We start from the raw sequence: 72,089 nt of genomic DNA on the forward strand, positions 1-72,089 counted from the left end.
TGGTTGATATATTCGCGGCCCTACACTACCCGGACGAACGGCAGGTCACTTTTGCCGTGTTTCAACTTGAAGGGGCTGCCCGTTCCTGGTGGAACGTGATTAGACAAAAATGGGAGCGAGAGCAGACACCGAGGACATGGGTGAACTTTATACGAGAGTTTAATGCCAAGTTTTTCCCTCCTCTAGTCCAGGAGAGGAAGGAGGACGAGTTTATCCGGCTCCGGCAAGTGGCTCAGACGGTGGCGGAGTATGAGAGCCAGTTTACCCGCCTGTCCAAATTCGCGCCAGAGTTAATCATGACCGAGCAACGACGAGTGAGGCGCTTCATTCAGGGCTTGAACGTTGAGATCCAGAAGGATCTCGCGGCGGCTCAAATTACCACGTTTAGCGAGGCTATGGAAAAAGCCCAACGGGTCGAGAGTGCACGGCTTCAGGTCCGAAACTTCCAGGCTAAAAAGCGTGGTTTTCCTGGGAGTACATCTGGACAGGGTGAGAAGAGCACTCCCTCTAAGTTTGGACGAGGCACGGGAGGTGGTCGCCATTCTGGATCAGGCAGAGGGACTCCGTTTAGGGGTGGTCAAGCTGGGCGAGGACCGAGGGGAAATGTTCAGGGTGGCTCGGCTTCTGCACCTCGCGGTCCCTGTGGGCACTGTGGGAAGACAAACCACACCGAGGACAATTGCTGGAGGAAACTGGGTAAATGCCTGCGGTGTGGAAGTGCGGACCATCAACTGGCTACATGTCCGGTCCTGAAACAAGACGGAAAGGGGAGCCAACTACCGTCGAGGACCAGTACTGGACCGGCTAAGGGAGACGGATCCAAACCAAAAGTTCCGGCTAGGGTATATTCCTTAGAGCCTCACCAGATCCCAGAGTCTTCCGAGGTGGTGGAAGGTACGATCCCTATTTTCCACCGCTTTGCCAAAGTTTTAATTGATCCTGGTGCCACTCATTCGTTTGTTAACCCTGATTTCATGTGTGGCATCGATATAAAACCTGCTAGCTTACCATATGACTTAGAGGTTAGTACACCTACGGGGAATCAACGTTTGGTGACTACTATGGTTTATAAGGATTGTGATGTATGGGTAGGTGAGCAGAGGTTTTTAGGAGACCTGATTAGCTTGTCCATTAAGGGGTACGACGTGATTTTGGGTATGGACTGGTTAGCTAAATATAACGCCCAACTGGACTGTAAAACGAAAATAGTTGAATTTCGCATTCCTGGCGAGGCAACCTTAAGGTTAGATATAAGGGGTAGGTTAGCCTCATCTGCTCTCATTTCGGGCATTCGAGCTAGGAAACTGATAAGTGGAGGGGCGCAAGGCTATTTGGCCTTTCTAATTAATACCCCTACGGATAAGCTAAAAGTGGAAGACGTGGCTGTAGTGAGGGAATTTCCGGATGTGTTTCCTGATGAGTTAGTAGCCTTACCTCCGGAAAGAGAGATAGAATTCCGAATAGATCTTTTACCTGGAACTGCACCTATCTCTAAAACCCCTTACCGAATGGCACCCGCAGAACTAAAGGAGCTTAAGTTGCAGTTGCAAGACCTTTTGGAGCGGGGATTCATCCACGAGAGTGAGTCTCCTTGGGGAGCTCCGGTCTTATTTGTGAAGAAAAAGGACGGAACGTTGAGGATGTGTATTGATTATAGGGGGTTGAACAACGTTACGATCAAAAACAAGTATCCACTGCCCCACATTGACGAGTTGTTTGACCAGCTGCAAGGAGCAGTGGTCTTCTCGAAGTTGGACCTCCGACAGGGATACTATCAGTTATTGATAAAGAAGGAGGACATTCCGAAAACTGCCTTCAACTCGAGATACGGGCATTACGAGTTCGCCGTTATGCCCTTTGGATTGACTAATGCTCCCGCCGCCTTCATGGACTTAATGCATAGGGTTTTTAAACCCTACCTGGACCGATTTGTCGTGGTGTTTATTGATGACATTTTGGTCTACTCTAAGTCACGCGAGGAGCACGAGGAGCATTTCAGAGTGGTGTTGCAGACATTGAGGGAACATCAGCTATACGCCAAGTTCAGCAAATGCGAGTTTTGGTTGGAGAAAGTGGCGTTTCTAGGGCACGTGATCTCTCATGAAGGTATTTCAGTTGACCCGGCGAAGGTTGAAGCTGTGACCAATTGGAAGAGGCCGGAAACCCCCACGGAGATTCGTAGCTTTCTAGGGCTAGCTGGGTATTACCGAAGGTTTATTAAAGATTTTTCCAAGTTGGCCGGACCATTAACTGATTTGACGAAGAAGCATGGCCAGTTTATCTGGAGCGGTCGATGCGAAACGAATTTTCAGGAATTAAAGAAAAGATTGACCATGGCTCCGGTACTGGTCTTGCCAAATGGAGTGGACGGGTTCGCAGTATATGCGGACGCGTCGCGAGAGGGATTGGGATGTGTTTTGATGCAGAACCGGAATGTGATTGCTTTTGCCTCTAGGAAATTGAAGCTTCACGAGCAGAACTATCCGACTCATGACCTAGAATTAGCTGCAGTTGTGTTTGCTTTGAAAAAGTGGAGGCACTACCTATATGGGGTGACCTTCGAAGTGTTTTCGGATCACAAGAGTCTTAGATATCTTTTCTCCCAGAAAGAATTAAATATGAGACAACGGCGATGGATGGAATTTCTGGAGGACTACGATTGTACAATCAACTACCATCCGGGAAAGGCAAATGTAGTAGCGGATGCCTTGAGTCGTAAAGTGCAAGTAGCAGGGCTAATGATCAAGGAATGGGATTTGCTAGAATCCGTGTGCGAGTGGAAACCCTGTCTTGGGAGCCATAAGATGATATTTGGCAATATTAGGGTTACATCCACTCTACTGGAACGTATAAAAGAGGCGCAAGGCAAGGATGTGATGGTTCGGAAGTGGAGAGAGAAAGTAGAAAAGGGAGAAACTACGGACTTCAATTTGAGTCCTGAAGGTATTTTGAAGTACCGAAACCGAATGGTGGTACCAAAGGACGAGTCATTGAAAGCAGAAATTCTGGAGGAAGCTCATAGGTCCAAGTATACAATCCATCCGGGTAGCAGTAAGATGTATCAAGACCTAAAAGGAATTTATTGGTGGGACAACATGAAGAAGGAAATCGCGCTGTACGTGCAGAAATGTCTCATTTGCCAGCAAGTGAAGGCAGAGCATCAAAAACCATCAGGTTTGTTACAACCCTTGGAGATACCCGAGTGGAAGTGGGAAAACATCACCATGGACTTCGTTTCAGGTTTACCAAGGACGCAAAGGGGACACGATGCCGTTTGGGTGATCGTTGATCGATTAACCAAATCGGCCCATTTCTTGCCGGTGAACATGAAGTATTCAATGGATCAGTTGGCCCGACTGTACATGGACGAAGTAGTAAGACTACACGGTGTTCCTGTGAGCATCGTTTCCGATCGGGATCCACGGTTCGTATCACGATTTTGGCAGAAGTTCCAAGAAACCCTGGGGACGAAACTCAATTTGAGCACAACCTATCACCCTCAGACGGATGGCCAGTCAGAACGGACAATTCAAACTCTCGAGGACATGCTACGAACTTGCATTCTGGACTTTGGAGGCAGTTGGGGTCAGCACATGACCTTGGTGGAGTTCGCGTACAACAATAGCTTCCATTCGTCAATTCAAATGGCTCCGTACGAAGCTCTCTACGGACGCAAGTGCCGCTCACCGATTTACTGGGATGAGGTTGGCGAAAAGAAGGCACTGGACCTGACAACTATTCCATGGATGGAAGAGGCTCACGAGAAGGTCAAGTTGATAAGGCAACGACTTCAAACCGCCCAGAGTCGCCAAAAGAGCTACGCGGATAATCGAAGGAAAAACTTGGAGTTTGAAGTTGGGGATCATGTATTTCTCAAGATCACACCCTTACGAAGTTTGACAATGGGGAAAGGAAAGAAGCTTCAACCGCGGTACGTCGGACCCTACAAGATCCTTCAGAGGGTTGGAGCGGTCGCGTATCGATTGGAACTGCCATCCAGTCTATCTCGAATCCACGATGTATTTCACGTCTCGATGCTAAAGAAGTACCATCCTGACCCATCTCATGTTTTACAACCGGAGGATATCGAAGTAGATGAATCACTGGCCTATGAAGAGAAACCGGTTCAAGTACTCGATCGAAAAGTCAAAGAGCTCAGAAACAAGAAGATTCCGCTAGTGAAAGTGCTATGGAGAAACCATGGAGTGGAGGAAGCTACTTGGGAGATGGAAGAGGAAATGCGAAAGAAATACCCAAACCTTTTCGGGAGTTAAGGTGAGAAATTTCGAGGACGAAATTCTTTTAAGGGGGGGAGAGTGTGAGAGCCCGTAAAACCCTAATTATTTTCCTAGGGTTATTTCCCCTTTAATTGCATAATTTTGCATTTTCTGGCTTAAAAATATTTTCTGAGAGGATTTTATGAGCAATTATAGTTTTAAGATGATTTTTCTAGCATTGGTGAGTTTTTAGGAAATTAAGAGTAAATAGTGGACGTGGGACCCACTAGTGCGAATAGTTCGGAAAAATTCGGCCAATAAGGTTAAGTTTCGGATACTGTGTAAAATTTATCGGGTGTTAATAGATAAGTAGAATGTGTGAAGTGATTGATGTGAGAGGGAAAAGAAAGATAAGAATGCATTGATGGAAGTGCCACATGTCATCTTCTCATTGGTTGAACCTTAAGAAATACTATTCACAATTTTGACTTTCTTGACCAAAGGTTAAATATCTCAAAAAATTCACAAAATTTCCTCATTTTTCTTCCCCTTTGGCCGGCTCTCTCTCTCACTCTTGCAAGAAGGAGAACTTCTTCAATCTTCAAGTTTCTACTAGCAAATCATCTCAAGTAAGGCCTTAAACAAGATTTCACTCCATAGAAACTTGCCTTCTAGTGTTAGTAAGTTGTGTAGTGAACTTGGTTTGAAGAGCAAAGGTGTTCATCATCTCTCTCTCTCTTGTTTCTTGGTAAGTGAAGCTTGAAACACCCTACTACCTCTAATGATGCTTATTTTGTGCTTAATGGGTGCATGAGAGAAGTAATATGTGATTTGTTTCTTGATTTGGCTTGTTTTGGTGAAGTTTTTAATTTATTGAGAATTTTTCTGGTTTAATATGATCTTGATGTTGGGGGCTTGTATGATGAATTGTAATGGTTGATAATGACTCTATGAGGTGTATTGGATAGGAAAATGCAACTAATTTTGGATTTTGATGGAAAATTGGAAAGTTAGGGTTCTTGAAGCCCCAATTCTGTCCGGTTTTAGATCACTGTGTTAGAGGCCGAATTTGGCTTTGCTCAAAACATGAAAGTTGTAGGTATTGATGAGGTTGATGTGCCTACAAAATTTCAGGTCATTTGGATTAATGTAGAATGAGTTATGACGAAATTACTGTAGCTGTTCTGCTTTGAGCAGAATGCGAAAACTGCGATAGTAATTGGCCATTTTGACTGGAATTGGTTTGGATTTTGGAGTTGGTGTCTTCTGATGAAATGTAGCTGAGTGTCTTAGCTAACATATGCCTTTGGAATTTCGGCATTTGGACTTGTAAGGACTGAGATATACCGATTACAGTTTTTTGTGTTTTGTGAACCTGTTTTAGGAATTCTGGGTTAGTATTTGGCATATTTGACCTAGTTGTGTTAAGAACTGGATTGAGTGACCTTCTACATTATTGTAGCCCTGTTCCATAGCTTCGAAACGGTGGGTCTTACACCCCCAACCGATATTCGTAATGAGAGTTGTGCCATTACCGCATAATGAGTGTAAAACAGTTTTCTATAGGGGGGCCATGGCTAAGGCCATTTTCTAATTTCTGGTTTGCTATTATGCTCATTTATGTATATGAAACCCTACTGGGGTTGTGTTTAGCATTGCTATATGACTCGTTAACGAGTCTCATTGCAGTTGTTGCTTGACTCTAGGGCGTGACGGTAGCTCACGACGCCTTGGTGATCGCGGTGTATGAAACACCATTTTCTTACTTGGTGAGTATACTACTCACTCACTTGTGATAATGTGGCATTGTGCTATGTGTATTTGATGCCTTGAAGGCTTACTTGGTTATTGGAAATGATTGAGGTGAGGGTGTACTTGATCGCCCTCACCCCTCATGACTTTATTCATGACTATTGATTGTTTTACTGAAACACTGCACTGGATATGTGAAATACTGCATTCCATTCATGGAAACTGATTTGGTGTCGTTGGACGAGTATCCAATGGCTTTACTGCATTTATGAGCTCAACCCCGTATGGTAGTTAATTGGATCGAGCCGGCGAGGGCTTGGTCGTGAAAATTATCATGCTACGGGGACTGTACTGGGGAACCTTGTGGTAATGAGACCCTTGGTTCCGGTAAACTCGAGTATTACCAAAATATTACTGAATGGAGTGCGGGCCCGGTTGGGGTATGTTGGGTGGAAGGAAGTGGAAGTAAAGTGTGGTCTACGGTTTGATACTTTTGACATTGACGGAGGGTCAATGAGGTTGGATCAAGATTGCAAGCGTGGAAATGGGCTCTTGAGAGCCGACCGTATCCTTTTACCGTTCTGCTTCATTGCTTATTTGTGCACTTTAAATGAAAGTTCATTCTGATATGACTTTGATTGCTTATTGGGTGGTATACCACTGGGCTTTAGCTCATTCCGTGTTATTTGTTTTCCTTACAGGCAAATGAACACTTTTGGAAAGGTCATGATAGTTGAATGCAAGTTGAGCTCATGTATATGTATTTTGAATAGCCTTGAGGGTGAAAACCCTAAGTACTTTGATTCCACCAATGTTTGGTGTGTAATTGAAATGTATGAACTAAATGGATACTTTGGTAGGCCGTTTGGCTTGTAAATGTTGATTTTCAATGTATATATGTGTTTGGTCGATGTTTGGACGGATTTCGGATCGATACGACTTCAAACGAAAACGGAAAATTTTTTGGCGAGGATGAACAGTAGCAAATCCGGCCAGGAATCCGGCCAGAAACTGGCCGAATTGCAGGCCGGATTGCCTGAGGAAAATTTGGAATCCGGCTGATTGCATTCGGCCTGGAATCCGGCCAGACAATCCGGCCGGAATCTTGGCCGGATTGCCGGCCGGATTGCGAGGGAAAAAATGTTTTTTTTTGGTTTGCTCTCGGCCTAGTATCCGGCCGGAAATCCGGCCAGATTCTGGCCGGATTCTGACGTGGCCTGCACTATTCATTTCGGCTTCGATTTTCGCTCTTTTATTTTTGTGATTTTGACTTGTTTGCGCGCAACGATATGTTCCGGAACGTTATAGACCGACGTAAACTGTACCGTTAGTCCTGGCGAGAGCTGGGCAGGCAGTCCGCTAACCCCTTTGGTTCGCCTTAGGGGGAGGTGGGGCTGTCACAGGTGGTATCAGAGCCTAGGTTTGAACTAGCCTGGGTGTAATAGAAGTGCTCGACTTGAGGGTTTTATTGATTATGGTTTTTAAGGTTATTCATGCTATTTATTCCTTTGCTATAGGATGGATGCCAGTGGTGACCCGAGTGACCGTCCGGCGGGAGATCGTCCTCGTAGCACGTTGCCGCCGATTAAGTACCATCTTAGGCAGAAGGGAGCCGTGGTCCGTTGGAGCCCGGCCAGCCGCGTTCGACAGTGTGAGTGTCGTAGCGACTTTGCCTACCCGAATACACTAGTTTTGTCAGTGGCAAAGGAACGCGAGGAGTTTGCCAAGGAAAATACTAAGCTTGAAGCTGCGGTTGCTACCTTGGAGGTTGAGGTGGCTCAGGCGAAGGCGACCAATGACAAGCAAGCCGCCCGTATCATGGAGCTTGAATATGATGTGAATGAGGCGGAGGACCGAGTTAATGACTTATGCGATCAACTGAGGGATGGTCGCGAGCGTGAGGTCAAGCGAGCTCGCAAAGTGAGGGGTCGTGCTGAAGCGATCCTTAACCTATGCGACGATGGACTCGAGGAGTCTAGCGATGAGGCCTCGTATGCTGGGGCCGAGGCTGGGGAGGAATCTACCCCATCGCCTGGGTCTCAGACCCCGGCAACCGACTAAGCTATGATATCTAGGCACCTTATGGGCTAGTGGTGGTTTTTGGAATGTACATAGGGATAGGGATAGAGCCTTAGCTAACCGTTTTGATGTAGAGTTAGCTACGTGTAAATCTCTTTTGATAGGCCTATCCTCGAGAGGATCTTTTGTGTACGTGCGTGCTTTGGCCGTACTTGACTGACTGCTTGTATATATGTTTGGCTTGTATATATATGTGTGTTTGTGATCTTGTTTGAAATGCATCGCTATGTGCTAAGTGAAAGTTTATTTGTTACTTACATGCTTTGTTACTGCTTTGGTTTAGTAATTTTGCCTAGACCAAGTATACCGTATGGAAGGAACACGGAGTGGACGGGGACGTGGGCGCGGTATTAGGCAACCCACACCAGTTAGAGAAACGGGGGAAGCTTCTACTGGACCGAATCTTGAACCCCAAATAGACCCTAATGTGCAAATAGCTGCTGCTATGCAGCAAATGACCAACCTACTCGCACAAGTTGTGCAACAACAGGGCCAGAACCCAAACCCTAACCCTGGAAACCCTGGCCATCATGTCGAGAGTGAAGATAGAGCGCTTGAGCGTTTTCAAAAGTTTTCCCCACCAAAGTTTATTGGGGGACCCGACCCTGACGTCGCCGAGAAATGGCTGGAGAAAATGGTTGATATATTCGCGGCCCTACACTACCCGGACGAACGGCAGGTCACTTTTGCCGTGTTTCAACTTGAAGGGGCTGCCCGTTCCTGGTGGAACGTGATTAGACAAAAATGGGAGCGAGAGCAGACACCGAGGACATGGGTGAACTTTATACGAGAGTTTAATGCCAAGTTTTTCCCTCCTCTAGTCCAGGAGAGGAAGGAGGACGAGTTTATCCGGCTCCGGCAAGTGGCTCAGACGGTGGCGGAGTATGAGAGCCAGTTTACCCGCCTGTCCAAATTCGCGCCAGAGTTAATCATGACCGAGCAACGACGAGTGAGGCGCTTCATTCAGGGCTTGAACGTTGAGATCCAGAAGGATCTCGCGGCGGCTCAAATTACCACGTTTAGCGAGGCTATGGAAAAAGCCCAACGGGTCGAGAGTGCACGGCTTCAGGTCCGAAACTTCCAGGCTAAAAAGCGTGGTTTTCCTGGGAGTACATCTGGACAGGGTGAGAAGAGCACTCCCTCTAAGTTTGGACGAGGCACGGGAGGTGGTCGCCATTCTGGATCAGGCAGAGGGACTCCGTTTAGGGGTGGTCAAGCTGGGCGAGGACCGAGGGGAAATGTTCAGGGTGGCTCGGCTTCTGCACCTCGCGGTCCCTGTGGGCACTGTGGGAAGACAAACCACACCGAGGACAATTGCTGGAGGAAACTGGGTAAATGCCTGCGGTGTGGAAGTGCGGACCATCAACTGGCTACATGTCCGGTCCTGAAACAAGACGGAAAGGGGAGCCAACTACCGTCGAGGACCAGTACTGGACCGGCTAAGGGAGACGGATCCAAACCAAAAGTTCCGGCTAGGGTATATTCCTTAGAGCCTCACCAGATCCCAGAGTCTTCCGAGGTGGTGGAAGGTACGATCCCTATTTTCCACCGCTTTGCCAAAGTTTTAATTGATCCTGGTGCCACTCATTCGTTTGTTAACCCTGATTTCATGTGTGGCATCGATATAAAACCTGCTAGCTTACCATATGACTTAGAGGTTAGTACACCTACGGGGAATCAACGTTTGGTGACTACTATGGTTTATAAGGATTGTGATGTATGGGTAGGTGAGCAGAGGTTTTTAGGAGACCTGATTAGCTTGTCCATTAAGGGGTACGACGTGATTTTGGGTATGGACTGGTTAGCTAAATATAACGCCCAACTGGACTGTAAAACGAAAATAGTTGAATTTCGCATTCCTGGCGAGGCAACCTTAAGGTTAGATATAAGGGGTAGGTTAGCCTCATCTGCTCTCATTTCGGGCATTCGAGCTAGGAAACTGATAAGTGGAGGGGCGCAAGGCTATTTGGCCTTTCTAATTAATACCCCTACGGATAAGCTAAAAGTGGAAGACGTGGCTGTAGTGAGGGAATTTCCGGATGTGTTTCCTGATGAGTTAGTAGCCTTACCTCCGGAAAGAGAGATAGAATTCCGAATAGATCTTTTACCTGGAACTGCACCTATCTCTAAAACCCCTTACCGAATGGCACCCGCAGAACTAAAGGAGCTTAAGTTGCAGTTGCAAGACCTTTTGGAGCGGGGATTCATCCACGAGAGTGAGTCTCCTTGGGGAGCTCCGGTCTTATTTGTGAAGAAAAAGGACGGAACGTTGAGGATGTGTATTGATTATAGGGGGTTGAACAACGTTACGATCAAAAACAAGTATCCACTGCCCCACATTGACGAGTTGTTTGACCAGCTGCAAGGAGCAGTGGTCTTCTCGAAGTTGGACCTCCGACAGGGATACTATCAGTTATTGATAAAGAAGGAGGACATTCCGAAAACTGCCTTCAACTCGAGATACGGGCATTACGAGTTCGCCGTTATGCCCTTTGGATTGACTAATGCTCCCGCCGCCTTCATGGACTTAATGCATAGGGTTTTTAAACCCTACCTGGACCGATTTGTCGTGGTGTTTATTGATGACATTTTGGTCTACTCTAAGTCACGCGAGGAGCACGAGGAGCATTTCAGAGTGGTGTTGCAGACATTGAGGGAACATCAGCTATACGCCAAGTTCAGCAAATGCGAGTTTTGGTTGGAGAAAGTGGCGTTTCTAGGGCACGTGATCTCTCATGAAGGTATTTCAGTTGACCCGGCGAAGGTTGAAGCTGTGACCAATTGGAAGAGGCCGGAAACCCCCACGGAGATTCGTAGCTTTCTAGGGCTAGCTGGGTATTACCGAAGGTTTATTAAAGATTTTTCCAAGTTGGCCGGACCATTAACTGATTTGACGAAGAAGCATGGCCAGTTTATCTGGAGCGGTCGATGCGAAACGAATTTTCAGGAATTAAAGAAAAGATTGACCATGGCTCCGGTACTGGTCTTGCCAAATGGAGTGGACGGGTTCGCAGTATATGCGGACGCGTCGCGAGAGGGATTGGGATGTGTTTTGATGCAGAACCGGAATGTGATTGCTTTTGCCTCTAGGAAATTGAAGCTTCACGAGCAGAACTATCCGACTCATGACCTAGAATTAGCTGCAGTTGTGTTTGCTTTGAAAAAGTGGAGGCACTACCTATATGGGGTGACCTTCGAAGTGTTTTCGGATCACAAGAGTCTTAGATATCTTTTCTCCCAGAAAGAATTAAATATGAGACAACGGCGATGGATGGAATTTCTGGAGGACTACGATTGTACAATCAACTACCATCCGGGAAAGGCAAATGTAGTAGCGGATGCCTTGAGTCGTAAAGTGCAAGTAGCAGGGCTAATGATCAAGGAATGGGATTTGCTAGAATCCGTGTGCGAGTGGAAACCCTGTCTTGGGAGCCATAAGATGATATTTGGCAATATTAGGGTTACATCCACTCTACTGGAACGTATAAAAGAGGCGCAAGGCAAGGATGTGATGGTTCGGAAGTGGAGAGAGAAAGTAGAAAAGGGAGAAACTACGGACTTCAATTTGAGTCCTGAAGGTATTTTGAAGTACCGAAACCGAATGGTGGTACCAAAGGACGAGTCATTGAAAGCAGAAATTCTGGAGGAAGCTCATAGGTCCAAGTATACAATCCATCCGGGTAGCAGTAAGATGTATCAAGACCTAAAAGGAATTTATTGGTGGGACAACATGAAGAAGGAAATCGCGCTGTACGTGCAGAAATGTCTCATTTGCCAGCAAGTGAAGGCAGAGCATCAAAAACCATCAGGTTTGTTACAACCCTTGGAGATACCCGAGTGGAAGTGGGAAAACATCACCATGGACTTCGTTTCAGGTTTACCAAGGACGCAAAGGGGACACGATGCCGTTTGGGTGATCGTTGATCGATTAACCAAATCGGCCCATTTCTTGCCGGTGAACATGAAGTATTCAATGGATCAGTTGGCCCGACTGTACATGGACGAAGTAGTAAGACTACACGGTGTTCCTGTGAGCATCGTTTCCGATCGGGATCCACGGTTCGTATCACGATTTTGGCAGAAGTTCCAAGAAACCCTGGGGACGAAACTCAATTTGAGCACAACCTATCACCCTCAGACGGATGGCCAGTCAGAACGGACAATTCAAACTCTCGAGGACATGCTACGAACTTGCATTCTGGACTTTGGAGGCAGTTGGGGTCAGCACATGACCTTGGTGGAGTTCGCGTACAACAATAGCTTCCATTCGTCAATTCAAATGGCTCCGTACGAAGCTCTCTACGGACGCAAGTGCCGCTCACCGATTTACTGGGATGAGGTTGGCGAAAAGAAGGCACTGGACCTGACAACTATTCCATGGATGGAAGAGGCTCACGAGAAGGTCAAGTTGATAAGGCAACGACTTCAAACCGCCCAGAGTCGCCAAAAGAGCTACGCGGATAATCGAAGGAAAAACTTGGAGTTTGAAGTTGGGGATCATGTATTTCTCAAGATCACACCCTTACGAAGTTTGACAATGGGGAAAGGAAAGAAGCTTCAACCGCGGTACGTCGGACCCTACAAGATCCTTCAGAGGGTTGGAGCGGTCGCGTATCGATTGGAACTGCCATCCAGTCTATCTCGAATCCACGATGTATTTCACGTCTCGATGCTAAAGAAGTACCATCCTGACCCATCTCATGTTTTACAACCGGAGGATATCGAAGTAGATGAATCACTGGCCTATGAAGAGAAACCGGTTCAAGTACTCGATCGAAAAGTCAAAGAGCTCAGAAACAAGAAGATTCCGCTAGTGAAAGTGCTATGGAGAAACCATGGAGTGGAGGAAGCTACTTGGGAGATGGAAGAGGAAATGCGAAAGAAATACCCAAACCTTTTCGGGAGTTAAGGTGAGAAATTTCGAGGACGAAATTCTTTTAAGGGGGGGAGAGTGTGAGAGCCCGTAAAACCCTAATTATTTTCCTAGGGTTATTTCCCCTTTAATTGCATAATTTTGCATTTTCTGGCTTAAAAATATTTTCTGAGAGGATTTTATGAGCAATTATAGTTTTAAGATGATTTTTCTAGCATTGGTGAGTTTTTAGGAAATTAAGAGTAAATAGTGGACGTGGGACCCACTAGTGCGAATAGTTCGGAAAAATTCGGCCAATAAGGTTAAGTTTCGGATACTGTGTAAAATTTATCGGGTGTTAATAGATAAGTAGAATGTGTGAAGTGATTGATGTGAGAGGGAAAAGAAAGATAAGAATGCATTGATGGAAGTGCCACATGTCATCTTCTCATTGGTTGAACCTTAAGAAATACTATTCACAATTTTGACTTTCTTGACCAAAGGTTAAATATCTCAAAAAATTCACAAAATTTCCTCATTTTTCTTCCCCTTTGGCCGGCTCTCTCTCTCACTCTTGCAAGAAGGAGAACTTCTTCAATCTTCAAGTTTCTACTAGCAAATCATCTCAAGTAAGGCCTTAAACAAGATTTCACTCCATAGAAACTTGCCTTCTAGTGTTAGTAAGTTGTGTAGTGAACTTGGTTTGAAGAGCAAAGGTGTTCATCATCTCTCTCTCTCTTGTTTCTTGGTAAGTGAAGCTTGAAACACCCTACTACCTCTAATGATGCTTATTTTGTGCTTAATGGGTGCATGAGAGAAGTAATATGTGATTTGTTTCTTGATTTGGCTTGTTTTGGTGAAGTTTTTAATTTATTGAGAATTTTTCTGGTTTAATATGATCTTGATGTTGGGGGCTTGTATGATGAATTGTAATGGTTGATAATGACTCTATGAGGTGTATTGGATAGGAAAATGCAACTAATTTTGGATTTTGATGGAAAATTGGAAAGTTAGGGTTCTTGAAGCCCCAATTCTGTCCGGTTTTAGATCACTGTGTTAGAGGCCGAATTTGGCTTTGCTCAAAACATGAAAGTTGTAGGTATTGATGAGGTTGATGTGCCTACAAAATTTCAGGTCATTTGGATTAATGTAGAATGAGTTATGACGAAATTACTGTAGCTGTTCTGCTTTGAGCAGAATGCGAAAACTGCGATAGTAATTGGCCATTTTGACTGGAATTGGTTTGGATTTTGGAGTTGGTGTCTTCTGATGAAATGTAGCTGAGTGTCTTAGCTAACATATGCCTTTGGAATTTCGGCATTTGGACTTGTAAGGACTGAGATATACCGATTACAGTTTTTTGTGTTTTGTGAACCTGTTTTAGGAATTCTGGGTTAGTATTTGGCATATTTGACCTAGTTGTGTTAAGAACTGGATTGAGTGACCTTCTACATTATTGTAGCCCTGTTCCATAGCTTCGAAACGGTGGGTCTTACACCCCCAACCGATATTCGTAATGAGAGTTGTGCCATTACCGCATAATGAGTGTAAAACAGTTTTCTATAGGGGGGCCATGGCTAAGGCCATTTTCTAATTTCTGGTTTGCTATTATGCTCATTTATGTATATGAAACCCTACTGGGGTTGTGTTTAGCATTGCTATATGACTCGTTAACGAGTCTCATTGCAGTTGTTGCTTGACTCTAGGGCGTGACGGTAGCTCACGACGCCTTGGTGATCGCGGTGTATGAAACACCATTTTCTTACTTGGTGAGTATACTACTCACTCACTTGTGATAATGTGGCATTGTGCTATGTGTATTTGATGCCTTGAAGGCTTACTTGGTTATTGGAAATGATTGAGGTGAGGGTGTACTTGATCGCCCTCACCCCTCATGACTTTATTCATGACTATTGATTGTTTTACTGAAACACTGCACTGGATATGTGAAATACTGCATTCCATTCATGGAAACTGATTTGGTGTCGTTGGACGAGTATCCAATGGCTTTACTGCATTTATGAGCTCAACCCCGTATGGTAGTTAATTGGATCGAGCCGGCGAGGGCTTGGTCGTGAAAATTATCATGCTACGGGGACTGTACTGGGGAACCTTGTGGTAATGAGACCCTTGGTTCCGGTAAACTCGAGTATTACCAAAATATTACTGAATGGAGTGCGGGCCCGGTTGGGGTATGTTGGGTGGAAGGAAGTGGAAGTAAAGTGTGGTCTACGGTTTGATACTTTTGACATTGACGGAGGGTCAATGAGGTTGGATCAAGATTGCAAGCGTGGAAATGGGCTCTTGAGAGCCGACCGTATCCTTTTACCGTTCTGCTTCATTGCTTATTTGTGCACTTTAAATGAAAGTTCATTCTGATATGACTTTGATTGCTTATTGGGTGGTATACCACTGGGCTTTAGCTCATTCCGTGTTATTTGTTTTCCTTACAGGCAAATGAACACTTTTGGAAAGGTCATGATAGTTGAATGCAAGTTGAGCTCATGTATATGTATTTTGAATAGCCTTGAGGGTGAAAACCCTAAGTACTTTGATTCCACCAATGTTTGGTGTGTAATTGAAATGTATGAACTAAATGGATACTTTGGTAGGCCGTTTGGCTTGTAAATGTTGATTTTCAATGTATATATGTGTTTGGTCGATGTTTGGACGGATTTCGGATCGATACGACTTCAAACGAAAACGGAAAATTTTTTGGCGAGGATGAACAGTAGCAAATCCGGCCAGGAATCCGGCCAGAAACTGGCCGAATTGCAGGCCGGATTGCCTGAGGAAAATTTGGAATCCGGCTGATTGCATTCGGCCTGGAATCCGGCCAGACAATCCGGCCGGAATCTTGGCCGGATTGCCGGCCGGATTGCGAGGGAAAAAATGTTTTTTTTTGGTTTGCTCTCGGCCTAGTATCCGGCCGGAAATCCGGCCAGATTCTGGCCGGATTCTGACGTGGCCTGCACTATTCATTTCGGCTTCGATTTTCGCTCTTTTATTTTTGTGATTTTGACTTGTTTGCGCGCAACGATATGTTCCGGAACGTTATAGACCGACGTAAACTGTACCGTTAGTCCTGGCGAGAGCTGGGCAGGCAGTCCGCTAACCCCTTTGGTTCGCCTTAGGGGGAGGTGGGGCTGTCACAGGTGGTATCAGAGCCTAGGTTTGAACTAGCCTGGGTGTAATAGAAGTGCTCGACTTGAGGGTTTTATTGATTATGGTTTTTAAGGTTATTCATGCTATTTATTCCTTTGCTATAGGATGGATGCCAGTGGTGACCCGAGTGACCGTCCGGCGGGAGATCGTCCTCGTAGCACGTTGCCGCCGATTAAGTACCATCTTAGGCAGAAGGGAGCCGTGGTCCGTTGGAGCCCGGCCAGCCGCGTTCGACAGTGTGAGTGTCGTAGCGACTTTGCCTACCCGAATACACTAGTTTTGTCAGTGGCAAAGGAACGCGAGGAGTTTGCCAAGGAAAATACTAAGCTTGAAGCTGCGGTTGCTACCTTGGAGGTTGAGGTGGCTCAGGCGAAGGCGACCAATGACAAGCAAGCCGCCCGTATCATGGAGCTTGAATATGATGTGAATGAGGCGGAGGACCGAGTTAATGACTTATGCGATCAACTGAGGGATGGTCGCGAGCGTGAGGTCAAGCGAGCTCGCAAAGTGAGGGGTCGTGCTGAAGCGATCCTTAACCTATGCGACGATGGACTCGAGGAGTCTAGCGATGAGGCCTCGTATGCTGGGGCCGAGGCTGGGGAGGAATCTACCCCATCGCCTGGGTCTCAGACCCCGGCAACCGACTAAGCTATGATATCTAGGCACCTTATGGGCTAGTGGTGGTTTTTGGAATGTACATAGGGATAGGGATAGAGCCTTAGCTAACCGTTTTGATGTAGAGTTAGCTACGTGTAAATCTCTTTTGATAGGCCTATCCTCGAGAGGATCTTTTGTGTACGTGCGTGCTTTGGCCGTACTTGACTGACTGCTTGTATATATGTTTGGCTTGTATATATATGTGTGTTTGTGATCTTGTTTGAAATGCATCGCTATGTGCTAAGTGAAAGTTTATTTGTTACTTACATGCTTTGTTACTGCTTTGGTTTAGTAATTTTGCCTAGACCAAGTATACCGTATGGAAGGAACACGGAGTGGACGGGGACGTGGGCGCGGTATTAGGCAACCCACACCAGTTAGAGAAACGGGGGAAGCTTCTACTGGACCGAATCTTGAACCCCAAATAGACCCTAATGTGCAAATAGCTGCTGCTATGCAGCAAATGACCAACCTACTCGCACAAGTTGTGCAACAACAGGGCCAGAACCCAAACCCTAACCCTGGAAACCCTGGCCATCATGTCGAGAGTGAAGATAGAGCGCTTGAGCGTTTTCAAAAGTTTTCCCCACCAAAGTTTATTGGGGGACCCGACCCTGACGTCGCCGAGAAATGGCTGGAGAAAATGGTTGATATATTCGCGGCCCTACACTACCCGGACGAACGGCAGGTCACTTTTGCCGTGTTTCAACTTGAAGGGGCTGCCCGTTCCTGGTGGAACGTGATTAGACAAAAATGGGAGCGAGAGCAGACACCGAGGACATGGGTGAACTTTATACGAGAGTTTAATGCCAAGTTTTTCCCTCCTCTAGTCCAGGAGAGGAAGGAGGACGAGTTTATCCGGCTCCGGCAAGTGGCTCAGACGGTGGCGGAGTATGAGAGCCAGTTTACCCGCCTGTCCAAATTCGCGCCAGAGTTAATCATGACCGAGCAACGACGAGTGAGGCGCTTCATTCAGGGCTTGAACGTTGAGATCCAGAAGGATCTCGCGGCGGCTCAAATTACCACGTTTAGCGAGGCTATGGAAAAAGCCCAACGGGTCGAGAGTGCACGGCTTCAGGTCCGAAACTTCCAGGCTAAAAAGCGTGGTTTTCCTGGGAGTACATCTGGACAGGGTGAGAAGAGCACTCCCTCTAAGTTTGGACGAGGCACGGGAGGTGGTCGCCATTCTGGATCAGGCAGAGGGACTCCGTTTAGGGGTGGTCAAGCTGGGCGAGGACCGAGGGGAAATGTTCAGGGTGGCTCGGCTTCTGCACCTCGCGGTCCCTGTGGGCACTGTGGGAAGACAAACCACACCGAGGACAATTGCTGGAGGAAACTGGGTAAATGCCTGCGGTGTGGAAGTGCGGACCATCAACTGGCTACATGTCCGGTCCTGAAACAAGACGGAAAGGGGAGCCAACTACCGTCGAGGACCAGTACTGGACCGGCTAAGGGAGACGGATCCAAACCAAAAGTTCCGGCTAGGGTATATTCCTTAGAGCCTCACCAGATCCCAGAGTCTTCCGAGGTGGTGGAAGGTACGATCCCTATTTTCCACCGCTTTGCCAAAGTTTTAATTGATCCTGGTGCCACTCATTCGTTTGTTAACCCTGATTTCATGTGTGGCATCGATATAAAACCTGCTAGCTTACCATATGACTTAGAGGTTAGTACACCTACGGGGAATCAACGTTTGGTGACTACTATGGTTTATAAGGATTGTGATGTATGGGTAGGTGAGCAGAGGTTTTTAGGAGACCTGATTAGCTTGTCCATTAAGGGGTACGACGTGATTTTGGGTATGGACTGGTTAGCTAAATATAACGCCCAACTGGACTGTAAAACGAAAATAGTTGAATTTCGCATTCCTGGCGAGGCAACCTTAAGGTTAGATATAAGGGGTAGGTTAGCCTCATCTGCTCTCATTTCGGGCATTCGAGCTAGGAAACTGATAAGTGGAGGGGCGCAAGGCTATTTGGCCTTTCTAATTAATACCCCTACGGATAAGCTAAAAGTGGAAGACGTGGCTGTAGTGAGGGAATTTCCGGATGTGTTTCCTGATGAGTTAGTAGCCTTACCTCCGGAAAGAGAGATAGAATTCCGAATAGATCTTTTACCTGGAACTGCACCTATCTCTAAAACCCCTTACCGAATGGCACCCGCAGAACTAAAGGAGCTTAAGTTGCAGTTGCAAGACCTTTTGGAGCGGGGATTCATCCACGAGAGTGAGTCTCCTTGGGGAGCTCCGGTCTTATTTGTGAAGAAAAAGGACGGAACGTTGAGGATGTGTATTGATTATAGGGGGTTGAACAACGTTACGATCAAAAACAAGTATCCACTGCCCCACATTGACGAGTTGTTTGACCAGCTGCAAGGAGCAGTGGTCTTCTCGAAGTTGGACCTCCGACAGGGATACTATCAGTTATTGATAAAGAAGGAGGACATTCCGAAAACTGCCTTCAACTCGAGATACGGGCATTACGAGTTCGCCGTTATGCCCTTTGGATTGACTAATGCTCCCGCCGCCTTCATGGACTTAATGCATAGGGTTTTTAAACCCTACCTGGACCGATTTGTCGTGGTGTTTATTGATGACATTTTGGTCTACTCTAAGTCACGCGAGGAGCACGAGGAGCATTTGAGAGTGGTGTTGCAGACATTGAGGGAACATCAGCTATACGCCAAGTTCAGCAAATGCGAGTTTTGGTTGGAGAAAGTGGCGTTTCTAGGGCACGTGATCTCTCATGAAGGTATTTCGGTTGACCCGGCGAAGGTTGAAGCTGTGACCAATTGGAAGAGGCCGGAAACCCCCACGGAGATTCGTAGCTTTCTAGGGCTAGCTGGGTATTACCGAAGGTTTATTAAAGATTTTTCCAAGTTGGCCGGACCATTAACTGATTTGACGAAGAAGCATGGCCAGTTTATCTGGAGCGGTCGATGCGAAACGAATTTTCAGGAATTAAAGAAAAGATTGACCATGGCTCCGGTACTGGTCTTGCCAAATGGAGTGGACGGGTTCGCAGTATATGCGGACGCGTCGCGAGAGGGATTGGGATGTGTTTTGATGCAGAACCGGAATGTGATTGCTTTTGCCTCTAGGAAATTGAAGCTTCACGAGCAGAACTATCCGACTCATGACCTAGAATTAGCTGCAGTTGTGTTTGCTTTGAAAAAGTGGAGGCACTACCTATATGGGGTGACCTTCGAAGTGTTTTCGGATCACAAGAGTCTTAGATATCTTTTCTCCCAGAAAGAATTAAATATGAGACAACGGCGATGGATGGAATTTCTGGAGGACTACGATTGTACAATCAACTACCATCCGGGAAAGGCAAATGTAGTAGCGGATGCCTTGAGTCGTAAAGTGCAAGTAGCAGGGCTAATGATCAAGGAATGGGATTTGCTAGAATCCGTGTGCGAGTGGAAACCCTGTCTTGGGAGCCATAAGATGATATTTGGCAATATTAGGGTTACATCCACTCTACTGGAACGTATAAAAGAGGCGCAAGGCAAGGATGTGATGGTTCGGAAGTGGAGAGAGAAAGTAGAAAAGGGAGAAACTACGGACTTCAATTTGAGTCCTGAAGGTATTTTGAAGTACCGAAACCGAATGGTGGTACCAAAGGACGAGTCATTGAAAGCAGAAATTCTGGAGGAAGCTCATAGGTCCAAGTATACAATCCATCCGGGTAGCAGTAAGATGTATCAAGACCTAAAAGGAATTTATTGGTGGGACAACATGAAGAAGGAAATCGCGCTGTACGTGCAGAAATGTCTCATTTGCCAGCAAGTGAAGGCAGAGCATCAAAAACCATCGGGTTTGTTACAACCCTTGGAGATACCCGAGTGGAAGTGGGAAAACATCACCATGGACTTCGTTTCAGGTTTACCAAGGACGCAAAGGGGACACGATGCCGTTTGGGTGATCGTTGATCGATTAACCAAATCGGCCCATTTCTTGCCGGTGAACATGAAGTATTCAATGGATCAGTTGGCCCGACTGTACATGGACGAAGTAGTAAGACTACACGGTGTTCCTGTGAGCATCGTTTCCGATCGGGATCCACGGTTCGTATCACGATTTTGGCAGAAGTTCCAAGAAACCCTGGGGACGAAACTCAATTTGAGCACAACCTATCACCCTCAGACGGATGGCCAGTCAGAACGGACAATTCAAACTCTCGAGGACATGCTACGAACTTGCATTCTGGACTTTGGAGGCAGTTGGGGTCAGCACATGACCTTGGTGGAGTTCGCGTACAACAATAGCTTCCATTCGTCAATTCAAATGGCTCCGTACGAAGCTCTCTACGGACGCAAGTGCCGCTCACCGATTTACTGGGATGAGGTTGGCGAAAAGAAGGCACTGGACCTGACAACTATTCCATGGATGGAAGAGGCTCACGAGAAGGTCAAGTTGATAAGGCAACGACTTCAAACCGCCCAGAGTCGCCAAAAGAGCTACGCGGATAATCGAAGGAAAAACTTGGAGTTTGAAGTTGGGGATCATGTATTTCTCAAGATCACACCCTTACGAAGTTTGACAATGGGGAAAGGAAAGAAGCTTCAACCGCGGTACGTCGGACCCTACAAGATCCTTCAGAGGGTTGGAGCGGTCGCGTATCGATTGGAACTGCCATCCAGTCTATCTCGAATCCACGATGTATTTCACGTCTCGATGCTAAAGAAGTACCATCCTGACCCATCTCATGTTTTACAACCGGAGGATATCGAAGTAGATGAATCACTGGCCTATGAAGAGAAACCGGTTCAAGTACTCGATCGAAAAGTCAAAGAGCTCAGAAACAAGAAGATTCCGCTAGTGAAAGTGCTATGGAGAAACCACGGAGTGGAGGAAGCTACTTGGGAGATGGAAGAGGAAATGCGAAAGAAATACCCAAACCTTTTCGGGAGTTAAGGTGAGAAATTTCGAGGACGAAATTCTTTTAAGGGGGGGAGAGTGTGAGAGCCCGTAAAACCCTAATTATTTTCCTAGGGTTATTTCCCCTTTAATTGCATAATTTTGCATTTTCTGGCTTAAAAATATTTTCTGAGAGGATTTTATGAGCAATTATAGTTTTAAGATGATTTTTCTAGCATTGGTGAGTTTTTAGGAAATTAAGAGTAAATAGTGGACGTGGGACCCACTAGTGCGAATAGTTCGGAAAAATTCGGCCAATAAGGTTAAGTTTCGGATACTGTGTAAAATTTATCGGGTGTTAATAGATAAGTAGAATGTGTGAAGTGATTGATGTGAGAGGGAAAAGAAAGATAAGAATGCATTGATGGAAGTGCCACATGTCATCTTCTCATTGGTTGAACCTTAAGAAATACTATTCACAATTTTGACTTTCTTGACCAAAGGTTAAATATCTCAAAAAATTCACAAAATTTCCTCATTTTTCTTCCCCTTTGGCCGGCTCTCTCTCTCACTCTTGCAAGAAGGAGAACTTCTTCAATCTTCAAGTTTCTACAAGCAAATCATCTCAAGTAAGGCCTTAAACAAGATTTCACTCCATAGAAACTTGCCTTCTAGTGTTAGTAAGTTGTGTAGTGAACTTGGTTTGAAGAGCAAAGGTGTTCATCATCTCTCTCTCTCTTGTTTCTTGGTAAGTGAAGCTTGAAACACCCTACTACCTCTAATGATGCTTATTTTGTGCTTAATGGGGGCATGAGAGAAGTAATATGTGATTTGTTTCTTGATTTGGCTTGTTTTGGTGAAGTTTTTAATTTATTGAGAATTTTTCTGGTTTAATATGATCTTGATGTTGGGGGCTTGTATGATGAATTGTAATGGTTGATAATGACTCTATGAGGTGTATTGGATAGGAAAATGCAACTAATTTTGGATTTTGATGGAAAATTGGAAAGTTAGGGTTCTTGAAGCCCCAATTCTGTCCGGTTTTAGATCACTGTGTTAGAGGCCGAATTTGGCTTTGCTCAAAACATGAAAGTTGTAGGTATTGATGAGGTTGATGTGCCTACAAAATTTCAGGTCATTTGGATTAATGTAGAATGAGTTATGACGAAATTACTGTAGCTGTTCTGCTTTGAGCAGAATGCGAAAACTGCGATAGTAATTGGCCATTTTGACTGGAATTGGTTTGGATTTTGGAGTTGGTGTCTTCTGATGAAATGTAGCTGAGTGTCTTAGCTAACATATGCCTTTGGAATTTCGGCATTTGGACTTGTAAGGACTGAGATATACCGATTACAGTTTTTTGTGTTTTGTGAACCTGTTTTAGGAATTCTGGGTTAGTATTTGGCATATTTGACCTAGTTGTGTTAAGAACTGGATTGAGTGACCTTCTACATTATTGTAGCCCTGTTCCATAGCTTCGAAACGGTGGGTCTTACACCCCCAACCGATATTCGTAATGAGAGTTGTGCCATTACCGCATAATGAGTGTAAAACAGTTTTCTATAGGGGGGCCATGGCTAAGGCCATTTTCTAATTTCTGGTTTGCTATTATGCTCATTTATGTATATGAAACCCTACTGGGGTTGTGTTTAGCATTGCTATATGACTCGTTAACGAGTCTCATTGCAGTTGTTGCTTGACTCTAGGGCGTGACGGTAGCTCACGACGCCTTGGTGATCGCGGTGTATGAAACACCATTTTCTTACTTGGTGAGTATACTACTCACTCACTTGTGATAATGTGGCATTGTGCTATGTGTATTTGATGCCTTGAAGGCTTACTTGGTTATTGGAAATGATTGAGGTGAGGGTGTACTTGATCGCCCTCACCCCTCATGACTTTATTCATGACTATTGATTGTTTTACTGAAACACTGCACTGGATATGTGAAATACTGCATTCCATTCATGGAAACTGATTTGGTGTCGTTGGACGAGTATCCAATGGCTTTACTGCATTTATGAGCTCAACCCCGTATGGTAGTTAATTGGATCGAGCCGGCGAGGGCTTGGTCGTGAAAATTATCATGCTACGGGGACTGTACTGGGGAACCTTGTGGTAATGAGACCCTTGGTTCCGGTAAACTCGAGTATTACCAAAATATTACTGAATGGAGTGCGGGCCCGGTTGGGGTATGTTGGGTGGAAGGAAGTGGAAGTAAAGTGTGGTCTACGGTTTGATACTTTTGACATTGACGGAGGGTCAATGAGGTTGGATCAAGATTGCAAGCGTGGAAATGGGCTCTTGAGAGCCGACCGTATCCTTTTACCGTTCTGCTTCATTGCTTATTTGTGCACTTTAAATGAAAGTTCATTCTGATATGATTTTGATTGCTTATTGGGTGGTATACCACTGGGCTTTAGCTCATTCCGTGTTATTTGTTTTCCTTACAGGCAAATGAACACTTTTGGAAAGGTCATGATAGTTGAATGCAAGTTGAGCTCATGTATATGTATTTTGAATAGCCTTGAGGGTGAAAACCCTAAGTACTTTGATTCCACCAATGTTTGGTGTGTAATTGAAATGTATGAACTAAATGGATACTTTGGTAGGCCGTTTGGCTTGTAAATGTTGATTTTCAATGTATATATGTGTTTGGTCGATGTTTGGACGGATTTCGGATCGATACGACTTCAAACGAAAACGGAAAATTTTTTGGCGAGGATGAACAGTAGCAAATCCGGCCAGGAATCCGGCCAGAAACTGGCCGGATTGCAGGCCGGATTGCCTGAGGAAAATTTGGAATCCGGCTGATTGCATTCGGCCTGGAATCCGGCCAGACAATCCGGCCGGAATCTTGGCCGGATTGCCGGCCGGATTGCGAGGGAAAAAATGTTTTTTTTTGGTTTGCTCTCGGCCTAGTATCCGGCCGATAATCCGGCCGGAAATCCGGCCAGATTCTGGCCGGATTCTGACGTGGCCTGCACTATTCATTTCGGCTTCGATTTTCGCTCTTTTATTTTTGTGATTTTGACTTGTTTGCGCGCAACGATATGTTCCGGAACGTTATAGACCGACGTAAACTGTACCGTTAGTCCTGGCGAGAGCTGGGCAGGCAGTCCGCTAACCCCTTTGGTTCGCCTTAGGGGGAGGTGGGGCTGTCACACAAGGACGTTACACGAGATTGCTTAAAGAACCCTTGCCTAGAAAGTAGGAATGTAACTCTCGGATTTTGAAGAGAAACAAAGTGAATTTTTATTATCAATAATGTCTACCCTTTGCCTGTACAAAAGGTGCCTTTTATAGGCTAGAAACCTAGGAGCCTAATCCTTTGTGGTCAAGGATTGGCAGCCCATTTGCTTAACTAGAAGGGAAATTCGGTCCACTCTTTGAACAAGTGCGGGCCGATTATTCAACTCCAATAACTAATGAACTAGTAATTAAAACACGGCTAACAATGCTAACTAACAACTAATGACTCGATAATGATCAAACCGACTTGCAACTTAAACGACTAATGGTGCAAAGGTTCGGCCAACTCCTATTAGTCACATGCGTGGTCCGTACTTGGCTCCTCATGGGCTTGGATCAACGTATAGACAACTTGCTTAACCCCGTCCAAGCCTTCAATGTTTCTATGGACCCCTTGTTGGTCTTGAACATTTCTAACAAGGGTTTGAAGAGACTCCTTGAATTGCTTTGCCCATGCACGTGTAACCGGCTCCAATGGAACTCTCACTTGAGCATCATCCATGCACACATCAGCCCCCTCCACTTGGGAAGGATTTGTCCTCAAATCTGGATCATCCTCGTCAAGGAACGGGCTCAAGTCCGCCACATTGAAAGTCGCACTAACATTATACTCCCCGGGCAACTCCAACTTGTAGGCATTATCATTGACACGTTAAAGCACTCGAAAAGATCCGTCGCCCCTCGGAGACAACTTGTTGTGGCGTTGCTCAGGGAATCGTTCCTTCCTTAAGTGTTGTGAGAACTCGAAAATTTTCACATTTTCTAAGTATTATTTTATCTCTTTGTCTACATTTTTATACTTTCCTTTAAAATATTAAATTTTCTATACATTTTATAAGTAAGTACAATTTTTAAATCATTTTCATGGTACAAGTTAGTGTACATTAAATTTGAAGTGCATTATAGACGTGGGACCCACTAGTGCAGTAAGTGTGATAAAATTTTGGTGACTAAGTGATTTTTTGTATAAAGGGATATTACTGTACAAGGTGCAAGGAGGTAATTGAAGGTTAGTTAGATAGCTTAACCATTGGTAGATAAAAGGATGAGAACAAAACCCTTAAAGTGCCAAGTGTCGCAAACCGATTGAAAGTTGGACTTTGACCTAATTCTTACCTTTACTAAATATCCAATTTTGACCTAATTTTCTCCCATTTTTCTTTGTCTTGGCCAGCTATTTTGAGGAGAAAAACAAGTGAGAAAAACTCCATTTTCTACTTCACTTGCTAGCTTGGATCTTGAGTTTTAGCCAACCAAATTGGAAACTACACCATACAAGTGCTCACTAAGGAAGTTCAAAGGCTTTGGTGGAGTTATTTTGGAAAAGGAAAAACTAAGCTACCATTTTCCTTGAGGTTCCAAGGTAATTTGATAAGAACATCTTCCTTTGTTCCTAGTAGTTGTAAATTAGTGGCTTGTGGTTGCCACTTTGGTAGTTTTATGCAAAATTTCTGGGTTAGAAGTGGTGATATGTGGATTTTCAGTTTTCTTAAAGAATTTTCTGCCTCATGTGATGATTAATGGTTAACCATGTTTTACTAGCTTTGATATGTGAAAAATCTAGTGCTTTGGTGTTAGTTTCATTTGCCTAAAGAAATTTCAACTTGGGTGCATCTAGGGCTATCAACGGTCCGGGTCTAGACCCAGACCCGGACCGGATCCGTCAAATTTATTCGGGTATGGGTAGGGATTTAATTCCGTTACCCGGACCCGGATCCGGATCCGTTTTGCCAAACAAAAAATGGGTCGGATACGGAATATAGTATTCCGACCTGTATTGGACCCGGATCTGAATATAAATGGATTAATAATTTAAAAAATATATATTTATTAATATAATTTGATTAGGATGATGTATTTGAGTAATCAATATAATTGGACCGGGATCCTAATCAATATAATTTGATTAGGGTGATGTATTTGAGTAAGGTTAATTTGATTTCTTTTCTTATTTGATTTTTTTTGTATTAGTTAGAAATTAGTTTATAAATATATGTTTTTTTCTCGTTTTTGTTAGTCTTTTTTCAGGTAGACCCGGATTCGGATCTGGGACCCGTCGGATCCAGATCCAGAACATAGAGTAAAGACCCATTGTGTAAACGGGTCGGATCCGGATCCGATATAGTGTACCTGGTCCGGGTCTGGAACAATGAATTCCGGCCCGGACCCGGCCCGTTGACAAGCCTAGGTGCATCAATTTCAGTTTTAGGGTTCCTAATTTGAGTATGATTAGGGTTAGTTTTGGAGCTAGCAATTGGTTGTATTTTAAGGGGGTTTAATAGCCTATGATGTATATGTGAAATTTGGTTGATTGTTATGAGATTTGGTGGTTGGTTGTAACATGGAAAGTAAAGGAAAAATAAGGGAAGTGCTGCTGAAATTTTCTGCAAGAACTCTTGAGCAGTTTTGGGAAATTTGCTATATCTTATTATAGAAATATCGGAATTGAGTTCTGTTTGTTGTGTTTTAAATTAGATTCATAGATCTAAAATCGTAAAAATTTCAGACCCTGGTTCTATCTCTACGATTTATGGTGATTTTTCACAGTTGACTGAAATTGCATACCTGTTCTGTCTTTTACTGGATAAAACAGCAATTTAAGGCTCGAATTTGACTGACTTGTCATCTGAATATTACAAATATGTCTTCTGAAAAATTGTACCCCTTTGAGTCTATTTTCTGACGGTATAAATTTTATCAATTTTGGACTTAAGAATCTTGAGATATGATTTTTCAAATAGTGGTGTGCAAAACTGAAAAATCCTGTTTTCCTAAAAGTGTCCTTACTCTCATTTTCCACCTTAAGTTCGGAGTTAGTAAATCATTGTAGGTATGGTTTTGGTAGAAGTGAAGGGTTTGGGGTCATTTATGTTTTTAGGACCAACCGTTACCTTTTTACTCCAAAGCCGCCTTTTTATCTCGTTGTATTAGTAGTTATTCGGATTTTCTTTGATTCAACTAAATTTTGGATGATTGAACCGTAATATTTTCTCTTGGTTATTCTTAGGGTTTCTTAGTGATTGAGGGTGTTATCCGGAAGGATACTTTGGATGTTATTTTGCTTAAATAGGTGAGTGTTCTTTGTACGTTATGTTTCCAATGACTATATGGATTGTTGTGACTATGTGACTATTTGTGAATGTTCGATTAAATGTTAAATATTTTCAATGATTTCTAATAATGAATTTTGCTAGGCGAGTGTGTACTTTATCACACTCAACCTAAGTGAATGTGAAACTTCCAATGATTAAATGTTTACATACTACTTGTGCATGAATGTAAGTCTTTTGGCTGAACTAGGCCCTTGCCCTTCATTGCCAGTCGACTCGAGCCAGAAGCGGACTCGGTTGGGCGATTGGTAACCCTGGATTAATGTTTGGTATACTCGAGTATGACCACGAAGTCTAGTGGAGACTGGCCAGTGACCAGTAGGGGGAATATGAAATGAATGAATGAATGGCAAGAACAATAGAGGGGTTTTCACTTACAAATATAATTTTTTTTAATGATTAAAGGAATAAGGAAAATGGTCGGTGAATAAATGAACAAATGACTCCACGTGAGCATGTATCCTTTTCATGAGTGTGTTATCATTGCTTTATATTGTAAATATTTTCTGGATTACTTGTTATTACATTATTAATGTCCTTGTTTAATTACTTTGCTATGTGTATGGAACCTCACTGGATTTTTAACTCATTCCATTAGTTTTGTTTTCCTTACAGGAGGTGTGAGCGAGGGAGTGAGATCGGTATAGACTAGCATAGTCTAGTTTGTGAAATTTTTGTGTTTGTTCTCACGCTAGTGCTCCATTAGGGTTGATTGTATAGGGAACTTAAATATTTTGTTATATTTGGAACTGTATTACTGGTGGAGATAGAAATGAATGTAAGTATATATTTCAAGTTTGGGAATTGTTATTTCGCTTGGTTTCGAGGTTATATCTTTTCACTTGAAAAGAACGATCGGGTCCTGGCGAGATGCATACCATATAAACGCACAATTTCTTTGAAAAACAAGTTAGCAATATGAGATGCATCATCAATTTTATGACAAGGGATAAAATGAGCCATCTTTGAAAATCTATCAACTGCCACATAGATGGACTCATTACCCCTTTGAGACCTAAGCAGTCCCAAAACAAAGTCCATAGACAACTCTACTCAAGGATATTTTGGAATAGGCAATGAGGTGTACAAGCCATATAAGTTTGTTTTAGATTTAGCCTTATGGCAAGTAGCACATCTACCAACCATGCGTTCAACATCCTTTTGTATGTGTGGCCAATAAAAGTACTCTTGCAACATTGCTAAAGTCTTAACAATGCCAAAATATCCCATGAGACCACCACTATGTGCCTCTCTAACCAATAAGTCACGAATTGAGGAATTAGTAACACACAACTTATCAACATAGAATAAGAATCCTTCATGCAAAAAGTATTTTCTATGCGGACTCTTGGTACATGTTGCATACATTTCACTAAAATCAAGGTCATGTTCATATAGCTCTTTTAGCATTTCAAACCCAAGTAACTTAGCATCTAGAAAAACTAGCAAAGAATGTCTATGGGATAATGCATCAACTACCACATTCGTTTTACCAGTTTTATACTTAATGACATAGGAAAAGGTGTCAATGAAGCTTACCCACTTGGCGTGCCATTTGCTCAATTTCGGCTGTCCCTTAAGGAATTTCAAGGATTCGTGGTTAGTGTGTATCACGAACTCCCTTGGACGGAGGTAATGTTGCTAAGTTTCCAAGACTCCTACAAGTGCGTACAACTCCTTGTCATATGTAGGGTAATTCAGAGCAGCACCTCCCAGTTTCTCGCTAAAGAATGCACAAGGCCTCTTGTCTTGCATTACCACAGCTCCAATTCCTACACCAGAAGCATCACATTCAATCTCAAAAGTCTTATTAAAGTTAGGTAATGCTAAGACAGGTGCATGTGTGAGTTTGTCCTTAAGAGTAAGGAAAGAATTTTCTTGTGCTTCTCCTCAATAGAATTTGTCATTTTTCTTTGTCACGACGATCAATGGGGCAGCAATGATACTGAAATCCTTGACAAAACGCCGGCAGAAGCCAGCTAACCCGTGAAAGCTTCGCACATCTGCAACGGACTTTGGCGTTGGCCATTGCTTGATGGCCTCAATTTTGGATTTATCTACTTTGATGCCCTATGAACTTATAACATAGTCTAGAAACACAAGTTCATTAGTACAAAAAGTTCACTACTTAAGATTAGCATAGAAGCTCGCCTTTCGAAGTGTTTCAAGTACCAATCTAAGATGCTCCATATATTCATGCATGTTTCGACTATATATCAAGATATCATCAAAGTAAACAATGACAAATTTTCCTATAAACTGCCTTAAAATATGGTTCATTAATTTCATGAAAGTGTTTGGTGTATTAGTCAACCCAAAAGGCATGACTAACCACTCATAAAGGCCATGTTTTGTTTTGAAATCTGTTTTCCACTCATCTCCCTCTTTCATCCTAATCTAATGATAGCCACTTCTCAAATCAATTTTTGTGAAAATAACAGCACCATCAAGTTCATCTAGTCTAGGAATAGGATGACGGTATTTAACAGTTATATCATTAACAGCTTTACAATCAGTACACATACGTCAAGTACCATCCTTTTCTGGAACAAGTATAATAGGTACAGCACAAGGACTCAAACTTTCTTTAACCCAACCCGTACCTAGTAGGTCATTAACTTTCCTTTGGAGTTCCTTAGTTTCCTCCGGACCCATGTGGTAAGTGGGTTTGTTGGGTAATGGTGCTCCAAGAATAAGGTGCTTGATCCCTCGAATGGGTGGTAAGCCATCAGGGACCTCATCAGGGAACACGTCCTCAAATTCTTGCAACAATGCAACTACACTCGAAGGCAATGCCTTGTCAAGTTCATCAACATTTAAAAGCACATGTTTGCATATCATAAGTAGCACAGGCTGATCAGAATTCACAACTTTCCTCACATCTTTCCTCTTGTATAACTTGAACATGAATTATTGGATCTCATGTTCATATCATTCCTCTCCTCTTGAAAGCAATTTGCCCACAAATCGATGGATTGGAGAGAATGTAACAACTCGAGCATTACTCTCATACGAGCATACCAAGTTGCAGGGCGTTTATGTAGTTGTAAGAAAATTACAAGTAAAGACTTCAACCAATGAAGCTGACTGTAATGCCACTTTGCTCTTAGATCACCATAAACAATCTCATTTGCATCTTTTAGATGGTGATCTTCATAGTGATTCTCAGGTAGACTAGTAAAGCCCCAACTTTGATTGTGTAAAATTGTAAAATCCATCACTAAGTGATGTTGATCTGGAACTTCTCGCATGGATGAAGCTAGAGCAACTTATTCCATGGATGAGGCATTAATCAACAAGTTAGAATAGCTTTTGGATCTTGCTTGAAACACAAGTTCATGTCTTCTAACATTCAAGGCAGCGAACAATTAAAATTCATCCCATATGAAGCACACGAACTACCACAAGTTGAATTGATAAAATGAACTCTTGGCAACCAACTTTTGGACGTGTGAATAAGCATGAAAGATTACAACATTCTGTTGTAACAAGCATGAAATCTAGTTCCATTGCACAAGATAATTTTGGACACGATTGGATAGCTTTACAACCTACAAAAACAAAATAAATCTCAACTTGATTTGAACCAGAAATTGGATATATAAGCAATGGAACATCATTAGCTAAGTGGTAAGAAGGTGTAGAATAAGAGTTAAATGCAAAAACTTCTTTTGACACTCCATTATTCCTTCAATAAAGCCAAAAACAAAAGAAGACATCTTGATTACATTGAAGAAATGAACATAACAGATCCAGACAGCACTCCATCTGATACTCCGGATGAAGACATGCATTATTAGTTTGTTGTGGATCATCATATTGGCCATTACTAAAAGATAAGCTTGTCTTGTAATAAGAAAGTCAAAAGTTAAAGAATTCATTGCTGGCTCTTTACACTTTCGTTTAAAATCTGCATAAGACATACAAGTTAGGAATGATACAAGTTAGGAATGAAATTATGCTCAAAATAGGGTAAAGATGATGAATAACCCGAAGTTAGCAAACGAGAGTCAAAATCTGGAATTCTTCCTTCATGATGAGTTTGAATTAATTCTCCATGGGTTCCATGAGTTGACACCAAATAGATTTAACTCTTAGAAAACAAATTCCATGAAAACTAGTGAATTGTACAAGTGACATTGGAATGGAACATTGTTTGAAAAACTCCACTTGACTTAGTTTAATCTATGCAAAAGTAGAAACACTAAACAAAACAAAGGTAAGTTTGTTAGGAAAACAATACGCTCTCACATTCTCACTCAAAATTAGCTCACTTGTTTTTGCACTCATCTCATCAGAATTTTTTTTCTCTTTTTCTAACTCATTGCTCTTGATTTTTACCTCAAGTACATTCTCAAGTTTTACCCCACACTTAATTTTATCTTCCCACTTGGTAGCTTCAATTACAAGTTCCTCAAATTCGGTCCTTTCAACTTGTTTTTTCTTTTGTTTTTTTTTTGCAGCAAGCATTGGTAAGTATCCCATACATTGCCACATACTTCATCTATGGTTGATGTATTGGTATACTTAGACTTGGAAGAAATTGATGTAGTAGGCTCCTTTTCCCTTTTGAGCAGTCTTTTCCCCTTTGATTCACCATATGTCTATCTATTGAGATTATGGACATGAAACTCCTCAAAGGTGCAAACTGATTTAGTTGATGATGAACTCCTTTTAGATATTTGGCATGTCCTCTTTTGGTTCTCTTTATGGTCATCACAAGTGCGTTTATATTTCTCATAAGCACTTAGTGCAAAACTCATAAGCACTAAGTGCATGATCGTGATCCATTTCCTCCTTAAGGGTTCAAAACTCATGGTTGGACACTTTATCACGACTACATTGCATGGAACCCCTCCTCTTGAGAGATTCATTCTCGATTCTATCAAGCTTTTTATGCGTGAGTTGGATTGATTTGTTTAACTTCCTTTCAACTTTTCCCAATATGGATTCCAACATACATATAGAATCAAGGTGGTGTGAGCTATCTTTGGTATTCATCTTTGACCTGCAAAAATGGTTAGCAAAAAACAAAGGAAAGTTTCCTCATAACACCCTCATGTGCTTGCACTCGCACTCATATTTCACTCAAGTATTTAATTCACTCTAATAGGCTCACCAAGCAACTTTCTTGGTCGTTGATCTCCTTACTTGAAGAAATCAGAAATTTCTCAACACAGGAAAGTGACGTAGATGAAATTGGTACACTTGAGTTGAGATTTGAGCACAACAAGGAGACTCAAAAATGCCGAAACAAGGCTGAAAATTCCCTGTTTGGTTCGTGAGAATGGAACTCGAAGACCCTAACAAAATTTGTTGAAACCCAAACAAATTTGCTGCTAGTTTGTGCTGATTTTGGACCAGATTTAAGACACAATTTACACTTGACTTATTGCTGAAAATAGACACCAAAAACCTGATTTGATTTGGTGCTTAATTCAGCCAAGAAAGACATAATATAAGGAGGACTCGATTTAGGAAACCTAGGACTCAAATTAGGAAACTAGTTAAGTCTTTGTAAACCTAGATTGATTTGGACTATTTATACTCGAATAAAACTAGAAAAATTGACTCAAAACATGACAAAGTGTGGCTGGACAAATTACAAATGAAATTTTGAACAACAAACGACTCGGCAAAATTTTTTTTAGACCCTAGAAATACTGTACCCGATGGTATTTGATGGTTGGAATTTAGAAGCTTGATTCAAATGATCTTTGGATTCACTTTAGGAATGTAAGATGCTATTTTTAGGAGCTTTTCTAAGTGTATTTTTTGGATTTTTGTAGCTGAAAATATAAACCAAGTCCAACAAGGATTCTATGTCTAGATTTGGAAACAAATCCAAGTCACAATTAGTTTCCAAACCGTAACGCAGCTTTCTTGATGGCTTATGATCCGATTCAAAAACTTGTTTCTTTCTTTTTCTTTTTTTCATGGATCAATCAGATTCTTTTTTTGTCAATTCAACTTGCCACTTCAAGAAACACAATCAGCTACAAATTCCCAAGAAGATGAACTAGGATTTCAAGAATTCCAAAATTTGGAAATTTTTTTTTCAGGACTTTCAAGAAACCCTTTTTGTATGATTCAAGAATATCAAGAAATCAACCAACCAACTACAAGACTCAAGAACAACAAGAGACAAACAAGGTATGGAAAAAATTTTCGGATGAACAGTACTATTACAGTACTTCGGATGAATAGTACTACTACATATACTATAATATGTGAATAGTAATGCTACAAGAATGTAAACAGTAACTTTTTTTTACTCAACAAATAACACACAAACAAGGAAAACAAATTATGGATTCAAACAAGCATTGACTCAACAAGGAATCAAGGAAACAACTAGAAACAAACGGCACAAATAGAACTATGGAGATTCAAACCCTAAAGGTGGAACTTTCTTTATTTTTTTTGAATTGGTTGAGACGCCCTTCGGTCTCCTGAAATCGAGCATGGGAGGCGTCAGCCCTCTGACGCTCCTCAAGCACCTTAGCCTCTAGCTCCTGGATCCGGGCAGCCTAGGCCTCCATAGTGGCCTCCATCTCTTCTCTCTCAGCTCGTGCTATCCTGAGGTCACGAGTCAACTGCCTCTGCTCCTCGGCTACCCTTAACACCAAGTGGTTAGGGTAGAAAAATCTCTCTCGGCATGGGCACGTCCTACCCTGCCTAGCAGGTGAGTAGCGCAGGAGGGGTCCGCTTCCAACCATGCGATCCGAGATTACAGAAAGAGGTCCCTCAATCCTATCATCATATCTACTGTTGCCCATATCCTAAAAATAACCCAAAAATACTAAAGGTCAAGCCCTTATAGTCACTGATACCAATTAAAAATTCAACCGCAGGAGGGGTCCGCTTCCAACCATGCGATCCGAGATTACAGAAAGAGGTCCCTCAATCCTATCATCATATCTACTGTTGTCCATATCCTAAAAATAACCCAAAAATACTAAAGGTCAAGCCCTTATAGTCACTGATACCAATTAAAAATTCAACTTAAGATCTATCATGGATTTCTATGACCAAAAAGTCACGACTAAAAACTCCTAACCTTACTACAGGTCTTTCAAACCTAGCACTCTGATACCAACTATGATGCCCCCACCTCTCCCTAGGGCGAATCCTAAGGTATCAGCGGAACGGCTGCCCAACTCTCATCAGGACTCACGCACTCATTCAAACTTAATATAGAGCCACAAAACAACCATCGACTTAATTAAGAAGTATTTCAAATAAACAAGCCACAACTTCTAAGGCTAGCGATTACAGTTACAATCCACCAACCAATAATAACAAAATTTACACTTTAAGAGTCACCAAATTCATACAAAAGATATACCAGCTTTCACCAAGTCGCTAGTCTAGAACCTCCAAAATCTGTTAAGGAAAATAAACTTAAAGGGATGGGTGAACGCTCAGTGAGGCCAAGAAAACTTAAATAAGCAATCAAGTAGTACCAATCAATCAAATAATATACTTGAAAGCAACTTTAAACATGAAGTTTCATTTAAGTGCACAAGTAGGAAATAACACACATGGGAGGATACATGGGCTCTCAGGAGTTATATCCACGTCTCGACCGATGTAAGCCATTTGGGGTTGACTCTCCGTCAACAAAAGTAGTAATAGGACCGTAGTGCTCCATTTACTACCTCCATCCAACAACACCCATTCGGATCCGTAACCAAACATTCATGTAGTGGTGATACTATTCGAGTATGCTTAGCGAGATCTCAAAAGATCAAGCTATATTATTTTTCAAGGTTCACCAAGTTTCTCGACCAAGTCCTTGCCGGCTCGAGTTACAAGGTTAGCCAATAGGCTGGGGCATTCCCACAAACATGATTGGTCGATGAGACAACGCTCCAAAGGAACTAAAACTAGACTCATGAACTAAAACTCTGTAGAAGACACTTTTCCCAGACTCCAATCTAAAATCATTCAAATCTTAGCTTAAAGTCACTGTTCCAGACAGGCCAGAGCAAAACAGGAGGTGCATTTTATACCATCGGAAAGCCCTCAGAGTCTAGTTTCAGATGCCACAAATGGAATTTAATTTTAACTCCTAGACAAAAAGTTATGGGCCAAAACGTGAATACTAGTTGGGTCTCCTGATCAGAAAATTTTACAGATTTGTAACCTCACTTTCCCCTATTTTAACTCAACCAATTGTAAAGCTTTTTGGGAGATATTTAACACAGATAAACACCAGCGTATAAAAAACATTATAGCACCAAAACAACAGTAAAATTCGAAATTAACATGAGGAATTCAACCAGCCAAAATTCGGATAGCAAGCCTCTTCCATTCTACAAGTTTTCTTTTCAACTTTCCAACCAAAACTTAGCCATAATTCATCAAAATAAGCACCAAACAAATAAGTAAACACACAATAATCCTCAAGGCCTCTACCTATGAAGCAACCTCAAGTCCTCTACCTAGTGTCAAGGTTCTTTTGAACCCATCAGCAACCCAATGATTAACTAGATATAACTAACTAACTACTATAAGTTGAGAGGAAAAGATGAGAGCTTTAGAGGATTACCTTGCTTCCAAGAGATGAAGACCAACCACTAATGTATAAGCTCTAAACCACCAAAGTTCCTTCCTCCTTCAAGTCACCCTTCAAGCTTATGTGATGAACCAAGAAAAGAAGCAAGTTTGGAGTGTCTTCTTGGAGCAAAAATGGAAGAAAGCTAGCTGAAATTTTGTTGAGAAAGGGTGGAGGAAGAGTCGGCCAAGAGGGAAGAAGAAGGGAAGGGTTTGTGTGGTAGTTGGTGAAGTGATGGAGTGAAAGAAAGAAATGACATAAAGGTGCTTTGGTACCCAAAAGTCAAAAAATGAATAGGAGGCCATTAGTGCTCCTAATTGAGCTTAATTTAACTCATTCACTTCTAATCTCTCACTTAACTTTTTTTAGTCTATTATTGATCATCCTTAATTCTCCAAGACCACTACACTCTCGGACCAACTTTTGCCTCGAAAAATGTGTAATCGCTATTTCTTACTAAACGAGCTGCAGAAAAATTAATTTTACTAGCGAAACGTTTTAAAATATAAAATGAGACGTTGTTCCATACAACTGAAATTAAAATGGATGAAATAAATTAATCGGAGTAAACGAATAATTAAATAAGTAAATAAGCCAGTAATATAAAATAAAGGTAAGTAAAATAAAAATTCGGGTCCTCACACTGAAACTCTAATACCAACTGATGTGAACCCGAATTCCCAAACTCTCTCTTGAAGAAATGAATTGCACAAGCAGCAGAAGGATCTATCTTGATCAGGTTATGGATACAAAACGATGGATTCTAAACAATCAAGGACCGCTCAAGATTGATTAGAGGGGTAGAATGACGCCACAATTCAATGCGATCTTCAATTGATAAGTAGATTAAAAACTCAAAAATCCTCTCAAGTATTCAACAAAAGATCTCTTAGACAAGAGACTTGCTAAATACAAAGTATTTTGCTAGAATTTTCTTTAATTCATCATGACTTAATGAAAATCGTTAAACTCAAGGCTTATTTATAGCCTTTACAAAAACCTAACTAAACTAGGAAGCTTCTTAACTAAACCTAACTCAACTCTAACTAGAAAACTTAACACATATTCGGCTTCATCATTGGTCCACATGACCTTGAGCCATTTATTCTTCCAAACTATTAACTCAAATAACCCCAAGCTAACTCTAGTTAATCAATCATTGCTGAAATTAATTTTAAGAAATGAAAATCATGAATAATGACTAACATAAATGTCCAAAACTAAGGAAACTAAGAAAAATCAAGGAAGGGATCTTGGATTTGATAGCTCTAAGGATGATTTGATGAACTCTAATGAATCAACCTCTTGTATAACTTGAACATGAATCATTGGATCTTATGTTCATATCATCAGCCTTAAGTAAATGAAATTTTCGTCGACTTGAATGTGACTTTGGATCTTCTTGTTCTTATCAAGAAATCAAAAATTTCTTGAGTATTTTAATGACTTATCCAACAATGCACAAGAAAGCGACGTAGATGAAATTGGTACACTTGAGTTGAGATTTGAACACAGCGAGGACTAATTTGAACGACTCAAAAGTGCTGAAACCCAAACAAATTGGTACTGATTTGGTTCATGGAGAATGGAACTCGAAGACCCTAACAAAATTTGGTGACACCCGAACATATTTGATGCTAATTTAAGGGGATTTTGGACCAGATTTAGGGCGCAATTTACAGCCAAAAACCTGATTTGATTTGGTGCTCAATTCAGCCAAGAAAGACACAATATAAGGAGGACTCGATTTAGGAAACCTAGGACTCAAATTACGAAACTAGTTGACTCTTTTTAAATCGAGGCCAATTTGGACTATTTTTGGCCTACTAATACTCAAATAAAACTTGAAAATTGACTCAAAACTTGACAAAGTGTGGCTGGACAGATTACAAATGAAATTTTGAACCACGAATGACTCGGCAAAATTTTTTTGGACCCTAGAAAACTATACCCGATGGTATTTGATGGCTGGAATTTAGAAGCTTGATTCGAATGACCTTTGGATTCACTTTAGGAAAGTAAGATGTTGTTTTTAGGAGATTTCCTAAGTGAATTTTTGAATTTTTGCGGCTGAAAAATATAAACCAAGTTCAACAAGGTGATACAAACCTAGCACAAATGGATTGAACTCGTTTCATACACAACCCCAGATCTAGATGAAAAATCAAGTTGAAGTTATGAAAATTCTTGATCATTCTAATCCGCATAGTTGTGAACCTATTGAACTTCATCTCAACCTACAACTAAATGGAATAGTGAACCAAGAACGCTAGTAGATGACTCCACAACCAATTGTGATTTATTGGTTGATAAGTTGCGAACACTCAAGAAGAATTCGCAAGTATTTAAGTGAACATAAGAGTTTTGGACTGAAAAGTTCATTATTGCTAAGCTACAAATAACGTGACTAAAGGTTGTATTTATTGCCTTTTACAGGACACAAGAAAACCTATTCAAACTTGGAAACAACTTAGGACTTTCCTAAACTCTAACTCAACTAGGATAGGAAACCAAATAATTCAAATTGGCTCAATAATGGTCCACATGACCTTGCCTTTATTCCTTGACTAACGACTCAACCTAACACTTAAATTAACTCTTAACTATTGACTAAGAATGCTGGAAATTAACTAAACAAAGAGACAACATGAATTAAGCTTAAACAACTTTGAATCCTCAATGAACTTGATCACTTGCTTCATGTGAAACTTGAGCATGCGAAATCTTCATGGACTACAGTAGAGGGGGATCCGGATCATATCATTGATTTCCCTTGAAAAGAGGAAATTTTCAGTTTTCCACCTTTGATAGTCTCATCCCCATGTGTAGATTTATGGTGTGCTTCCCTAGGCCCTCATTCATCCTCACTGAACTCCCATTTCAAATTTTAGGAGTGACTTGTGTATGCACTCGCACTCGTATTTCGTTCAAGTGTTAAGTCACTCTAATAAGCTCACCAAGCAAGTCTCTTGGTCATTCATCTCCTTACTTGAAGAAATCAGAAATTTCTCAAGTAATTCAATGACTTATCCAAGAAGGCACAAGGAAGTGACGTATATAAATCTGGTTCACTTGACACAATTGGCTGATTTTATGAATTTATGATGTAGAAACGAGGCTAGAAAATTTCCAAAATTTTTGCACAAGGATGAACCCTACTTTGACTCGATGAAATCCTACACGACAAGATGGAAATCTGAACTGATTATGGTGTTTATTGTGTGGATTTTGGACCAGATTGGACTCACAATGACACTTGAATATATTGCTGGAAATTGACACTAGAAAACCTAACTTGACTTGGACAAGAATGTTACAAAATTTGGAAAGTACTTGACCTAGACAAGGAAGACTCAAATTAGGAAACTAGTGACTCTTAAAGTCCAAGACTGATTTAGACTTGTATTGGACTAACAGGACTCGACTATAAACTGGAAATAAGACTCAAAAACAAGTTATTTGTGGTTGGACAAATTAGGTTTAGAGCTGGAGCAACAAGACTCAATTCGGCGGAATCTTTGGAAACCTAGAACGACACTCTACACAGCGTGTATGTTGCTGGAATTTGAAAACTTTGGTTTGTTGGTTCTTGGACTGATTTTTGGAAATCAAGATACTGATTTTAAGGAGCTTTCCTAAGGGTATTCAATGGCTAACACAAACCAAATGGGACAAGGAATATGTGACCAGAATTGGTAACAAATCCAAGTCAACTTTGGTTTCCAAGTCAAATTGTCTTCTTGTTTCCAAGGCTCGAGCTATGATCCGTTTGTCTTTCTTGCTTTCTTCTTTTTTTCAACATGGATCAAATTCTTTTCTTTCTTTCTTTTTTTCATCTTTCAATTCGGCTCACCAGCTCAAGAAATAAGATCAAGAGCAACTACAATTCACAAGTCCAAGAATATGAACTAGTGTTTACAAGAACTTCAAGAATTGGAAACTTTGATTCAAGTTTTTTTCAAGAAACCCTTTTATGTCTTGCAAGAACCCTAAGATTTCCAAGAAAGTTCAAGAAATCCAAGATTCTTGGTCTAGAAAAACAAGAACTACTAGTACTTTCAGGGACTAGTGATCAATGGCATCAAGTGAAGGTTTGATACGAGCATGTGATCAATGGCATCAAATTCTAAAGATGATTCAAGATAAAAGAGCGGTTGATCCATTGAAACTCAACAAATCCGGATCCTTTCCTTGGTTTGGAGTAGTTTTCCATAGTTTGTCATTATTTTAACTTATAACTATTATGTGTCGTTTGCTTGAAAAATTTCGGCCATGTGTGTTTTACTATTTCCAGCAAATAGTAGGTGATTAATTAGTTAATGTTGAGTCATTTTAGTTTCATACAATAAAGGCTAAGGTCATGTTGACGCAACCCTAGAGGAAGACCCGCCAAGACCCTCCCAACCTTGTAATTATCAGAGTTGGATCTTTTCTTCCAATAGAAATTGAACTCGATTGTTCTCATGAACTCAAAACCTCTGACACTTAAAGGTAATCAGCAACCTTAAGAAAATATGATGGATGAAGAGACACCACGATTAGAGAACAAACTAATCGATAAAGTCTGATTTGAATCCTAAGCTATGAACTCAAGAATTTAAGAGTAAGTTCGAATAAGAACTTGAAGGAAAATTCCTCACCATTTCTGGTTGTAATATTCTGTCTTTCACTCATACAATAGGTGCCTTTTATAGGCTAAAACTAGGGCAAATCTGGCCCACATAAACCTGGAATAGGAATTCGATCCGCATAAAGAGCCAGCTCTTTAAGGCTTTCCGATAAGTCCCAATAAGTAATAAAATACTCAACAACTAACAACTACTAAACTAGGCAGTCTTAAAACAACTACCAACTAAGCTAACAAGTATGAGATCATTCTTTTACTTCAAACGTACAAGTGAACAAGGTAACTTCATGGTCCATCAAATCTTCAAACTTAGCTTGCTCCTTGCTTATATGGTGAATGATCAAGGCTCGCAACGCTTCCTTCACCTTCTTGGATCTTGATCTTGTCATCCGACCACCAATGTTGACCAAAGGGTCCTTGACCCAAGGTTGAAGTTGTAGTTGTTGCACACCCGTATCCACATCATTCCCTCTCTCCTCGAAAAGATTCGTCCTCGAAGCTTCAAAGTCTCCTCTTGAAAGTAATTTGTCCACAAATCGACGGTGCGCTTAAAGGATAGCAATGTTGGAAATAGATGAGTGACTACGAGCCATGTTGCATGTCGTTTGGTCAACTTCAGGAAGCTCTCAAACAAGGACATGCCCCAAGGTAGGAAAGAGCTTGTGTAAGGCGTGTGAAAATCCCAAGTAGCAATCCAAAATCTTTGGTCATGGATTTTCACATTGGCACCTTGATTGTGCAAAGGTGTAAAATCCAGCACTAGTAGACATTGATTTGAATCATCTTGCCTGGACACAATGGGAGCAACTTGTTGCATGGATGATGCACTAAACAACTCGTGGAGGACAGCTTTAGGATCTTGCACGACACACAATTTCTCATCTTCCAACATATAAGGTAGAAAACAATTGAATTCCACTTCATGAGGGTTACTCGAACTAGCACAAGTTGAAGTTGACAAATTGAGCACTTGGCCACCAGCTTTTGGATGTATGAATAAGGATGAAAGATCACCACCTTTAGTTGGAATAAGCACGAAATCAGGTTGTAAGTCTTTAATCAAAACTGGAAAAGTTTGGACAGCTTTACAACCTACAAAAACAAAATAACCTTCAACTTGAAACAAATTTGAAATTGGGTCAAGAAGTAATGGTACGTCATCAACTAAATGGTAAGAAGGTATAGAACAAGTTTTAAGTGTGAAAACTCCCTTTGCCACTTCATTATTACTTCCACCAATTGATTCAACTTGAGAAGGCATTGGTAGCCTTTTACACTTTCTTTCAAAATCTGCATAAGAAATATGAGTGTTAGGATAAAAATTATACTCAAAAGAAGGTAAAGATGATGAATGAACCATAGGTAGTAAATAAGAGTCAAAATTTGGAATTCTCCCTTCATGGTTGGTTTGAATTGATTCTCATTTGGTATGGACAGATTTGAATTGAAATTGTTCCATGAGGTGATCCCAAATACATTTAATTCCTAAAAGACAAACTCCATGGAAACTAGTGAATTGTACAAGTGACTTTGGAATGGAGCATGGCATGACTAACTTCACTTGACTTTGCTTAATCTGCACAAATGAAGAAACACTGAATAAAGGAAAGATAAGTTCGTTAGAAAAACAATAAGCCTTCACATTTTTGCTCAAAATCGGCTCATTTTCTCTTTTTTCTTCTTTTTTACCACTCATCTCATCAGATTTTTCCATCTTTTTATATACCTTAATGCCCTCGATTGTTTTCTCATTATCAACCTCCTCAACAAATGGTTCAATAGGATGAGATACTCCTTTGTTGGGAATAGGGTCAGCTCTCTCCTTCTTAGAAAACTCACTTTGATAGCATCCATTTGACTTCATTTGTTTTTGGTGTAGAAGACATTGTTATGTCTCCCAAAATGACTCCTCATGAAGTGATTCAACTCTAGGTTTAGGCCTAGAAAATGTTGAACGAACCTTCTTATCACCTCTTGTATAAACCGGTTTTAAAGAGATAGATTGCATGGAACCCCTCCTCTTAAGAGATTCGTTCTCTCGTTGGGGTTTATGTTTGTGTTCCCTCGCTCCTCGTTGGCTTTTCCTTGATCGAAATGAGGCGTTAGAATGATATCCCTCATCATCCGCATCATGATCAGCATTCTGAACACTCGAAGCCCTATTGTGTATATCTCCGGTACCTCGCATCTTAATGGCAGCCAACCTGTCGGATAATTGTGTCATCACAAATTCATGTCTCTCCGTTTGTTTTCGAAGAGCTTGGAGCACCAGTTTGAGTGACACGTCGGCCTCAGACTGCTCGGATATGTTCCCCTCTTGAGACACATTGTCCAACCTGCAAAACAAGTGTATCGTAGTCTACCTTGCAAGCACTCGTGTATCACTCAAGAAAACACACACACTCTCAATTTTCCTTCTTGAAGTTCTTAAAGCAACTCAAACTCTCAAAAATTCCAGAATTAATTACCTTATAAGCAAGTAACAAAACACAAAGCAGAATTTTGCAAATCTTAGAAAAAAAACTCTACCCGAAGCTGGAACTTTTTTTTTGAGCTGTTGTTTTGTTGAGTTTCTAGTTAGTATTTTGAAGGGTAAATGGTGCTTCTGGGGTGCTCAAATAATGTATGAACCAGTCCTCAAATTTCAGGGAAATCGGCGCGCAAAGACTAGCTCAACTGATTTTAGAAACCCAAGAATTTAAAAACGGTTTGACTAAGGTGTGTGTGGGGGTTTAGGTTTGGTTTTGGAAACTGATTTGGGGGGTGTTTGGGGTCTGGTTAGGTAGTTTGGAGTCATTGGAATTCAATTAAGATTGGAAACTCAAGAATTGGAAACCAATCAAGATTTGGAGACTAATCAAGAATTGGAAACCAATCAAGAATTGGAAACTCAAGGTTTGGAAAACTTGATTTCCTTTGTGTGAGAGCCGATTCCTTCTCTTCTTCCTATTTTTTGTTTCTCCTTTTTTTTTTTTTTTTTTTGCTTTGGCTCTTCAAGGAACACAAATTCAGGTCACACCAACAAGTTCAAGAAAACGGATGAAAGGTTATGCAAATACCATGAAGACCCTAGTTCTTGATTTATTGTTCATGAACTTTCAAAACAAGATTTGGTGGTCCACGAACTTCAAGAATTTGTTCAAGAAGCTCAAGAACTTCCCCAAATTACGTTGTAGTGTTTAGGGTTTGCAAGAACAACAACCAATACTCAAGAAATAGGCAAAACAAAATTTCAGCAATACTCAAAAGAAAATTCCTGCAATGCTTTAGCAACTTGGACACTAAAACAATATAAGGTACATGACTCTTTTTTTTTCTTTTTTTTTTTTGTCTTTAAACCCTAACAACCCAAACACAAGTAAAACAGACCCAAGAACTTGGACAGAAAACACAAAAGACAATACCCAAACAGATATTTTTTTTTTACTCGGGTGAACAATAACGTGAACAGTACGCTAAAGTACGATGAACAGTAATTCGGTACAGTAATCGCTACAGTATTTTTTTTTTGACAAATGACACAAACTAACAAGGTATGAACAACTTCAATTAAAAGAGAATTAACCTGATGCTCTGATTCCCAACTGATGAGCAACCCTAGGGAAAGACCCTCCTAGACCCTCCCAACCTTGTAATTATCATAGTTGGATCTTTTCTCCCAATGAAAATTGAGCTCGATTGTTCTCATGAACTCAAGACCTCTGACACTCAAAGGTAATCAGCAACCTTAAGCAAATATGATGGATGAAGAGACACCACGATTAGAGAACAAACTAATCGATAAAGTCTGATTTGAATCCTAAGCTATGAACTCAAGAATTCAAAAGTAAGTTCGAATAAGAACTTGAAGGAAAATTCCTCACCATTTCTGGTTGTAATATTCTGTCTTTCACTCATACAATAGGTGCCTTTTATAGGCTAAAACTAGGGCAAATCTGGCCCACATAAACCTGGAATAGGAATTCGGTCCGCATAAAGAGCCAGCTCTTTAAGGCTTCCCGATAAGGCCCAATAAGTAAAAAAATACTCAACGACTAACAACTACTAAACTACGCTGTCTTAAAACAACTACCAACTAAGCTAACAAGTATGAGATCATTCTTTCACTTCAAACGTAGAAGTGAACAAGGTAACTTCATGGTCCAACAAATATTCAAACTTAGCTTGCTCCTTGCTTATATGGTGAATGATCAAGGCTCGCAACGCTTCCTTCACCTTCTTGGATCTTGATCTTGTCATCCGACCACCAATGTTGACCAAAGGGTCCTTGACCCAAGGTTGAAGTTGTAGTTGTTGCACACCCGTATCCACATCATTCCCTCTCTCCTCGAAAAGATTCGTCCTCGAAGCTTCAAAGTCTCCTCTTGAAAGTAATTTGTCCACAAATCGACGGTGTGCTTAAAGGACAGCAATGTTGGAAATAGATGAGTGACTACGAGCCATGTTGCATGTCGTTTGGTCAACTTCAGGAAGCTCTCAAACAAGGACATGCGCCAAGGTAGGAAAGAGCTTGTGTAAGGCGTGTGAAAATCCCAGGTAGCAATCCAAAATCTTTAGTCAGGGATTTTCACATTGGCACCTTGATTGTGCAAAGGTGTAAAATCCAGCACTAGTAGACATTGATTTGAATCATCTTCCCTGGACACAATGGGAGCAACTTGTTGCATGGATGACGCACTAAACAACTCGTGGAGGACAGCTTTAGGATCTTGCACGACACACAATTTCTCATCTTCCAACATATAAGGTAGAAAACAATTGAATTCCACTTCATGAGGGTTACTCGAACTAGCACAAGTTGAAGTTGACAAATTGAGCACTTGGCCACCAGCTTTTGGATTTATGAATAAGGATGAAAGATCACCACCTTTAGTTGGAATAAGCACGAAATCATGTTGTAAGTCTTTAATCAAAACTGGAAAAGTTTGGACAGCTTTACAACCTACAAAAACAAAATAACCTTCAACTTGAAACAAATTTGAAATTGGGTCAAGAAGTAATGGTACGTCATCAACTAAATGGTAAGAAGGTATAGAACAAGTTTTAAGTGTGAAAACTCCCTTTGCCACTTCATTATTACTTCCACCAATTGATTCAACTTGAGAAGGCATTGTTAGCCTTTTACACTTTCTTTCAAAATCTGCATAAGAAATACGAGTGTTAGGATGAAAATTATACTCAAAAGAAGGTAAAGATGATGAATGAACCATAGGTAGTAAATAAGAGTCAAAATTTGGAATTCTCCTTTCATGGTTGGTTTGAATTGATTCTCCTTTGGTATGGACAGATTTGAATTGAAATTGTTCCATGAGGTGATCCCAAATACATTTAATTCCTAAAAGACAAACTCCATGGAAACTAGTGAATTGTACAAGTGACTTTGGAATGGAGCATGGCATGACTAACTTCACTTGACTTTGCTTAATCTGCACAAATGAAGAAACACTGAATAAAGGAAAGATAAGTTCGTTAGAAAAACAATAAGCCCTCACATTTTTGCTCAAAATCGGCTCACTTTCTCTTTTTTCTTCTTTTTTACCACTCATCTCATCAGATTTTTCCATCTTTTTATATACCTTAATGCCCTCGATTGTTTTCTCATTATCAACCTCCTCAACAAATGGTTCAATAGGATGAGATACTCCTTTGTTGGGAATAGGGTCAGCTCTCTCCTTCTTGGAAAACTCACTTTGATAGCATCCATTTGACTTCATTTGTTTTTGGTGTAGAAGACATTGATATGTCTCACAAAATAACTCCTCATGAAGTGATTCAACTCTAGGTTTAGGCCTAGAAAATGTTGAACGAACCTTCTTATCACCTCTTGTATAAACCGGTTTCAAAGAGATAGATTGCATGGAACCCCTCCTCTTAAGAGATTCGTTCTCTCGTTGGGGTTTATGTTTGTGTTCCCTCGCTCCTCGTTGGCTTTTCCTTGATCGAAATGAGGCGTTAGAATTGTGACGCCCCCACTTCTCCCTAAGGCGAACCAAAGGGTATCCGCGGGACGCCTGCCCAGCTCTCGCCAGGACTTCAATACATAATTAAGGTACTTCAAATATCTCACACTTACAATTATACAGCTTTCAAGCTTAAATACAACCCAACGGAAAAGGGTACAATAGCCATCCGTTATAATATAACTTAAAATCTTCAAAAGAAAGCAATCTAGTACTACTCACGAGCACCCTTGGTCTCGAATCCTGTAAAAGAAAACCACAACGTGGGATGAGCTACACAGCCCAGTGAGGTTCCAAGACACTCTAACAGTTCAAATAAATCAGGTAGATTGGGCATATCATATGCATGGTTCAAGGTTACACAATGGCATGTTATCATGAGGTGATAATCATTGTACGGTAATTTGAGACATTTATTATGAGACAGTATTATGGTTCAAGACATTGGCATGTATAGTTCACAAGTGATTGGAGCTTACTACAGGCATAGCTCAGGATTTCATATTGGCATTTTAGCATGAAACAATTATCATGATACCAGGTAAACATATACTGTAGGATACGGTGTTCCAGTGGAACTCTGTCGGTCATCTGCACCTTATGACTTCCGGATTCCCACGGTACGGTCTGGCCATCGCCTTATCCCTCCAGTGGTAATACTCGAGTATACCGAAACGGTGGCCCAGGGTTCCAACCTACCCGACCGAGCCCAGTCCTGGCTCGAGCAGGTCAGTAACCAAGGGCAGGGCCCAAGTTCAGCTTAGAGCTTACAACATGCACAGGTAACCAAGTAATTCGACAAAAGGTAAAATTCATCATTTGAGTAGGTCAAGTGAGGTAAAGTACACACTCGCCTAATAATGATGGACAACTTCATATAACATGTGATTCATGATAATCAAGTAATCAAGTAGATACTTAGCACGTAAGCAATACAAGTTGATTTCATGGGAGCATGTAATTCACGGATATCGAATAGTCATGTAGATTAGAAATCATGTGAGCAAATAGTCAAGTAATCAAGTAGTCATGTGGTTGGTAAACGGTTCACGGTTAACGGTTGACGGTTAACGGTTAACGGTTAAGTAGTGACGGTTAATTGACAGGCATTTGTCATATGAATAGGCCATCATTGGCCGTTATCCCATTTTTACCATGTGAGAGTCGAGGAGATTCGCTCCAACGACGTATGCAACCTTAGCATACCAAGTCATGTTATTCGAGCATTTTCAAGCACGAGTTATTCATCTCAAAAGAGAACGAGTGCGATAAAATACACACTCGACCCTATTTCTCAAAATCAAGTAGGCTAAGTAAACAATCTAGCAAGTTAAGCATGTATCAAGTTCATATGGTCATTTGATATGGTTAATCATTTAACCAATTCATGTAGATATACAATGCAAGTATACATTCCTTAAATAGGCATGAGTATGGTAAATACTTAACACATAGCACTTAACACTTAATAATCATGAAATAAGCGTGTCCTAGACTTATTCAATTACGTATTCCTATATGGAACACTCACCTAGTCAAAACAAGCGAGTAGTTTTCAAACAAGCGTTTTAGGTGTCTGCTCCAAGTTCCTCTTGGAGATTCCCTCGAGTGCCTGAGTAAACAATAATCAAGTACCACTCAATATCACTACGAATCTCTAATTATCGAGGAAGATTGTACGCTACTGCAATCTAAGGAAATCTTATGAAAATGAACCTCAATTACTCGTAAATCGAGGTTCAAGTGGAGTTTTCTTAAGGTACATGAGCAATTGAGATTTCATTTTAGAAATCGGGTATAAAATGTTCGAATAATATCGAAGGAATAAGGAGTATTTGAAAACTCCCTTCCCTTGGGAATTCGGAAAATTTTCAGGTTTGATACGATACTTTGAAAAATCGTATCTCACATTCTACATGTCAAAAATGGGAAAACTTGGTACCATTGGAAACCTCTTTAAAAGTACTAAAAGTTCTTAGAAGGCACTTTTCCATGAATGTAAGTGAAAGGCACTCAAATTTTGGCTCAAAGTTGGTAACTTTAATTACCAAGACAGATTTAAGTTGGTTTTTGGCCAACTTTGGAACTTCGGCAAAATTCACTTGTTTTGAACTAACCTTTGAAATTTGGAAATCAATTAGTGTTGCAATCCAAGAGTATAACAAAACAAGCGGATTGAGAAATGGAGTTTCGAGCACCAAGATATGGCAGCTCAAAGTTACTGAAAATGAGACCGTTGGCCTATTTTCCAGATTTAAATCACTGACTTTGGGACGTTGGTTGAACATTGAAACGGACTTGGAACGGCACCAAATTTAGCAGTATTACACTACCATATAGGGGCTATTCCTTTGCAAATTTTCACGCAAAATCTAGCACTAAGAGTCATTTAACAAAACTGTTGAAGTTTTCAAGAATTTCCAAGGCAATCTGCCTCGTACCTTTGTTTTCCTTTTCTCAAACATTTGGCCACTAAAAACATCTCAAATATGGTTCATTTTCGTAGATAATGTCTAAGAAACATCCAAGCTGCATTTGGTAGGTGATTTATACCAAGAATTTCGAATAACAAGTCCCAAGTCAAGATTGGCTAATCGACTAAGAGAAAAGGAAAAGTTTTCCAGATTCGAAGAGCAATTTCGGGGCATCATTTGCATATCAAAATGGTCTTAGAATATCACCAAATTTTGCACAATTAAACCTTCATATGAGGACCACTCCTCTATCAAATTTCAATTGAAATTTCACACGGAAAGGTAGTTAATTAAACCATCAAAGTTCAAGAAATTTCCCAAGGCAAAACTGTCTTCTAGCTCTTCTTTCTTTTTAAACATTTTATCCAAAGCAACCAACCCAAATCTGGTTTATTTGCGAAACAAAGTCCAAGGAACATCTGATATAAAGTTTGGTAGATGTTGGACATCAAAGTTTCCAAAACAACAAGTCCCAAATCATTGTTAGTTACAAATCTGTCCAAGTGGAAAATTCTATCACTGTAGCAGTTTCAAACTTTGGCCACAACTCGCTCAATTCAACTTGGAATTGGGCGTGGTTGATGGCGTTGGAAAGCTCTCTTATAAAGCTGAATTTTATCAGAAGAAACCATTTTCAAATTATATCCACAAACAGCTCGTTTTTGAGCATCAAGATACAAGTCCTGTCCTGTCTCCTGGAGAGAAACGAAACAGGACAGTGATTTTCAATCGAATGGTGTGGCTCACTCAAGTGGAACCAGAACATGAAATTGGTACCAATGGAAATCTGGGAATGTCTAGTTTCCAATGCCACAAACGGCACTTGATTTCGACATCGGAGCAAAGAGTTATAGCCGATACAAAATGACTGCCTGGCAATACGGGATTCATTTTCCAGTTTTGCTAACTTTGGAAATCAACTCATTTGACCAACCAAATCATGTTATTTTTCAATGAAATTTTGTACACACTCACAATAACATGTAAACAACATAATCAAGTCATTAGAACTTCAAAATTGTGCACAAAATGGTCGGACAAGGCAGGGGTAAAATGGTCACTTTTGCTCCAAGCACCTCCTTTGATTTTCTACCAACAATACAACATTAATCTACTAATATAAGCACTAAACCACCATTAATTTCATCATCCAACATCAAATCAGTCCTTCCATCAAAAGTGGGAGTTCATAGAGCCCACACAACACAAATCCACCATAAACAAGACCACCCACAAGCATGCAAGAGTTTATACGCGCAATTTAACCTCCATAAAACAAGATTTCGGTAGTTGATCGTTACCTACTTATGTGGTGAACAAAGTCAGAATTTTTGGCCTTCCTTAGCACAAGAAAAACCGTGAATAGCAGCTCCTTTTCTTAGCTCAATGGGATGTCTAAATGTTTAGTTAAGTGTAGTTCGAATTTGGAGTGAATTGGAAGAGGTTTGATGAAGATTTGATGCAGGAAAAATGAAGAACTTGGTCTTGTTTTTCCTTGGAGTTGCACAGCTAGAATGAAGAAGGAAAAGAAGAGTTGCACGGCTGTTTGAGGTGATAAAGTGGAGGGTTTTGATCTGGTGTGATGCACCCATGTGAAACTAAAATGTGTGGCTCTCATTGATTCAAAGGTCAACTCTTTTTCCCGCGCGTTTCGTGTTCGATTCCTCTCGAATTTGTTTCACTGGTGCACTAAACCTCTAATGCACTTATATTCATATAAATATTATTCACTCTCAATCGTCCCAAAATAAGAGTCTAAAGTTCCTAAATTTAAATCGCGCGTATTGTGACGCCCCGAAAAGTATGAGTGTGAGAACCCGTAAAAACCCTAATCTTTTCCGAGGGTTTTATTTCCTTTAATAGCATGTTTTCTGCATTTCCTGGCTTAGGAAATTTTCCTGAGGAATTTTTATGAGTAATTATAGTTTTTAGATAATTTTTCTAGCCTTGGTGAGTTTTTAGAAAATTAAGAATAAATAATGGACGTGGGACCCACTAGTGCGAAAAGTTTGGAAAAATTTGGCCAATTAGGTTAAATTCCGGATACTGTGTAAAATTTATCGGGTGTTAAGGGATAAGTAGAGGATGTGAATTGATTGATGTGAGAGGAAAAAGAAAAGATAAGATTGCATTTAAGGAGTGACAAGTGTCAACCTTTTATTGGATTTAACTTATGGAACACTATTCATGTTTTTGACTTTTGACCCATTTGATTAAATATCTTGAAAATTCACAAAAAATCACCATTGTCTTCAACCTCTTGGCCGGCCCTCTCACTAAGAAAAGGAAAGAAAACTTCTTCAATTGTCAAGCTCCCAACTAGCTCAATCTTCCAAATCAAGTGCATAAATTAGTTTCTACTCCATAAAATCTTTCTAGTTGGTGTTAGTGGTTGATTTGGTGAAGCTTTTTGGAAGAGTTAAGGTGTCCAACATCTCTACCTCTCTTGTTACTAGGTGAGTGGTGTGTGTATCTTCCTCCTTCACTTAATAAAGCTTAGGTTATGCTTAGTAGTGGCTAAAGTGATGATATATATGGTTTATTTCTTGGTTTGAAGTGATTTGGTGAAGTTTTCATTTTATTGATGAATTTTCTGGTTTAATATGAATGTGATGTTGTGGTCATTTATGATGGTTGATAATGAGGGGGAAAGACTCTAGTAGGTGTGAATTAGTGATAATTGCAATCAATTTTGGGTTTGGAATGAATTGTGGAAAGTTAGGGTTCTATCACCCCTTATTCTGTCCGGTTTTGGATCATAGGGTTAGAGGCCGAATTGGACTTTGCTTAAAACATGAACGTTGTAGGTATTGATATGTTTGAGGTGCCTGTAAAATTTCAGGTCATTTGGATTAATGTAGAATGAGATATGTCGATTTTACTGTTGCTGTTCTGGGTTGATCAGAATGCGAAAACTGCACTAGTAATTGGCCATTTTGACTGGAATTGCTTTGGATTTGGATGTTGGTATCTTCTGATGAAATGTAGCTGGATGTCTTAGCTACCATATGCCTTTGGAATCAATGCATTTGGACCTGTATAGACTGAGTTGGACTAATTACAGCATAGTGTGATTTGTAAACCTGCAATTACGGTTCTGGTTTGGTATTCTGCATTTTTGACCTAGTTGTGCTAGGATTTGGACTGAGTGGCCTTCTACATTGTTGTAGCCCTGTCTTTTAGCTTCGAGACGGTGGGTCTTACACCCTCATCCGACAATCGTAGTGCCTTTGGTACCATTACCGCAAAATGACGTCAAAACTATTTTTCTGGTTTTGTCCCTAGCTTGACTTGTCTTTGTACTACTTGGAGCTTGCTGAATGGCTATTGGATGAACTTGTTGTTGTGTGTGTACCTTTGGGACTGGCTGAGGAAATAATGAAGCCATGATGGCCGGAAAAGTAAGCAAATTTAGGGGAAGTGCTGTCCGAAGTTTTAAAGGGTTTGATTGCTTTGAGTTTGTGATCTAAGACTTGGATTTGAGCAAGGCAATGTTATATGATGGATGGTTTCTGAGCCATGGAGGTGAGTGACCCTAAACTATTTCCAAAGTACTTGTGAAATGCTTCTTGCATTATTTATTCGATTGCATATCATGCGTGCTTGCATGTGGATTCATGACATGATTTGGCTTCAATGAGTTCTGGCAAAGTCTAGTGCTGGACACCAACGTCTCCACCTCTGTTTACTTGGAGCAAATGGCTCCGGAGCTCAAAAGGGGCTCCCTCTTAATGTTAATGTTAATGTTAAATGATCGATTTGAGCATTGGGTGTTCAAGTACTATGATTTCACTGGCTCACGAGAGCAATAAACGGACATTTGTTCTTTGAATCATGACATCATTGAAAGGATCGAAATGCAATATGGTGAAATATATTTGATTACTGATTTTTTCTGGTTACTCGCTGAGCTTCTAGCTCACCCCAAAAATATTTTATTCCCCTCCACAGGGCTCGTGGCGAAGGAAGGACTTGTAGTACTTGTTCACGTGACTGGATGGCATATATCTTGTAATTTGGATTTGGAATCATTTTATGTATAGTTGAGAATTGTTTCCGCTTCGCTTATGACATGTAAATATTGGAGATTTATATTGTAATATTTGAGGTTTATTCTTGTAATTCATTTGAGGATTGTAGTGAACGACTGAATCCCGACGAGAGCTGGGCAGGCGGCCCGCCGAACCCTCTGGTTCGCCTTAGGGGGAGGTGGGGTCGTCACACGTATAAAAACGCGTATCTCCAATTTAAGCGCGATAACGCGAAACTTCCGAGAAATTCTTATAACGATAGTACTAATAACTATCACTTGAGTATTTAAACATTAAAATGCCTAATTTAGGTCCATTGTACATGTCTCCAATATTTCAAACCTATTGTACTCTCAATCGATCAAGATTTCCAAAGACGTGTTCACTATTTTCACTAAACAAGCTTCCGGAAATTAATTTTTGAAACAAGTCATTTTAAAAATATAATGAAACTATATTTCCATGTAATTAGGTCTCAAGAGCTTAGAAAATAATATTCGGAGTAAAAGACCAAATAAATAATTAAATAAGCTAGAAATAGGAGATTAAATAAGTAAATTTTGCGAGTCCTCACAAGAATGATATCCCTCATCATCCGCATCATGATCAGCATTCTGAACACTCGAAGCCCTATTGTGTATATCTCCGATACCTCGCATCTTAATGGCAGCCAACCTGTCGGATAATTGTGTCATCACAAATTCATGTCTCTCCGTTTGTTTTCGAAGAGCTTGGAGCACCAGTTTGAGTGACACGTCGGCCTCAGACTGCTCGGATATGTTCCCCTCTTGAGACACATTGTCCAACCTGCAAAACAAGTGCATCCTAGTCTACCTTGCAAGCACTCGTGTATCACTCAAGAAAACACACACACTCTCAATTTTCCTTCTTGAAGTTCTTAAAGCAACTCAAACTCTCAAAAATTCCAAAATTAATTACCTTATAAGCAAGTAACAAAACACAAAGCAGAATTTTGCAAATCTTAGAAAAAAAAACTCTACCCGAAGCTGGAACTTTTTTTTTGAGCTGTTGTTTTGTTGAGTTTCTAGCTAGTATTTTGAAGGGTAAATGGTGCTTCTGGGGTGCCCAAATAATGTATGAACCAGTCCTCAAATTTCAGGGAAATCGGCGTGCAAAGACTAGCTCAACCGATTTTAGAAACCCAAGAATTTAAAAGCGGTTTGGCTAAGGTGTGTGTGGGGGTTTAGGTTTGGTTTTGGAAACTGATTTGGGGGTGTTTGGGGTCTGGTTAGGTAGTTTGGAGTCATTGGAATTCAATTAAGATTGGAAACTCAAGAATTGGAAACCAATCAAGAATTGGAAACCAATCAAGAATTGGAAACTCAAGATTTGGAAAACTTGATTTCCTTTGTGTGAGAGCCGATTCCTTCTCTTCTTCCTTTTTTTTTTGTTTCTCCTTTTTTTTTTTTTTTTGCTTTGGCTCTTCAAGGAACACAAATTCAGGTCACACCAACAAGTTCAAGAAAACGGATGAAAGGTTATGCAAATACCATGAAGACCCTAGTTCTTGACTTATTGTTCATGAACTTTCAAAACAAGATTTGATGGTCCACGAACTTCAAGAATTTTGTTCAAGAAGCTCAAGAACTTCCCCAAATTACGTTGTAGTGTTTAGGGTTTGCAAGAACAACAACCAATACTCAAGAAATAGGCAAAACAAAATTTCAGCAATACTCAAAAGAAAATTCCTGCAATGCTTTAGCAACTTGGACACTAAAACAATATAAGGTACATGACTCTTTTTTTTTCTTTTTTTTTTTGTTGTCTTTAAACCCTAACAACCCAAACACAAGTATAAAAGACCCAAGAACTTGGACAGAAAACACAAAAGACAATACCCAAACAGATTTTTTTTTTTTACTCGGGTGAACAATAACGTGAACAGTACGCTAAAGTACGATGAACAGTAATTCGGTACAGTAATCGCTACAGTATTTTTTTTTTGACAAACGACACAAACTAACAAGGTATGAACAACTTCAATTAAAAGAGAATTAACCTGATGCTCTGATTACCAACTGATGAGCAACCCTAGGGAAAGACCCTCCTAGACCCTCCCAACCTTGTAATTATCATAGTTGGATCTTTTCTCCCAATGAAAATTGAGCTCGATTGTTCTCATGAACTCAAGACCTTTGACACTCAAAGGTAATCAGCAACCTTAAGTAAATATGATGGATGAAGAGACACCACGATTAGAGAACAAACTAATCGATAAAGTCTGATTTGAATCCTAAGCTATGAACTCAAGAATTCAAAAGAAGTTCGAATAAGAACTTGAAGGAAAATTCCTCACCATTTCTGGTTGTAATATTCTGTCTTTCACACATACAATAGGTGCCTTTTATAGGCTAAAACTAGGGCAAATCTGGCCCACATAAACCTGGAATAGGAATTCTGTCCGCATAAAGAGCCAGCTCTTTAAGGCTTTCCGATAAGGCCCAATAAGTAATAAAATACTCAACGACTAACAACTACTAAACTAGGCAGTCTTAAAACAACTACCAACTAAGCTAACAAGTATGAGATCATTCTTTTACTTCAAACGTACAAGTGAACAAGGTAACTTCATGGTCCATCAAATCTTCAAACTTAGCTTGCTCCTTGCTTATATGGTGAATGATCAAGGCTCGCAACGCTTCCTTCACCTTCTTGCATCTTGATCTTGTCATCCGACCACCAATGTTGACCAAAGGGTCCTTGACCCAAGGTTGAAGTTGTAGTTGTTGTACACCCGTATCCACATCATTCCCTCTCTCCTCGAAAAGATTCATCCTCGAAGCTTCAAAGTCTCCTCTTGAAAGTAATTTGTCCACAAATCGACGGTGTGCTTAAAGGACAGCAATGTTGGAAATAGATGAGTGACTACGAGCCATGTTGCATGTCGTTTGGTCAATTTCAGGAAGCTCTCAAACAAGGACATGCGCCTGTCGCGCCCCACTTTTTGAATGAATTGTGTGAGTGATGTGTGTGTGAAGTGTGGTGTGAACGTGTGCAAAATGAAAAGTAAAAAGGCCATGGGACTTTGGAAAGCGACGATTTGGCCAATTGAAATTTTAAAAAGGGTTTTTTAAATATGAAAACGGAGTCGCCACTTGGTATAGATTTGGGGTGTACCAAGTCACCCAAAAAGTGTTTTTTAAAGACAAAGTAGTAAAACCCTTTTTAAAACGACTCCTAGTCCACGTAAGCCAAAGAAAAAGGTTCGGGGGTCACGTTTGACAAAGGGGAAGGCAAGGATAGAATCCAAGGCACCCCTTTGACCTAGCCAAGGCTAGTTGCGCGACTTAACCATACCTTTCCTAATTTTCTACCCAATATATGTTCGCACGTTGGATATGACTATATGAATGCAAAACGGAAAAAAATGCAATCCTAAATTCTACGATGTCTCTCGTGAGGCTTTTGGTCCCAAACCACATGAATTGTGGCGGCCAACAAAGGAAAACCCCATAGAGGTCGATTAATGCAAATGAGACTCAAATGTGCAAGTGTGGAAGTGTATCAAAGAAATTAAAAATCCAAGTGTTTGTGTGCAAGTGTATGAAATATAGTGATAAGTGCATATAGGTGTAATTAAATGCAATTTTGTGAAGTAGAAATCAAAATGAACAATAAGGAAAGGAAAATGTGAATTGAAAAGAATAAGTGAGTGATAAATGAGAATGAATGAACCTAGGGGAATGCATCAGGTCGGGTATGGGAATGACTCCTAACTTGTCGACTTCGATTTTCCCTTTGATTAGAAGGCGAAACTAGCGTGCTAAGGCTATCGAGTAGCCACACTCGCTCGTTTCCCTTATCGGAAGGGGACACTCAAAATGAACCCTATAACTAGCATGAAATGCAAAAATCCTAAAATGGAGGGAAAACGGGTTCGAGGATCATGCCAAATGATAAAACTAAGGAAAATGCGTGATATGTGGTGAACAAGCAAATGATATGCTAATGAGGGGAAATCCCTAAGGGTCTAGCGTTGGACTAGCCCATTCTATGAATTCCGACTAGCGTTGGACTAGCGGAAACGTATATTCATCCATTCCATTCATTTATGGCTATGAAAGCAAGTAGACATGCCAAAATACTCGTAAACACATAGCACATAGCATTTAGCATGCTCGACTAGATGCAAGAGCCTAATAAAGCAATTAAACATGTAGCAACAAAAACAAGCAACCAAGGGGAAGGGGAAATGGACCAGGTGCTCTCCGAGCGCTATCTATTACAAGCCAAGAGGTGTACACATACCCCATAAAAACTTAAATAAAAGTAAAAAGCAAGTAAATGCACGCAGGGAGGTAAGGAAAGCGAAGTAGACATGCATATTCACATAACACGTAGGAGCACGTAGGGTCAAATGAAGTGCAAATGAGGGATAGAGTGTACCTCCCTTGAATTGACGCCCCAATGAAGTGAAATTATTCAGTTACCCTCCAAAATAATAAAATGATCAAGGTACCAATTTATTTGAGAAAAATGCAAAAACAAAGCTCACTTGATCGTAAAGCTCCCAAAGTCATGACTTAAGTGCAATTGACAAAGCATGGTAGCTGATTGAAGCAAAACAATCAATTGGAGTTGAAAAATTGAAGCAATCAAGGACCAAATTGAAGACATTATTCGATTGGTTGGGTCATAGTGAGACAAGGGGAGACTTGAGGGGTCAAAGTGCAATTTCTGAAAGTCATTTACATGCAAGTTCATGCAAAGTAACGTGAAATAGCATTCTGCATCTAAAACAAGCTAGAACTGCCGCATCTTGTTCCATTTTCGATCACCAGATTTAGAGCTAACATTCAATCATCCAAATTTCAAGCTAAACAACACACCATACAATCTTGACATCCCAACAAGCAAAACACAGAATGAGATCATGCGACTTTCTAAAAAAACTTCATGAAGCTTTCTACAACCAGAAAAACTGTTGCAACCTTGCTTCCTCACGCATACTTCAGATCTAACACCAGAGTTTAATCAAAACTTCTAAACCAAACCACCAAAACTCGAACTAAACACTAAGACACATGACCCAGACATTTAAATAAGCAAGGAGCTTAGCAAAATCTAGCATAGCAAATCTGGAAAAATCATTCAACATGGTTCGGCAAAACTGAAGTGCTTTTTCCAGCAAGTGTTTGGGCATAATTCAAATGTTTTAAACCCAATCATGAAACCCATTTTCATTCATTCAACCCCTCTGTCCACATAAGATCAACCCGCAAATGGAATGGCCAAAACTTGGTGGTCAATTGCAGGAAAAAAAACAAAGAGAATGCTGCAACTTGAATTTTCAGCAATATCATATCACAAGTTTCCAACAAACTTTCAGACTCAAAGTGCACCAGTAATGACCTACATTCATGCTAACCTTTGACCCAACCCAATCCGAAACAGGCATGCAAATCTGGAAAAAGAACTTTATGCAAAAGGATTCAGCAACAATTTTGCGGCACAACAAAACTACCAGAGCTGTAATCTTTTCGAATCAAATCAACACCTCATATAACCCCCCCTTCCAACGCCAAATCGGTCTGATGCTACACTTATAATGCAAGATTATACCAGCGAAAACGGAAATAAAACAACAAGGAAAGAACCCACAACTTCTGAGAGCAAAAAGAAAGAGCAAAACAATCTGTTTTAAAGACCGAACTTGTATGGCGGAGAAGAATCCAGAGATTACCTCTGGTAAGATGAGCCGGTTCAGATACAAATCAAACCGCTGGTGGAAAACTGCGGGATGCTCTTCTGAGATTGACGGGCTGCCACCTGAAGCTTGAGTCTGGTTTCTGCTCCTTCAGCTGCGTTTTTCCTTCTAATCTGTCTCGGTCGTTCTTCCTATCTTTCTCACTTTGTCCGACAGATATCCTCTCCCCTCTCTCTAATCTCTCAACCGTCAAAAACCTCTCCTTTTCCTTGATCAAAACCCAGCTCTCTAGTTTCTTTTTCCAGTTTTTTCCTCAGCCGACATACTCGCTCTTTTTTCGTCACCTCCGTCTTCTGATTTTTTCCTTTGCCGTTTTCTCCTCCTCTCTTGCGGCTGCTCTCTTCCCTTTTTGCCGTCCATCCTCTCCCCTGCGGCTACTCTTCTCTTTCTTTATATACCTGAAAACATCCTCCTAAACCCTTAAACATTCCCACATATTTGCAGCTTAAGGAGCCGCACAAGTCCTCCTTTGCAAGCTGCAAAAAATTGCAGCTTGCCGTGACTAGCACCCTTTTTTTTTTCTTTTTTTTTTTTTTTAACTTAACCCTTAATAAATACAGAAATAATAAAATATAAATAATAATAATAATAACAAATTGACAAAAACCAGGTAATAATAATAATAATGAAAATAATTTAAAAACTAAAAACAACAAAAATGGCCATTTTTCCATCTTTTTTTTTGTTTCATTTTTCATTTTTATCATTTTTCATTTTTTCCAAGAAAACATTGAATTAAAACATATTTTTTTTTGAATGCTTTTCTTTTCATTTTGAGAAATTCTATGCTAAAAACTTAAAAATAATAAAACTATAAACTAAAAACTAAAAATCGAATAAAACTAACACGACAAAATAAAAAACTAAAAATAAATAGTAAATGAAATTACACCAAAAATTTGGTGTCTACAGCGCCAAGGTAGGAAAGAGCTTGTGTAAGGCGTGTGAAAATCCCAGGTAGCAATCCAAAATCTTTGGTCATGGATTTTCACATTGGCACCTTGATTGTGCAAAGGTGTAAAATCCAGCACTAGTAGACATTGATTTGAATCATCTTGCCTGGACACAATGGGAGCAACTTGTTGCATGGATGATGCACTAAACAACTCGTGGAGGACAGCTTTAGGATCTTGCACGACACACAATTTCTCATCTTCCAACATATAAGGTAGAAAACAATTGAATTCCACTTCATGAGGGTTACTCGAACTAGCACAAGTTGAAGTTGACAAATTGAGCACTTGGCCACCAGCTTTTGGATGTATGAATAAGGATGAAAGATCACCACCTTTAGTTGGAATAAGCACGAAATCAGGTTGTAAGTCTTTAATCAAAACTGGAAAAGTTTGGACAGCTTTACAACCTACAAAAACAAAATAACCTTCAACTTGAAACAAATTTGAAATTGGGTCAAGAAGTAATGGTACGTCATCAACTAAATGGTAAGAAGGTATAGAACAAGTTTTAAGTGTGAAAACTCCCTTTGCCACTTCATTATTACTTCCACCAATTGATTCAACTTGAGAAGGCATTGGTAGCCTTTTACACTTTCTTTCAAAATCTGCATAAGAAATACGAGTGTTAGGATGAAAATTATAGTCAAAAGAAGGTAAAGATGATGAATGAACCATAGGTAGTAAATAAGAGTCAAAATTTGGAATTCTCCCTTCATGGTTGGTTTGAATTGATTCTCCTTTGGTATGGACAGATTTGAATTGAAATTGTTCCATGAGGTGATCCCAAATACATTTAATTCCTAAAAGACAAACTCCATGGAAACTAGTGAATTGTACAAGTGACTTTGGAATGGAGCATGGCATGACTAACTTCACTTGACTTTGCTTAATCTGCACAAATGAAGAAACACTGAATAAAGGAAAGATAAGTTCGTTAGAAAAACAATAAGCCCTCACATTTTTGCTCAAAATCGGCTCACTTTCTATTTTTTCCTCTTTTTTACCACTCATCTCATCAGATTTTTCCATCTTTTTATATACGTTAATGCCCTTCGATTGTTTTCTCATTATCAACCTCCTCAACAAATGGTTCAATAGGATGAGATACTCCTTTGTTGGGAATAGGGTCAGCTCTCTCCTTCTTAGAAAACTCACTTTGATAGCATCCATTTGACTTCATTTGTTTTTTGTGTAGAAGACATTGATATGTCTCCCAAAATGACTCCTCATGAAGTGATTCAACTCTAGGTTTAGGCCTAGAAAATGTTGAACGAACCTTCTTATCACCTCTTGTATAAACCGGTTTTAAAGAGATAGATTGCATGGAACCCCTCCTCTTAAGAGATTCGTTCTCTCGTTGGGGTTTATGTTTGTGTTCCCTCGCTCCTCGTTGGCTTTTCCTTGATCGAAATGAGGCGTTAGAATGATATCCCTCATCATCCGCATCATGATCAGCATTCTGAACACTCGAAGCCCTATTGTGTATATCTCCGGTACCTCGCATCTTAATGGCAGCCAACCTGTCGGATAATTGTGTCATCACAAATTCATGTCTCTCCGTTTGTTTTCGAAGAGCTTGGAGCACCAGTTTGAGTGACACGTCGGCCTCAGACTGCTCGGATATGTTCCCCTCTTGAGACACATTGTCCAACCTGCAAAACAAGTGTATCCTAGTCTACCTTGCAAGCACTCGTGTATCACTCAAGAAAACACACACACTCTCAATTTTCCTTCTTGAAGTTCTTAAAGCAACTCAAACTCTCAAAAATTCCAGAATTAATTACCTTATAAGCAAGTAACAAAACACAAAGCAGAATTTTGCAAATCTTAGAAAAAAAACTCTACCCGAAGCTGGAACTTTTTTTTTGAGCTGTTGTTTTGTTGAGTTTCTAGTTAGTATTTTGAAGGGTAAATGGTGCTTCTGGGGTGCTCAAATAATGTATGAACCAGTCCTCAAATTTCAGGAAAATCGGCGCGCAAAGACTAGCTCAACTGATTTTAGAAACCCAAGAATTTAAAAGCGGTTTGGCTAAGGTGTGTGTGGGGGTTTAGGTTTGGTTTTGGAAACTGATTTGGGGGGTGTTTGGGGTCTGGTTAGGTAGTTTGGAGTCATTGGAATTCAATTAAGATTGGAAACTCAAGAATTGGAAACCAATCAAGATTTGGAGACTAATCAAGAATTGGAAACCAATCAAGAATTGGAAACTCAAGATTTGGAAAACTTGATTTCCTTTGTGTGAGAGCCGATTCCTTCTCTTCTTCCTTTTTTTTGTTTCTCCTTTTTTTTTTTTTTTTGCTTTGGCTCTTCAAGGAACACAAATTTAGGTCACACCAACAAGTTCAAGAAAACGGATGAAAGGTTATGCAAATACCATGAAGACCCTAGTTCTTGATTTATTGTTCATGAACTTTCAAAACAAGATTTGGTGGTCCACGAACTTCAAGAATTTGTTCAAGAAGCTCAAGAACTTCCCCAAATTACGTTGTAGTGTTTAGGGTTTGCAAGAACAACAACCAATACTCAAGAAATAGGCAAAACAAAATTTCAGCAATATTCAAAAGAAAATTCCCGCAATGCTTTAGCAACTTGAACACTAAAACAATATAAGGTACATGACTCTTTTTTTTTCTTTTTTTTTTTGTTGTCTTTAAACCCTAACAACCCAAACACAAGTATAACAGACCCAAGAACTTGGACAGAAAACACAAAAGACAATACCCAAACAAATATATTTTTTTTTTACTCGGGTGAACAATAACGTGAACAGTACGCTACAGTACGATGAACAGTAATTCGGTATAGTAACGATGAATAGTAATCACTACAGTATTTTTTTTTTGACAAACGACACAAACTAACAAGGTATGAACAACTTCAATTAAAAGAGAATTAACCTGATGCTCTGATTACCAACTGATGAGCAACCCATGGAAAGACCCTCCTAGACCCTCCCAACCTTGTAATGATCAGAGTTGGATCTTTTCTCCCAATGAAAATTGAGCTCAATTGTTCTCATGAATTCAAGACCTCTGACACTCAAAGGTAATCAGCAACCTTAAGCAAATATGATGGATGAAGAGACACCACGATTAGGGAACAAACTATTCGATAAAGTCTGATTTGAATCCTAAGCTATGAACTCAAGAATTCAAGAGTAAGTTCGAATAAGAACTTGAAGGAAAATTCCTCACCATTTCTGGTTGTAATATTCTGTCTTTCACTCATACAATAGGTGTCCTTTATAGGATAAAACTAGGGCAAATCTGACCCACATAAACCTGGAATAGGAATTCGGTCCGCATAAAGAGCCAGCTCTTTAAGGCTTCCTGATAAGGCCCAATAAGTAATAAAATACTCAATGACTAACAACTACTAAACTAGACAGTCTTAAAACAACTACCAACTAAGCTAACAAGTATGAGATCATTCTTTCACTTCAAACGTACAAGTGAACAAGGTAACTTCATGGTCCATCAAATCTTCAAACTTAGCTTGCTCCCTGCTTAGATGGTGAATGATCAAGGCTCACAACGCTTCCTTCACCTTCTTGGATCTTGATCTTGTCATCGAACCACCAATGTTGACCAAAGGGTCCTTAACCCAAGGTTGAAGTTGTAGTTGTTGCACACCCGTATCTGCATCATATTCTGGTCGAGTTAGAGTTTTAGGAAAGTAGTTAATTGTTTCAAGTTGGTTTAGGCCTTTGAGTCTTGTAAAAGGCTATAAATAAGCCTCAAGTGTCAACGTTCTTGATAGCAAGTCAGATGATGAATAAAATAAAAGGCTATACATAAGTATCAAGTGTCAACGTTCTTGATAGTCAAGTCAAATGATGAATAAAATTTGAGAGTTTTCTCTTTCTTGTTCCTTAGGAACGTTCCTTGATACAAAGTGAGTCGTGTCTCCTTTGTTCAAGTTTCTCTGCTTTCTTTGACATCTCCTATAAACATCAAATGAAGGATGTTTATATTCTCTAAAAAATCTTGTCTGGTCAAGAAGGTCATTTTATCTGTGTCTCCAAGATTGATCCACTAGTCTTTTAGGATTCCTGAAAAATGTGCAGTAAAAACTGATAAGATTTCAAAGTGATATTCTTCATGCAAGTTTTGTGCAATCATCCAAGCATGATTGTTGAGTCATGATTTTATCTATTTTGAGGAGTGTAGAATATCATCAAGGAATATAACCTTGGAGGATACCTTCTTACTCCTTAGATAGCTATCTATTTTGCGTCTCCATTTGTATCAAAGTGTTGAATTATATCCAAAAGGATACAGGATTTCTTGCAATTTTCTTCATATGCTCCTAGAACAATTGCTTCTTCCTTTGGTGATTTCAGAGGAACTTCTGCAAGCAAAATAGATAAAGTATACCATGTTGAATTACGGCTTCATTCTACCAATAAGTCTTGGTTTGCTAATTTGTTAAATTGTGGGTCACAATTAAATTCAAGATTCATAATTTTGGTGGTTAGATGGGTCGAGATTTTTCCATCAACTTTTGTTCTATAACCTGATCAAGATACATCTTTCCGCTGTTTGTGCAAATTGTTTCTTCAAGAGTAGGAGTTTGGAGATTCGAGTTCGCATCAATTGGTATCAGAGTTTCAGCTCTTGATCTAGGTTAATATCTTTTTCTTTTCCTATTTTTCTTTTTGTTCTTCTAGCCAAACCCTACCCAATTCAAAAAAAAAGTTTGCTCATCGTTCTAGGGTTTGAATTTCGTATGATTATCTTTGTTATCGTTTGTTCAATTCTTCTTTCTTGTTGAATCATCTTTATTTGTGTTTTATTAAGTAAAAAAAATTGGTACTGTAACATTGTAGTACTATTCATTAGATACTATAGCATCGTACTATTTCATAGAGTATTGTAGCATCGTTACTGTAGCCATGCTACTATTCATCGTTGCTGTAGTAGTTACTATTCATTGAAAAAAAAATTTCTATGACGCTCCCACTTCTCCCTAAGGCGAACTAAAGGGTATCAGTGGGACGCCTGCCTAACTCTCGCCAGAACTCGGTACAATTCAAATCCAAACTTAAAGATAATACCCAATAATACAAGTCCAAGTAGAGAAAGGTCACTTCCTTAAATAAACTTTCAAGTCTTACATCACTAGTTCTCAAAAGTACATCAACATTCCCAAAATATATAGTTATTATTGTGACAGCCCCACCTTTCCCTAAGGCGAACCAAAGGGTTTGGTGGACCGCCTGCCCAACTCTCGCCAGGACTCACTCACTCGTATCACGTGCATACATCCATAGATAATAAATAACGCAGCAATTCAAACTTACAATTTACATCGATGCACATTCAAAATACAAAGCCTCTATATACCCAAACTGGTTTAAAGTGTATATAATCCAAGTACAAATCATCCTAATCGAGTGATAGCGCGAGTACAAGTCAAAAGTCAAAACAACTAGGCTACGCTAGTCTGTACATGTCTCATGCCTCGTTCGTACCCCCTGCAAGGAAAACAAATGGCGTGGAATGAGCTAAAAAGCCCAGTGAGGTTCCAAATAATAAATTGACCATTTTAAAAGTACGAATATCAACGTAGCAAGTTAATGGCATCAAAAGTTCATAAGAGTGAACAATAATACTTCAAGTAGCAAATCTCAAAGTGAGTGAGTGTAAAAGTTTTTCAAAAGAATCAATAATCCAATAAGCAATAATCATTCCAAAGTATAAGGATACGGAAGGCTCTCAGGAGCCAAATTCCCAGCGCATAACCAGAGTTTGATAAAGTAATAGTTGACACTCCGTCAACCTTCAAGTAAGTAACCAATCCAGTAGAGCACCACTTACACTACTCTCCGTCCACCATTCACACGCCCTACTGGGCCCAAAATTCTCAATAAACACGGGTGGTAATACTCAAGTATACCGATTAGTCGAGGAGATATCACTCCACTCAACAAAACAAGAGACCCAGGGTTCGTTACCCAGTTGACCAAGCCCTTGCCGGCTCGACTTGCGTAACTCGCCACAGGGTTTCGGGAATTCCAGGAAGTGCGCACATCATAAACAAGTATATCAAATCAATTGCAACAATAAGCAAGTATATATCACATGAGGGCAAGTACGATAAAGTACACTCTCGCCCTAACAATTCACGTATATAACATGTAATCACATTGGTCACGTATCAAATACAAAAATCAAGTTCAATTCGGTATTTGAAAGCACTCACCAAAAGATATAGTGCCTTTACTGGTCACTTTCAGGTGGTACTCCGGGTTTGGAGTCCAAATCTGCGATAAAACTCAGTTTGAGAACTTTGAAACATGACTAAGATTCGAAACTTAGACGTTTCGTTCAATAAGAATCAAGAAATGAAAATTCACTTGGAGAATATTCGTGAAACACTTGCTCGCTTTTCAAACTATATAACTTTGTAACATTTATACTTGGAAATGCCATTTGAGTCGAAAGTACAAGGAAAACGTATTCCTAGTAGTCATGATTGTAATTCTCAAGGGTACAAGTTTGGCCAAATCCTCACTGATATACCTCGATAAAAGAAGATGCAAATATCCTAGATAGTTCAAGTGGTAATTGCTCTTAACTAGGGGTGCAAACGAATCGAGCCGCTCACGAGCGGCTCGATTCAAGCTCGACTCGAGCTCGATCAATATCGACCTCGAGTCGAGCTCGAGCTGGTCGAGCCAGAGTTGAGCTTGAGCTCGAGTTCAAAACATTAAACTCGTTAGCTCGCGAGCTCGAGTATATATATATTTATTTTTTTTAATTTTTATTTTTAATAGTAAAATTACATAAATATCCTTAATATTTTATTATTTATTAAGAAAAAATATTATTTTATTTATTTTTTAAAAAATAAAATAATTATTTTTTATTTTTTTCGAGCTCGAGCTTGAAAATTACCAACTCGTCGAGCTCGAGCTCGAGTTTGAGTTCGATGAAATTAAGTCAAGGCTCGACTTGATAAGACTAAAGCTCGACTCAGCTCGGCTCGTTTGCAGCCATACTCTTAACCCTTACTCAAGTTGCAAGTATGGCTACCTAGCCCTTGAGCGTAAATTTGGGCAGCACGCCCTTTGTATTTTCCTATTTTCCAGCCATTTATAGCTTCATTCTTTTCCCCTTTCAATCCCAAAGTCACGCACAAAATTATCTCATTTTAGTAGTCGTTCAATAGGCTCAAGGTCATACAAGTACAAAATCAAGCTAATGACATGTACGGAAATGAGGTTTAACAAAAGACAGATTTGACATGTTTTTGCGTAACGGACACAACCGAAGCTATGCTTATCGGATTGGGATGTAATTTATACCGTTTCGAAGCTAAAATGGAGGGATACGGTTTTGATGAAGACCACTTAGTCCAAATTCCAGTGTAACCCAATCAAAATCCCAATTCACAGAACCAAATTCCAACTAATAGACCAGTTAACCGCACTACCTTCAAATGGACATATCTCAAGCTACCAAAGTCCGTTTAAGACGTTCTTGGAGGCGTTGAAAATCTAAGATAGAGTAATAAAACTTTCATGTTTTGTTGAAAAGCTAGTTCAGTACGTATCAAGGTGAACAAACGCAACCAACTTAGTGTACTGTCAAAACTGTCCACTGACTTTACTCCTACGGCAGTCAGGGTATTTTCATCTTTTCACAGGCTACATTGCTCCGATTGAGCTGAAATTTTGTAGGCAACCATAAAATATCATTTTCTACAAATTTTATATTTTGTGATAAGCCTAATTCGGCCTCTAACATGATGAAATAGAATCGGGCAGAACTGAAGCTACAATTTCCAGAAATCTGGAATTTTGTTATATTCAAGCTATACTTCTCATTTTTACCTTAAAACTACCACTACTTTCTCCTTTACAAAATCATATACCATATATATATATCATATAACACCTAACCTACAAGAAACCCTAACTCAAAAGTCATCCTTCTAACCATCAAAACCATTTGAAACAAGCATCACAAGCATCATTCTAACATTAATACCCAACTTAATCATGATTAATGGAGAAGGAAAGGTTGATCACCATTATACCTCAAGACAAGAGCTTGCAAGAATGATCCTTCACTTCTCCTTGAAATTGTTGGTTCGTTAAGCTTCCCAAGCTTCCAAACTAGTGATCAATCGGTTTAGTTTTTCTTGGTTGCACTCAAAAGGTTCAAACTCAAGATGGATTGAAGTTGTTTCTCTTGCTCTCTCTCTCTCTCTTGAGCTCAGCCAGACCAGGGGAAAATGGTGAAGAAATGAAGCCAATGTGGAGATAATAAGCAAAGAAAATTGGCTTGGTTAAGGAACCATAGGTGGCCGACACTTGTCACCACCAAAACCAACTAAAATTTTGTTTTCTTTTCCTTGCATTTTCGATCACATATTTCGGTTATAAGGCTGAGGATGAGAGAGATATTTTGCAAAAATATCAAGGGTATGTGGTGGTATGGAAGTGGTGGTCAAGTGATGGGTTCAATCGGTAGTGATCGATACCCGTCGGTTTGAACCGATTTTTCTTAAACTGCGTATACTAAGATTTTTAACTTCTAATCACTAACTTATTATTATCACTTCAAATCATATAATATTTCGTCATCCAAAAGTCACTCTTAACTACCAAATTTGATCCTCACTCGGTACCGAATAGTCACACTACGGAAAAATGTGAAAACCCTAATTCGTGTTAATTTGAAATCGAAACGTGAAACCCTATTTTCTAGATTCATTTGCACTTATTAGGGGGTGATTGAGTAGTAGGGCTATTATAAATTAATAATTTTCAAATGTAAGGGCATTTTTTTTCAGAAATATATAAAGAATTTTACGGGTGCTCACAATTATCATTCGACTAGCCAATTACATCCCATGATTCTAACCAAAAGTGATCAAGTCGGCTTTTCTCTCCAACTTGCAATCTGATCCTGTTAAGCAAAATAAAACTAATGGGTGAGCGAATGCTCGTGAGGCCAAGAAAACATGCAAAACACATAGTTCAGGTAGTGATACCATTTAAGCAAGAATTAAAGCTGTAACATTCAAGCAATTCAAAATTTTCAATTAAACACGTTCAATGAGGGTACAGGAGCTCTCAAGAGCTAATTTTCACTTGCTTTGCCAAAGTTCAATCCAATATCTCCTCGTAATGACACTCCGTCACTCGAGTAGATAATTAAGTCCGTAGAATTTCACTTACTCCATTTATGGTTCTGAGTAGGCATGAGAGGTACCTCCCACCCGAATCGGTGTGGTACATGCTATTGCTCAGGGAATCGATTATATGTTTATGGTTCTGAGTCGACATGAGAGGTACCTCCCACCCGAATCGGTGTGGTACATACTATCGCTCAGGGAATCGATTATACATTTATGGTTCTGAATCGACATGAAAGGCACCTCCCACCCGAATCGGTGTGGTACATACTATCGCTCAATGGTCGATAAGACATCACTCCAATCAACTTATACTTTGTTTATGGTTCTAAGTCGATATGAGAGGTACCTCCTACCCGAATCGGTGTGGTACATACTATGGCTCAGTGATTGATGAGACATCGCTCCAATTGACTGAGAATGGTTTAGGGTTCTGAGTCGACATTAGAGGTACCTCCTATCCGAATTGGTGTGGTACATGCTATCGCTCAGAGAACCAATTATTTGTTTAGGGTTTGAGTCGACATGAGAAGTACCTCCCACCCAAATTGGTGTGGTACATGCTATCGCTCAGGGAATCGATTGTAGCACTGAGATGGTATAAGAGTCACCTCCCACCCAGATTGGTATGGTACATGCATCTGCTCATGGTTTACTAGTTAGACATATTTATGAACAATTACCGATCATATGTATTCCATTAACAAGTATCGCATAATTAAAAGAAAGAGAGGACGAGAGCATTCCCATGAGTATACACATAATAAGTCGAGGAGGTTCATTCCACTCGACATCACAACACAAATATGGTTTGCAATAGCAACACTTCACTTAATTCACATAGCACAATTCAATTGTAGCATCACTTAAGGGAGAGCGAGTGCGGTAAAGCACACACTCATCTCAACAATTCCATAATACTCAATTAACAATTAAAGCATTTATCAACAATTCATGCACTTGACACTCACCAATCAAAATAGGGAGTAAGTGCTCAAATAACTCTTAGGCGTCCGCTTCGAGATCCTCTTGAAGGTCCTCTTGAGCGCCTGAGTAAATAACAATTGGCTATAACACACTATTACTCATAAATCCCTTATTAACAAGGGAGATTGTACACTTGTACAATCTAAGAAAATATCATGAAATAGAGCTTTGCTAGCTCAAAATTCCAGGTTCAAAAGTGGTGTTTAATAACACAAGAAAAAACTGATTTCCTTCATAAAATCAAGTCTAAAACAGTCAATCAATATCAAAGAATAGGGAAGAGTTTCCAAAACTCATTTCCTAACAGGCTCGAAAATTCAGCTTTAAGGAACAATCTTTGAAAAATCGTATCTTGCACTCAGTAGGTCCATAATTGGAAAAATTTATACCATTGGAAACTAGTTTCAAAGTACTAAAAGTTCCCAGAAAACACTTTTCCAAGATTCTAAATGGAAGACATTCAAATTTCAGCTTAAAATGGCTAACTTATACTTACAAGACAGTTTCAGTCTTAGTTTTCGGTAAACTTTAAGAATTCGGCAAAATTCATAGAATGTGAATTAGCCTCCGAAATTTGTAACACAATAAGAAATCCAATCAAGGTTTCAAACACAAGAAATAGAACTAAAATCGGGGTTTTGGGTGTCAAGATACATCAGTTCAAAGTTGGTCACATTTTATAAACTGTTCTATCATTTTCCAAGTTTGAAAGGCTATTTTTGAAGTATCATTGACCACTTATTTTGCATTGGAAATACACCAAACTTGGTACGCTAAATCTTCCATGTGTGAACAACATTTCTACCAAGTTTCATACAAAAACTCCCTCGAGAAACAACTGAAGTTCAAGAAATGTTGCAAGGCTAATCTGCCTTCTCACGTTTCCTTCCTTTTTAAAAGCTTTGTTCCACACAATCAACCTCAATTAATTCAAGCGTCGAAAATAATGTTCCATTAACATCCAATAAGCAATTTAGAGGTAATTGACATCAAGGTTTTCGAAATATAACTTCCCAAATCAGATTTGACCATTCGGCCAAGAGAAAAGGAAAAGTTTTTCAGATTTGAAAAGCAACTTTGGGACATCATTTGTACATCGAAATGGTCTTAGATTGACACCAAAATTGGTACAATTCAACTTCCATATGAGGACTACTCCTGTATCAAATTTCATTTGAAAATTCACACGGGAAGGTAGTTAACAAAACTACCAAAATTTAAGGAACTTCCAAGACAAATCTGTCTTCTTGCTTCCTTTTTCCTTTTCAAACATTTTACACCATGAAATCAGTCCCATTTTGGTTTATTTGTGAAACCACAGTCCAAGAAACATTTCATAAGCAGTTCATAGTTGGTTGACATCAAAATTCTGAAAGCAAAGCATCTCACAAACAACCAAATCAGTTGGCCAGCAAAAAGTAGGGTTTTCTAGCTCTGCTGCAGTTTACAAATTGCACCATATCTCACTCAATGCAACTTGGAATTGAGAATAGTCAGTGGCGTTGAAAACTAGATTCAAAAGGGTACATTTTATTAGAAAAATTATTCTCAAAATCAATTCCTAAGTAAGAGAAAATAGAGCCACAAAATGCAGCTTCTACATTTCTCTCGGATAGGTTAACAGAACAGGGCAGTCGAATTTGATCAGTCACTACAAATGACTCAGTTCAAATTAG

The sequence above is a fragment of the Coffea arabica genome, chromosome 3c (genome assembly GCF_036785885.1).
Source record: "Coffea arabica cultivar ET-39 chromosome 3c, Coffea Arabica ET-39 HiFi, whole genome shotgun sequence".
Classification (NCBI taxonomy): Eukaryota; Viridiplantae; Streptophyta; class Magnoliopsida; order Gentianales; family Rubiaceae; genus Coffea; species Coffea arabica.